Source organism: Tamandua tetradactyla, chromosome 9 (genome assembly GCF_023851605.1).
Source record: "Tamandua tetradactyla isolate mTamTet1 chromosome 9, mTamTet1.pri, whole genome shotgun sequence".
Lineage (NCBI taxonomy): Eukaryota > Metazoa > Chordata > Mammalia > Pilosa > Myrmecophagidae > Tamandua > Tamandua tetradactyla.
Window position 1 is genome coordinate 47,858,316 of NC_135335.1, and position 72,089 is coordinate 47,930,404.

The 72,089-nt window shown below is 38.1% G+C and overlaps 2 pseudogenes; both read left to right on the forward strand.

The window, feature by feature from the left end:
- The first annotated feature begins 26,201 nt into the window (after positions 1 to 26,201).
- Positions 26,202 to 35,509, forward strand: LOC143645683 (heat shock factor protein 5 pseudogene; annotated as a pseudogene).
- An 8,121-nt stretch (positions 35,510 to 43,630) lies between these two features.
- LOC143645684 (activin receptor type-2B pseudogene) lies at positions 43,631 to 45,120 on the forward strand (annotated as a pseudogene).
- Positions 45,121 to 72,089: the final 26,969 nt, after the last annotated feature.

Below are 72,089 nucleotides of genomic sequence, written 5' to 3' on the forward strand. Positions count from 1 at the left end.
ACAGAACAGATGCAAGACACCTGGAAGCTAACCTAAGAAGTTATGGATTTCTCTGGATCCACAGAAGGAGAATATTTTATGGTGTAGAGAGTAAATATTAAGGCATCAAAAGCACAAGTTATCCATGAGGTAACAGCCATCTTCAGGCAGAGGGGCCAGTTCACATGGAGAGGATAATTCAGAGGCTTGCAGAAGTCAACATAACAATCCTAGGTCATGAAGCCCAAGAAAACCCTCAGTACCAGGGCCAATGCCAGGAATATTCAGGCCCCACATCCAGACACAGAAATGGCTGCCCTATACAGAAGGTAAAATCAGTTAAAAACTTGGGGACAATTACCACTGTGAACAAGATGTCAATGACAGAGAGCCACCAAAGGAAAAATACATATGAATTTGATGGTGGGGGTCAAACAGGATCAGCAGATCCAAAAGACTATTTCTAGTCAGTGTGATAAGTAACATCCTGGTGATAAGAGCAAAAAAGCAAAAATGTGCTGGGGTGTACTGTACAAGACTGGAAGAATGAATTAGTGAATGTGTGGTTCTTGGAATGTATCATCCTCAGAAACTCCAAATAGATAAAAGGAAAAGCACCATAATGTGGAAACTATTTTACAATTAATTTGTTCTATATGGAAGGTGGCCCATTACAAATGTTGTTTATGCTACTTTAAGAATTTTGGGAGAAAATGATAAACCAGTGGAACAAAAGTGATCACATTATATTTGTTCTTGATTTGGTGTTACATGATGTGAGACTGTCAATAAGACTGACTTTTTACAAGTTTTAATATATTTTGGATACAGACATTTTCAGTGTGAAATATGTTGAATACTATGTGTGTATTTATAGGGTTTTTGTTGGTTTACCAGTGTTTCACCAGCACTCTTAGTGATGGCTTTCCAGTGGAATATATTTAATCATAATGATTTTCTGCACCTTCATATGTTCCCCTTGGTTTGGTAAGGCTGATCCTTAGAACAAAGCAATGCACTATAAGCAAGTATGTTATGAATGAAAGAAGTTCATGGAATCATCACATCAGACAAAAGTGCACAATAGTTATGTTTTGGTTAGAAGAATCAAATTCTCCTGAAATGCATAAGAATTTCCTAGATTATTTTTCTGCACATACCTAGAGTTTTCTATATATAATGGTCATTTCATTCATACTTTCCCCACAAATGTCAGCCACTATCATTCACTATTTTGACCATTCACCCAACTTCCCATAGCCAATAGGGATATGGTGGATAGTCTTGTGGTCATTTTTTTGTGGTGATGAGAAAATTAGGTAATCGTCCCAGTTGTAAATGACCACTTTATAATCCTCTGTCTTTCAAAATCCCACATCCAAGCATGCACCTTCACCTAAACAGGGGAAGCAAGGCTAAGTTTTGTCCAAATATGAAATGCCTTTTAACCTCTAATAAGATCAAAACTGTACACCCTCATAAGATCACTTCTTCAAGAAACAATTTCAAACATCTTCTTGAAATGTCTTATAAAAGTGATGAAGTTTTTATTTATGTATCAACTCAAGACATTTATACGAATTAAATAATTTTCTGTGCATAAATTTTAGCACTCCTTTGGTTCCATACAGGAATAAGGTTTCCAATAATCTGCATGTCATAAAAATTCACATTATAAAATGATGTTCTGATGATTTAAAAAGTGGGGTGGGTGATAGTGACCTGTGCACACTGAACTACAAAAATGTTTTCACATGAAAACTTCATTAATAATTGTACTACATAACTACTATGTATTTGCATTTAAGCATTTAGCATAATACATCTGTTGATCAAAATGCACAAAAGCAAGCAAGCAAATATTTATACAAAAGATATCAATTATCCATTATAAAAATGTACAAATATAATAAATAAACACAAAAATGATAGCAATGATCCATTATGATAATTTATAAACATTAAAAATAGACACAAAAATAAAAATAATAGCTGTAGAGTTTACCAATATTATGCAAAAGATCTGATAATTGGGACACTAATTTTTTAAAAAAGTAACCTAAAAACTAAGTGCTCATTAATGTATTTTGGATAACATTTATACTTTATTTGCTCACTTGCAATTTTAGATTATGGAATTCAAATAAAAATACATATGGTGAAGAGTATTTTTATATAAATAATTCATATTACAATCCACATAGTCTGAGTAAATGCCTACATCTTCAGATAAATATATGTTTACTCACACCTTCTTCCATTGAAAACCCCACTTCATCTTACATTATCACTCCTAAAAAGTAGAGTAGAGTCTTCTCAAAGCTACCAGTACATTTTCTAGTCCCATATCACCCTGCACCTGGAAGAACAGTCAAAACTATCATGAAGCCATTTTCTTTATATCCTACAGTACTGTTGTCTCTATCATATTAACATATTTACTGCCTCATTTTACTTTATACATATTGGCAAGGAATTTCTATTTATTTTTAAGTGTATATTATTTTTGTAACTGTTATAAACTCATTTGAACAGTGAATTTTTACCAAGTTTTTTCTTCCTCATTCATAGATCTCAATATTATTAAACATATTATTATTTAATTAATACTGATTAAACATTTTGATAATTGTACTTTGGTGAAAAAAGCATGGTATTTAAAGTCAAGATTTAATCTGGGATTTTTTTTTATATTTACTAGCTCTATATCATGGTGTGAAGAGCTAAATCTAAACCCTAGGATCCATCATTATGAAATTGAGATTTGTCCATCTCAAATATTTCTAGCACAAGGTATATGTAAAGAAGATATGGATATGGATTATTTTTTATTTTAAAACAAAAAGTGACATGATAATGAATTAAATTTTTTGATAAATTTATTATTTCCAGACCTAACTAATGAAATGAAATGACTTTGAAAAGAATTGGTGCACTCTTTTCACCCAGTTTCCTCAAGCTATAAACAGAATGTCTGACTCTAAGGACTTTCTAGGATGTTAACACGTTCATCCCACAAACATGAGGTCTTCGACTACTGAAAGAAATCAACTCCCAAGGTAAATCAATTATGATAATTACTTGCCATGAAGACAACAGAAGATCACTATGCATATCACAATGCGGACAGATAGACCCCTGCCTAATGACCAAAGTAAAACACCAAAGACAGTAGAAGAGCATAAAGAGGAATTTGAAAGACTAAATAGAAAAATAGTGGTTATAACATGGATTAAAGACACTGTTGACCAAATAAAAAACATAATAGAGGCACACAACACCAGATTGAAGAGACAGAAGAAAGAATAAGTGATATAGAAGACAGGATAACTGACTTTGAAGATTTAAAACAGCAAATGGCAAAAATTATGGAAAACCTTGAATTGAATCTCAGGGAAATGATAGACAAAATGAAGTGCACAAATAAAAGAATCATTGATGTCCCAGAAGGTGAAGAGAGGAGCAAGGGCTAGGATGAGTAGCTGAAGTTATAAAGGGGGGAACTTCCCAACCATTATAAAGGACACAAATTACATAAGTCAAAGAAGCCCAAAAAACTCCAAACTGAGTAAATCCAAATAGGCCTTTCCCAAAGCACATACTAATCTGCCTGTCAAATGTTGAAGAGAAGCAGAAAATCCTGAAAGCAGCAAGAGGAAAGCAATCTACTACATTAAAAGGAAACCAAATAAGACTGAGTTCAGACTACTCAACTAGCGCCATAGATGTGAGAAGGCAGTGGTGTTATATTCAAGATCCTGAAAGAGAAAGATTTCTAGCCAAGGGTTTCTATACCCAGTCAAATTGTCCTTCAAAACTGAGGGGGAGATTGAAGTTTTCACAGACAAAGAAGTCCTGAAGGAATGTTCAACAAGAGAGGAGCTCTACAAGAAAACTAAAAAGGAATTCTGCTGGCTGAAAAACAGACAGGAGAGAGTGATCTGAGGAAGACACAGAATTGAAGAGTACCACTAAGGATAATTTAAGGAATACAAAGAGAAAGAGGGAAAAGAATATATAGACCTGACAAAGTAAAAAAGATAAGACAGTGGGTTTGAGAAATGCCTTTTTAGCAATAATTTTGAATGTTAATGGACAAAACATACCAATTAAAAGATACAGATTGGCAGAATGGGTTAAGAAACATAATCCAGCTATATGATGCTTACTAGAGACACATCTTAGACACAAGGATACAAATAGATTGAAGGGGAAAGATAGAAAAAGATTTTTCATGCAAGTCATAACCAACAGAAAGCAGGAATAGCTATACTAATATTGGACAAAATAGACTTTAAAACTAAAGACATTATAAGAGACAAAAGACACTATATACTAATTAATTAAAAGATCAATTTGTCAAGAAGATATAACAATCATAAATGTTTATGCTTCCAATCAAGGAGCTCCAAAGTACATGAGACATGGCAAAACTGATGGGAGTGATAGCTGCTTCAACAATAATAGTAGGAGACATCAATACACCACACTCCTCTATAGTTAGAATAACCAGTCAGAAGGTCAACAAGAAAACAGAGAAGTTAAACAACTTGATAAATGAATTCAACCTAACAAACATATATAGGTCTTTGCACCACAAAACACAAGGATATACATTCTTCTCTGGTGCTCATGGTGCATTCTGCAGGATAGAGCATATGCTGGGGCACAAAACACGTCTTTATAAACTTAAAAACATTGAAATTATTGAAGGCACTCTCTCTGATCACAATTGTATTTAGCTTGATTTCAATAACTACCAAAGAATGAGAACATTCACAAACATATGGAGATTAAATAATACACTTACCATAACTTGCCAAATAAATTATTCAGATTGGCAGACTGGATTAAGAAATATGATCCATCTGAATGCTATTTACAAGAGACTCATCATAGACCAAGGATGCAAACAGATTGAAAGTGAAAGAGTGGATAAAAGATGTTCCATGTAAACTGTAATGAAAAGAAAGCAGGAGTAACTATACTAATATTAGATAAAATAAGCTTCAAATGTAAAGACATCATAAGAGACAAAGAAGAACACTAGATATTAATAAAAGGGAAAATCCACCAAAAAGAAATAACAATCATAAATATTTATGCTCCCACTTAAGGAGTTCCAGATGTATGAAGCAAATATTTGAAAAACTGAAAGGAGCAATAGATCTTTCAGCAATAGCAGCAGGAGCCTTCAATACATCCCTCTCATCTTTAAATAGAACAACCAAAAGCAGAATCTACAAGGAAACCTTAGGGAACTTAAATAATTTTATAAAAGAATTATTCCTAATACACATATATAATTCAAAGACAGGAATCAAAGTTAACTTCCTCAATATGATAAAGGACATACATAAAAAACACAGAGTCAGCATTATACTCAAAGTTGAGAGACTGAAAGTTTTCCCCCTAAGATCAGGAATGAGACAAGGATGACCTTTGTCACCATTGTTACTCAACGTATACTGGATGTTCTAGTTAGTGCAATCAGGCAAGAAAGAGGAATAAAAGCCTTCTAAATTTAAAAGGAAGAAATAAAACTTTCATTATTTGCAGATAATATGATACCATACTTAGAAAATCCTAGCACATCTACAAGAAAGTTTCTTGAGCTAATAAATAAATTCAGCAAGGTGGTGGGACAAAAAAATTAATGTGCAAAAATCAGTAATGTTCCTAACACAAGTGATAACCTGACAAGTCATGTAAAAAATTCCATTTAAAATGGCAACTAAAAGAATCAAGTATCTAGGAATAAACTTAATGAGGGACGTAAAGCTTCTATGCAGAAAACCACGTTACACTGCTAAAAGAAATCAAAGAAGATCTAAGTAGACAGAAAGGCATTCCATGCTTATGGGCAAGGAGGTTAAATGTATAAAAGATGTCAAATCTACCCAAATTGATCTTCAGATTCAATGCAGTAGATTGAATTCCAACAACCTACTTTGAATGTTTAAAAAAGCCAGTTACCAAATCCATTTGTAAAGGAAAGTGACTGCAAATAGTTAAAAATATCCTTTAAAAAGAAGAACAATGTGGGAGGATTAACACTTTCTGATTACACAGCTTATTATAAAGCCACAGTAGTTAAAACAGCAAGGTCCAGCAAAAAAATGGAAGTACTGACCAATGGAATTGAGTTAAGAGCACAGAAATAGACCACCAAATAGATGGTCAACTGATGTTCAACAAGTCCCCAAATCCACTGAACTTTGACAAAATGGTCTATTCAATAAATGGACTTGTTAGAACTGAATATCAACAGCCAAACAAATGAAAGAGGACCCTTCCCTTACACCCTATACAAAAATAATTTCAATGTGGATCAAGCTACTAAATATAAGAACTGTTCCATAAAAATCATAGAAGAAAATGTAAGGAAACATCTTCAAGTCCTAGTAATAGGATGTAGATTGCTAAACTTTACACCCAAAGCACAAGCAATGAAAGAAAGAGTAGATAAATAGGACCTGTCCTAAATCAAATTATTTTGCATCTGAAAAGACTTTGTCAAAAAGGTGAAGAGGCAGTCAACCCACTGGAAGAAAATATTTGGAAATCACACATTGGATAAATGTTTGATATAATGTATACATGAGCAAATCATACAATACAACAACAAAAGAACAAACAACCCAATTATAAAATGGGCTACAGATATGAATAGGCATTTTTTTCAAAGAGCAAATATAGATAGCTTCAAAACTAAGAAAGAAATGCTCATATTCATTAGCTATAAGGGGAGTAAATGCGTATCAAGACTACAATGAGATACCACCTCAAACCTATAAGAATGGCTGCCATTAATCACACAGGAAACTACAAATGTTGGAGTGGATGTGGAGAAATTAGTGCATTTATGCACTGCCATGGGGCTCTATAATTGTACAGCCACTATAGAAGACTGTTCATTCCCTAGAAAAATAAATATCGAGTTGCCCTATGACCCGGCAATACCACTACTTGGCATATACCCAGATGAGCTGAAAGCAGTGACACAAACAGACATTTGCACACCGATGTTCAAGCAGCATTTTTGACAATCACCAAAAGATGGAAAGAATCCAAGTGCCCATCAACAGGCAAGTGGACTCAAAAAATATAGTATATACATAAGATTGAATGTTTTGCAGCAGTAAAACAAAATAACATCCTGAAGCACATGGACAGATGGGTGAACCCTGAGAAATGAATCAGACATAAAAGGATAGATACTGTATGATTCCACTTTTATGACCATGATAAAGGTAAAGTTGGATGCTTATAATACATAATATAGGGTAGGGAACCTAGAAATATACAGAAATTAAAGATGAATGAATGGTTAGCTAATGATGTTGAACTCAAATGTAAGGGAATAAAAAGAAGTGAAGGCATTTCACTAGTATGTCTACAAGTAACATTACCATTTGAAGGTAAGCATGTTGGAAAACGGTTGTATGGACCCATTTGTCCCACCAATTAACACTACAAACATGAATAATTTCTGCATAAACTACTTCAAATATATGAATCTGGTAGAAAGAGTATAAAAGTTCAGGGTATTGGGAGAAAATTGCTATTGCATGTGATGGGCTTGCTTGACAGGGAAAACATCAACAGTCCCACAGCAACAATAGAGGTAAATAATGGGGGTGGCATAAGAGTTAAGGGGAGGTTTAGATTTCCTACTTTGTGAGGGTGTACATATTGGTTATTCTTTCCTTGGGAACAAGGAAATTAATTAAAATTGAGAGTGTGATGGACTGTTGATTTTTGACATTACACATGATGCCCAATGAATGGAGGTTGTTAAAGGATGCACTGAAGTAGATTGGTGAATGATGGTGCACACATATGATGAAATATTATGCTGCTACAAAAAGGAACAAAGTTGTGAGGCATGAAACACTGCAAATGAAATTGTGGTCATTTGGTAAGGTAGAGTAAGCCATAAACAAAAGGGCAATTATTGTATGGTCTCATTTAGAAAATATTTATAAGCAAATAGGGACTTAGATTATAAGCTCTTTTAGCAGTCATATGCAGTGTGGAGTGATAATTGTTATATCTGGATTCTGAGAGGCTGTTTTATATATGTACAACCTGGTATTTAGAGATAAGAGAGATGATGATCAGTTTGGGATTATGATAATTCAGAATACAGGGGTAAAGAAGACATTGTCTATATTTTAGAGCCTCATATACTCTTTGAGACCAAAGGAAGAAAATTTTATTTTGTCCAGAACATAAATTTTCTGTAGTACATAATCTAACTGAACCTGGCTATATAGATCAGCTAAACAATCCAAACACAGGGATCCTAGAATAAGAATGAGGACCTTTAATACTATATAGCTTAATACAGTGCCTGGATATAACCCAGAGTACATTAAGCAAATAATAAAAAAAAATTGGCAATGTCCCTTGAGGGATGGGAGAAAAAATATGGAACTCTCAAACTTTGCCACTGGGGAAACCCTTGATATTGTGTTAAATATTAGGGACACCCAAACCTGTAGATCAAGTCCTTGATCTTGAGGCTCGTTCTTTTGAAGCTTATATATGTAGCATATAAACTTAACCTACCTATAGGTATGTCTAAGGGTTACTTCCAGAGACCTGTTTTGTTACTCAGATTTTGGCTCTCCCTCTCTCTGAACCTAACTCTCCAAGTGAAATCTTTGCCCTCTCCACTACATGAAACATGACATCCAGGGGTGAATGCCTTCCTGATGGTGTGGGAAATGGCTCCCACGGATGAGTGTGGCCCTGGCACCATGGGGTCAACAATGCCATCCTGACAAAAAGGGGGAAAATAAGTATAACAAATAAGGTATCAGTGACTGAGAGAGTTCAAATAGAATCAAGAGGCTATTCTGGAGGTCAATTTTACACAAGCTTCAGTTAGATATTGCTACCTACCATAACTCACCAAAACTGAACCCAAACCATTCCTATAGCTCCTAAATAACACCTAGGTCATTATATAAGATCCTGCAAAGGCTCCATGCACTAGGATAACTTTTCAGAAACCAACAACCTCCATATGGGTCTCTGGACCACATAAGTCCTGAAATGTAGAGGGTCCAAACTCTCCAGCAAATTAGCTAGTTCCATCCTCCTATCCCATAACATTGACAACCCATTCCAACAGGAAAAAGTTAGAACGAGCATAACCCAAATGCTCCTAAACAGTGGGAGAAAGATCAAAAGTGATGGTGGAGTTATACAGAAAAGTTTGGGTTTAGCAAATGAGTACTGAATCAGCATATTGATATTTATTTTGGTCTCCAGTGTCTTAGCACACCTAGAAGTAAAAACCTAAAACTGGAATTGTAATGCGTATCAAACTCTGAAACCTCTTCTACAACTATTTTGAAGTGTGCTTTGAAATGTATTGCTTTTTTTCTATTTATAATATTTTTCACGCAAAAATTTCTTATAGGATCTAGTGTTTTGGAGCACCTAGAAGAAAAAAAATTGAAATAGTGGAAGTGTAACCCGTAACAAACTCTGAAAGCTGTTCTGTAACTACTTGCTGAAGTTTACTTTGAAAATCATTGCTTTTTTTCTTTTCTTTTGATATATGTTATGTTTAACAATAAAAACCTTTAAGTAAATATCTACAATGAGATAATACTTCACAGGTATAAGAATGGCTACTATTAAACAGACACGAAACTACAAATGAAAAATATATAGAGAAATTGGAATGCTTATGTTCTGCTGGTAGAAATATATAATGGTATAGCCACTATGGAAGTCAGTCTGGTGATTCATCAGAAAATTAAATATCAAGTTGCCTTATGACCTGGCAATACCATTACTTGGTACATACCCAGAAGAGCAGAAACCTATGGCATAAACAGACATTTGCATAACAATGTTCATGACAGCATTATCCACATCTGCCAAAAGATGGAAGCAATCCATGTACCCATGAAGAGACGAGTGGATTAACAAAATATGGTATACATATGCAATGGAATATTATGGAGCAGTAAGATGACATGTCATCTTGAAGCACATGACAATGTGGATGAACTTTCAGGACATAGCCTTGCATGAAATAAGCCAGATGCAAAAGAATATATACTGTATGACTGCATTTTTATGACTATGGTAATGGTAGAGTGAGAGGCTTATAATGCACAACAAAGAGGACCTAGAGATACAGGTAAGTTAGAGATGGGTGAATGGTTATCTAATGAGGTTAACTCAAATGTAAGGCAATAGTTTGAAGTGCAGGCAGTTCACTGGTGGGTCTATAAATAATATTGCCTTTTCAAAGTTGCACATTATTGAAAATGGTTGAATAGGCTCATGTGTCCCACTGATTGACACCACAAATATAAATAAGTTCTTGCATGAGCTACTTCAAATGAATAAATCTTTTACAAATAATGTGCAATATCAAGGTATGGGGGAATATTGCTATTGCATGCTATGGGCTATGTTTAACAGGAAAAAATCAACAGTACCTCAGCAATAATTTTGGAGGGAAAAGTCTTAAGAGGAAGTTTGATTTTCTATTTAGTGGGGGTGTGTTTATCAAGTATTATTGTGCTTGGGATCAATGATATTGTCTAAATTGTTAAAACTGAGAGTGTCAATGGACTGTTGACTTAGGACACCATACACGTTGCCCAATGTATGGAGGTGGCTGCAAGATATACTGACTGAGAAGTAGAATGGCTAATGATGCTGTATGCATAAGATTGAATATAGTGATGCTACTAAAAGTAAAGAAGTTTTGAGGCAAGCAATATTGTGAATGAACCTAGGACATTTTTTTTTGAGGTAAAATAAACCAGAAACAAAGAAATTATTGTATGTTCTTATTTAGAAAACACAAATAAGAAAAGTATACTCCCAAAGGAATCAGCCACCCAATCTCCAATCTGTCCTAATGAATCAACCATTCAACCCTGCTGTGCTTGAAAAACCTGTAACCAACTTCTCTGAGGAAAGAGCCCTCACTGCTATGACTAAAAGGTTAATGCTGCTTCACTAGATGAAACTGCAAAGAAATGTTCTGAGATAATAGGATTGCAAGACATTTCTAATACTTCATATTACTTATGGTTAATTCCCATCTTTCCTTTCAGACCTATAACTAGACTGAAGTCCCAATAGGTCCCAAAAGATTAGGTACAAGCTGTGACCCATGAGGAGGTGTGGTATGCTCCAAAAACCTGCATGATTTTTCCAATTTATATAGACAGAAATCAGGGTAGCCTGTGTGGAAATGGATATTATGTAGTGAAATAATGGTGGAAGTAACATAAAGTTGCATCAAGCTGAATTTATTGATAAGGACCCATTAAGCAGGTATTCTGGATTCTATGTGGAAGCTCAAGGGAATCAAAATTGCTCAAAAAGCTTCTTTGTGTTGTTGGCTGATGCATGGACAAAAACATTGTTTTCATGTCCTGATGTTGAAATGCCAGAACTGTCCCTGTGAAATATAGATAAAGGGATTCAAATGCCTAGATAGATCAGAATGTTAGTGTATGTTAATCACATAAGACCTACTGACCCACCACAAGAATTTCCAGAGGACGCAACTTTCACAAGAGCCAAGAAGAATAAATTTGGGAGAGCAGTTTTATCATCTCTGAGGTGCTCTTCTGTGTTAGATAACATATAATTATGATAACTGCTGTGACTGAACTTGAATGCTTAAACACAAGGGGAATGATGGGTTCATGGGCTGGCAGAAGACAACTGGCACTACATAATCTACAATGCCGAGGTGGATGTAGCTATCATAATATACAGCAGACTCAAAGTTGTAATCAAAATAGACTGACTATCACAGAATTATGGTGTTAACACTTAGATCATGGGGTACCTAGAATAAAATACATGAGCAGCCTACTAAATTCTTACATGATATGTATAAGCAGAAGAGCTCCAGATCAAATGGACAAAAGTCCAACTTGAATAACAAAAACAGGGCCATGGATGGACACTTAATCAATTTGGAAACTTGACACAGTTTACAGACCCAAAACTATTTAATTGAAGGAAAGGCCATGTCTCCTTGGGGAAGGACCATGCCACAGTGCTCCAAATAATCATCCAATCTATGTGCTATTTCTCCCATAGCCAGCATTCACAGGTCCAGGAATCAAGTGGTAGAAGTAGAGGTGGAACCACTCATTATTATCCCTAGTGATCTGGTAGGAAAATTTTTGTTTCCTGTCCCTGCAAACTTGAGCTCTGCTGTTCTACAGGTTTTTGTTCCAGAAGGAAGAGTACTTCCATCACAGCAAACACCAATGATTCCATTGAGCTGGAATCTAAGAATTCCACCTCATCACTTTGGGTTATTTATGCCCTTGGATCAACAAGCAGAGAGGGAATTATTTTACTTGCTGAGGTGATCAACTCTGATTATCAAAGGTAAATAGGACTGCAACTACACAATGGAGATGAAGAGTTTTCCTGGAATATAGGAGACCCCCTAGGGTATCTCTTATTATTACTATGTCATGTGATTAAAATAAATGGAAAATTGCAACAACACAATACAGACAGGACTACCAATGGATCAGAAACTTCAGGAATGAAGTTTTGAGTCACCCCACTCCTGGTTCCAAGCTGTATTTGTCAGGGTTCTCCAGAGAAACAGAACCAACAGTATATATTGGTAAATATTAGATTTATAAAAATGTCTCATAAACTGTGGGCTTGTAAGAGTCCAAAATCTGTAGGGCAGGCTAAGTGCTCAATGAAGGTCCTCAATGAACTCTCAGGAAAGGCTGACTGGCTGGAGCAGAAAGTGAAATTGACTTTTCTGTATCCTCCTTAAAAACCTTCAGGTGATTAGATTAACATCACTCATTGCAGAAGACACTCCCCTTAGCTGACTGCAGATGTAATCAATTGTGGATGCAGCCAGTGTACTCATGATTTTTAAGTCCATGAAATGTCCTCAGCAACAGATGGACCTGTGCTTGCTTGACAAGATAACTGGGCACTATCACCTGGCCAAGCTGATACATGAACCTGGTCCTCATAGGTGGGAACCAGAACAAGAGGAGGCTCTATGACAGGTCCAGAATGCATTTCAAGCTACTCTGACATTGGGTCAGACAATCCAGCAGATTAAATGGAGCTGCAAGTGTGAGTAGCAAATAGCAATGCTGTCTGAAGACTTTTGCAGGCCTCTGTAGGAAAATAAAAATACTGAGCTTTAGGATTTTGGATCAAAGTCTAACAATCCACTGCAGACTACTCTCCTTTTGAGAAATAGCTTTTGGAATGCTACTGTGCCTTAGTAGAGACCAAATGCTTAACCATGGCAGTGGACTATATGGAGACATAAAATGGAGTGAGATATTAACAAATAACAAGCAAGAGGATCTCAAAACTTTATGCTCAGTGAAAACTTATGCTAAGGAACACACATGTTATGACTCTGCTTATATTATTTTTTCTGAAATTAGCAAAACGACATTCATAGAAAGCATATGTGCAGTTGAATCATGTTGAGAGTAGGGCCTCTTTTGATGCAGAAGGACAAGAACGTGTTTTACATGGTTTTGATGTTGCTTACTCAATTATTCTTCACAATCCTAAAACTGTGCACTAAAAATTTAAGGTTAATTATATATCCACGAAGTTGGGGAGTTAAAATAGGACTTTTTTTTACTGTACATTTTCTTGAGTGACAACTTAGACTGAGAGATGACAAGATTGGTATCCCTTTGGATTTGAGATAAATTCTGAGTCATCATCTTACTCTTCTGTGACCTCAATGAGTTGTGCCTCAGGTGAAATGGGACCCCCTCTGTGTCATGGCTCAGTTGTGACACTTACCAGACCTGCAGCATATCTTGAACAAAAATTCTTAGTAAGATATTAAAGAATTGATAGCCGTAATTATCCCAAATACTGTCATTATTTATGTTGATATCTCAGTTCCAGTGAAGACTAAGACTCTGGTACCACCATGAGAAAGTGCATAGTCCAGAGGGGACACAGAATCTTGAATGGTCAGATCCAGCACAAGGTGGAGGGTTACGACAGGTCAGAGGAACATGATAAAGGTCATAACTCAAGGAATAGTGATAATCACTGCTAGGGTCACTCCCTGACTTATACACACCTCCAGAACCTGCCATCCTTCACATCAGCCCATTCCAACATCTTCACAGAACATTCTCCTGATGACCTGAGCCTTCCCTGGGCTGGAGCACTTTCAGAATAGAAAATGACAGCCACCTCTCCTCTTGTTGTGTCCCTATTCAGGGTAAGCATTTCACTTTCAACATCTTTAATCTTTTAAAGAGTTAACCAAATAAAATGTTATTCTTCATTTCTGTACCTGATTTTAAAAGCCCAACCTACACATACATGCAGTGTAAGTCACAGGGAAGACTGTGATGATGGTGAAATTTAAGGATTGATCTGAGTGGCCCTAAAACCACATTTCCCATTGGAAGTTTCCCCTTTGCTTTATATTGCAAAATATGAACTGCCCTTCCTGGGGGTCAGCACTCATGCCCAGCTGTGTGTTGGAAAGGTATTTGCAAGGAATAAGGGAGCCAGAAGATGTAAATAGGAATTCAGGGAAACATGGTGCAGAGACAACTCCATTCTCCAAAAATAAAGTGGACAATCAGCCCAGGGACCACCAGTAGGAGCACCTGTCATTGAGGATGCTCACAGGGTTTGTTTTCTCATTTGCCAAAGTGTGACCCCATAATAATCTGGACCCATTGACCTCCACTATCAGTTCTGTCCATGAGTACTGACAAGTAAACCTCTTCTCTTCTTAGTGCTCATGTCACATAACACGAACACAATATATGAGGAGAGACATAGGGTGTGTCTTGATGATGACAGGGACAGGAGAGGGGTCTTGAGGTTTCAGATCCCACAGTAGGGGCACTGACACCAAACTTAGGTGCAAAGATTTAGGCCTCAGGAGGGGATGCAATGAAATTGGAGGCAGAATGAACAGCCTTCCCTGTCACTCCCCTCTCTCTCCATGGACCAAAGAATTTTCAGCTCTGTACTGAGAGGCATGTCTGGACATGCTCTCAAGAACCCCAAAACATCTGCTTCCTAAATAATTATGTAGATAGGGCATTTAGCCTTCTCATTCCACACTAGGCCATGGAGCCACAGCATTCCTACAGCAATACAGTAGTGACATCTGAGAAGACACAAAGGCTTCTGTGTCACCCTGGGAAGCTGTTTCTATTGAGTTCTGCTTCAGGAGATTAAGATTTTGTTCTTAGGCCTGAAGAAAGGAGGCCAAGGTCATAGAAATATGGAAGACAAAGAGGTGTAGTGAAATACAGACAAGAGCTTTGAGAGACCAGATATAAGGAATGAGGTCTAAGGCAGGCTTTGGTTCTGCACTAAGAATTAGAGAAAGTCATGAGATGTGAAGTTCCCCCCAACCCACAACCATAGAGTCACCCACACCTTCTGCTTTGCCCAGGCTGACCTCCTTTTCTGCAACTGCATATAACTGGAAGCACTGCAGGATCATCAGCATTAATCTAAATAATGTAGGTTCTTTCTACAGGCCAAGCTCATTCTTAACCAATGCCTTCATAAGTAAATAGGTGTTTGACAGACTAAGAGGAAAATTGAGGTGCTAAAGCAACTCCAGTACCTTATTGGTGTGAATATTAAATCCATAATCTCCTCAGAAACCTATTCAAATGTGGAGTCAAATATGGCTGGAGCCAGTCTAGATATGGACAAGCCAAGGCCCAGCAAGGGAAGCAGCAGTGGGCATCCTACAAGGGGGAAACTGCTGCCTCTGTTCAGAGAGGATAACTGGAAAGGACTTTAATGTAGAAGTCCTTCCTTTTAAGCCTAGCATTGTTGGTTGGAAGCTTCATCCAAGGGGATATAACTGAAGTTTCACTCCTATTTGGTGTGTCTTCTCTGCTTACATCCCCTTTCACCCTTCTAGGAACAACCTCAAGAGGGAGCCTGGGTTCAGGGTTAGAGTAGCAGCTGTGTAGCCAGACTTCCTGGCTCCAACCTTATTCCCCTGAATCAGTTTTATGATCTTTGTGAACTTGGGAAGCATCACACATCTGAGCCAAATATCACTTCTCTCCGAAATGAGGATAACAATGCTAACTTTGAGACATTCTTGTTCTAACCCAGCTCTTGATGAGTGTGGGTCAGTGTAGCCCCAAGATCAAAGAACATGTTAGGTATAGAGTTAGACATGGGCTTTTATAAGGATTTACTAATAGGAGAGGGGCCCTGGTGGTGACCAATCAGAGAAAATGGGATTAATGCTCTGCAAATGTGGAAATGCAAGGGACAGCTTATATGGGGTAGAAAATATGGGTATTCTATAGAATATGAGAGAAAGGGTCTCATGACATAGGGGTTTGAAGATATTTTATCAACAGTGATCAGGGGAGAGGAGTTTTAATGCTTTAGAAGATAAATGGTTATGACATAGTCTGTAACTCTTTCCTCCTTGAGGAGGTTTGATAACCACTAACTCCTGTCCCAGTCATGGGACTACAGACAGTAGTTTTATCCCAATATGGAGGGGGAGAATGGGCCCTGGGTCTCCAAAGTCCACTTCCATACAGCAGAGGACCATAGGACAAACATTGAATCTGTACTTCACAAAAACAGTATAAGATACAACAGAACACTAGGAGTTCCCCAGATATAATAACCCTCTGAACACTTCACCATGACCAAGAAAAGGAATTAAACCATTTAGATAGGAGGTCTACTGATAATTGTTGAATATTATCTATGTGTTCTTGCATATGATTTAAAACTTGTGAAACACTGTGCAAATAATCAGGAATATATACACAGTACTGTGCATTAATTAAGGCACAAGTGCTGCTTTTTGCTGTACTGAGAATATCTAAGGCTATGCTATTTTGTCAGACTACTTCTTTAAACTTTATGGTTTCTTCATTTAGTAAAGATGTAGCTATTTTGGAATCATAATGCACTTGAGCAGATGGGCCCTGCCACATATTTTTCAGTAACTATTGCAGCTCTACTTGGTTCAAAAATGTCTAAAGGATACTGCCACCAGGGAATGCATTTTATTCTTTATCTAGCTTTAAACATTTCCAAATTAATAGAAATATGCTATAAAGAGTCATATAAGGTGGCAAAGACAGAGGGTTGTCCCATGTACAACATCCTGTCCTGTTATAGAGTAAATAGGGCAAACCATATTGACTGCATGTCCATAGTCATCCCTTAAGAGAAGGATATGCCGTGTTGGCTGGAGACATCTTGCTGGTGGAAACACTATTGTTTTGTAGCTTAACAGTAAAATTACATAATATCATTCTTTCCCCATACTTGGTCCATCCACACCATGGACCCCACTGAATCACCCACCTGATATCTTCTCCCACTGACCTCTTCATTCCACATGTTTCCTTAATCCTGACTCAGTCTAATGTATTCCCTTTCTGTTGAACATTAGGCTAGAGAGCTCATTTTCACAATGTCCCAGTGGGTAGGCATCTTCTGTTTCAACACTCTCAGGCCAAGAAGACTCATGTCTGCTCATTTAGCCTTCGCCTAGAGGCACTTATTTGGCAAGAGCTTGTCCTTTTTAGTTTCTCACATTCTGTTGTCCAAAGAGGGCATCTTTCTTTTCACCATTCACAGGCCTCACTCCAGAAAGACCCTGAATTCTGCCATGTGGCATCTAGATGCCTCTTTTGGCTTCAGTTTATTCTTCATGAGTTCCTGGATATGAGATACATGAACAGAAAAAACAAGGAGAAGGGATTATTTCCAAGAAAATAGAAGCAAGACTGTGAACTCAATTCCGAAAAAGATTTAGTTATCTGATATTGAGCAAGACACCTTAAAGCCCCCTCCCTTTCTAAGCATTGATGATCAACCAAAGCAGTTGTATGAGGAAACTATCAAGGCCATGGAGTCCACTGTTCCAGACCCAAATAAAGAAATTAGGCAAGGAGAGGTGAGCTTTGCATTTCTCAATTTATCCATGAATAATTGTTCAATCTAGGGATTCTAGTCACAGATGAATGCCCCCATGCCACCAAACCTTCTAGGGAAGAAAGATAAAAGGAAATGATGTATTTTTAGGGGAACCACATCTTTTTAACATCCTGATAGTCAAAGCTCCAACTGGAAAGAACCATTCTCCTGGCTGTACAAACAGAGAGTCCACTGACACAAATAGTTTGCCTTCTGGGGAATAAGACTTCACAGATACAAAGTTTGTGCAGCAGAGATGACCAATTCCCAGGGTCCTGACATCTACCTGGAGGTCATAATAAATGATGTAGGGAAATAGGAGCACAGGGACCCTAAGTTTCAGGTCCCTTGTAGTGCCCATGACACCAATTTAAACTTAAATACAGAAAAAGAGAACCAGATATGCTCACATCAGGAGACTACCAGGAAGGGATTGGAGTGTTAGAACTCTTGCTTTCCACATAGGTGATGAGCCACTCTGCCCATTATAGGATTATAGGATGGCCCTGCTATCACAGCTTGGGCCCCATAAGGGACAAGGTCCTCACAAAATCAAACACAGTAATGTGATTACCCACAGTGTGCAATGTATTTGTCCATGGTGAAATGAGAATATTCAGAGATGCCTTGAAACCAATTGGATGAGTTTTATTCATGAGTGATGGTGTCCAAGCTGTCCTCCCTCCATCCCTTCCAGTGCTGGTGTCATCTATAAGGGCCCACAGGCAGGTACAAGGGGAGCCTGTGTCCCAGGTCAGAATCACCACTTCTTTTATGTCCTGTATTTCCCACAATCACAATTCCTCCCTTACCACATACCAAGATATCTGTTCTTCCTGCCTCAAAAAATGCCTTTAAAATTTAATGAGCTGAGACTCAGCATCAAGGGATTGAGAAAACTTTCTCGACCAAAAGGGGGAAGAGTGAAATGAGACAAAGTGTCAATGGCTGAGAGATTCCAAACAGAGTCGAGAGGTTATCCTGGGGGTTATTCTTACGCATCAAGTAGATATCATCTTGTTATTCAAGATGTAATGGAGAGGCTGGAGGGAACTGCCTGAAAATGTAAAGCTGTGTTCCAGTAGCCATGTTTCTTTGAGGATGATTGAATAATGATATACAGCTTTCACAGTGTGACTGTGTAATTGTGAAAATCTTGTGTCTGATGCTCCTTTTATCTACCATGTCAACAGACGAGAAGAACCTATGAAATAAAAATAAATAATAGGGGGAACAAATGTTAAAATAAATTTAGTTTGAAATGCTAGTGATAAATGAAAGTGAGGGGTAAGGGGTATAGTACATATAATCTTTTTTTTTCTGTTATTGTTTTATTTCTTTTTCTGTTGTCTTTTTATTTCTTTTTCTGAATTGATGCAAATGCTCTAAGAAATGATGAATATGCAACTATGCAACAATATTGAGAATTACTGATTATATATGTAGAATAGAATGATATATAATGTTTTTGTTTGTTCTTAATTTTTTAACTAATAAATAAATTAATTTAAAAAATTAGTCATCCAAATAAAAAAAATCCCTAATACAGTAGGCTACTTTTTAGGAAGCAAGCTCTCCATCAGATGAAATTTAAGAGAAACAATAAGGACCAGTTCACTGTGATTAGATAGAGGGTTGCGTGAGATCATTTCAACTCCAAGATTGTGATAGAAATTTTATAATTCTCATAAAGAAGAAATTTTCAGTTGTATGCTAATCAGCTGGATCTCAAAAAAATGAACAAAACAAAAGAAAACAAATAAAACCATTTTTTGTAACATTTTAAAAGCCCTATTTGTGATATTTGCTAATGTTCATGGTGCAAATACACCCACTGAAGATTGATTTCAAGCTATCTATGGTTTTATAATTGACTCACAAAATTCCTGAGACCATCCAGTCAGGTATTGCTATTATAAATCAGTTCTAGGACACCACTATATTCAGTACATACTCCCAGATGTTTTTTAAATGACATTTTCACTTCTCCTTGGTTCTAGTTCTCAATATGCTGATTTGCTGCTTTCCAGTAAAGGAAAAAGAAATCCTAAGTTGGAATGTCAGACTATGCTTCAGAACAAGAATCATCAAACTTTTCCTATAAAGTGCCAGTTAATAAATATTTTAGCCCATAAACAGTCTCTGTTGCACAGTATTCTTTCTTTACAATCCTTTAAAAGTTTAAAGACTATTCTATATCAAGCCTATAGCTGGAATTGACCCAGTTGTTTTCTGACCCCTGCTTTAAAGCTTGTGATTATTACTGCATTAAATATACTGTTATGGAGCTTTCTTAGAGATAATAAGAGAATCACCATAGTTATCTCTTAACATCTTGTACCATTTCTATAATTATTAAACCAAGAATTTTCTTCTGGCCTCATTGATCTGGCATAGAATTTTTCTTTCAAGATATACTTAAGGCGTTTGTTTTCCTTTCTAGCAATTTTCAAAGACTCCCCCAAATAAACTGAAACATTATGGCATATGGGTTATTTTGTCTTTATCCAAGTACTTGAAGTTATTAATTTTTATTTGTATAAAAATAATTTTCATCCTTCCAAATAAAACAAGCTTACTACCAGTATTAGGCAAAGTCTTGAAACCCCATGACTTAACTGTTTTATATTATTTTAAGGATGCTGGAAATTGCTGGATTATCATCAAGACAAGGAAAATAACTTTCAGAACTACTTTTCTTAGAGAATTGAGCATTTCAAAGAATTTCCTCTCTCACATAATAAATACTACGTGGTTTAAGATCCTCTTACATAGATAGGCCAAGAGATTAAAAAACTGGCTGACCAGCAGGAAAAAGCAGTAGAGTATTAATTGAACAGATTTGTAATAACTGCACTCTGTATTTGTTAAGAACATAATAAAGGATGTTATCAAAGTTTCACATGTGGATATACCATTCCCCAAAATGCTTATCAATACCGTAGAGACTTTGGTGTTAAGAATGAAAAAAAACCTGCTTTAAATACTCATTTAAAAACTTTCCATGAAGATGAGCCATTATTGCTACCTTGTTATAGAAATACCTTCTGACAAGCTACAGTTATTAATTTCAAGATTTTTATATCACTGAAGCAAATTGATGAAGACACAGGTCATTGTAGATTGTATACAGGAAATTGCTTTTCCTAACAATCAAAAGTAGCTATGAGATCAAATGAGACATCGGCATTGGAGAAGGAAAAATAAAAATAAAAACTTTTTCCTTTATCTATAAAGTCAGAAGGGGGCAGCAAAATCTAGCTGGTTTTCAGATTAAACAGCAAGAAATCAGAGCCTTAAGCACATAGCATATGTTATCCATTAGTTGATCACTGTGCTAGCTTATTTCAACTCAGAAATATAAATCACCCAACTTTTCAATTGGTAACTGATTGGTAGCAGTTACTTGAGTAGTTGAAAGATGTACTATTGCTTTTTACAGGAGAAATAACCTTTGACGTCTTTGTTTCCACTCCCAACCAGATAGTCCCAAAGCACCACCATTCACGCAAGTACAAGGTGAGGTGAGGAGCAAGAAGTCAGGAGACAAACCACGTACCCATTGTCCACTGGGCAGGAACAGGCTCTGTCTCCACGCAGGCGGCCCAGCACACGCACACATGTAGACCATATGGACACCTCACGGAGTCACGCACGTGTACCCACGGGTAAATACACGTAGAGAGAGACTTATTTATTTATATACAGAGAGAGACATAAAAGGCGACCAGTGTTGGGTACCCGAGGCTCTCAGCAAGCTCCGCCAAGCTCTCCGCACTGTACCTGGCATCCATGCCCCTGCCACAGAAGCAGCCGCCCCTCTCCCTGCCCCCGCCCCGCATTTCCCCTTGGGGTCCATATCTACAGGGCGCTGACCCTCCCCTCCGTCCTTGTCTGCCATCCCCCAGGATGATTTCCTTCCCGGGAAAAGGAAATTGTGAGGCCGGGGCTCTAGAAGTGCCGGGGTGCTAGGGGCATGTTGGCTTTGAAGCCTGGCTGCCGTTTGCTGTCATCCGTCGTGGTCCCGGGGCTCTTGGGCTCGGCTAGGAGCTCGAGGGTGAAGGGCGTGCCCGATTTGGGGTAGCCACGGTGGCCCCGGGGGCTCTGGCGCCGGCAGGCTCAAGAGGGCGCAAGGCTGCACGGACAGCGCAGCGCCGCGGCCCAAGTAGCCGGGACTCCGCGAGGCCGACGGCAGGTGCCGCTGTCGTCCAGTGAGTCCTCACGCGACTGCGAAAACTCCAGCCAGCTGCCCTGTGTGCACTGCCTGTAAGTTTATTATGTAAAATTTTTAAATGAGCTAAAAGCTTTAAGATACAAGTCAGTACTTTATAGTTCTGACAATTAAACTGAATTTAGTAATCTCTTTAAAAACTCAGCAAAAGCATTTGCTACTGCTTTGGTGAAATTGAGAAATAAATGCCTTTAAGAATGATGATCTGTATAACTTGTATTTTCTAAACAAAATGAATTTTCATATGCTAACATAGAGGTATATAGAAGATACCTCTAGCTTACTAAACGGGGAAATTAACTTCAATGGTGCTTAATGAGCTTGTGATAAAATAAAACTAGTTTACTTTGAAAGAATAGCTCAGGTAAAGAACATATTCATTCATTTACCGGGCAAATATTTAATGTTTACCTCTTTGTGCTAGACGGTGTTCCAGACTCTAGGGATAGAGTAGGGAATAAAACAAAGCCCATGTTTTTATGGTGCTTATAGTGAGATGCATTGGGTGGAGGGTGGGAGGGAAAAAAGAGCAAGCAGAAACAACTGTATAATGTATAAATTGGTAATAAGATCTAGGGTGAAAATAGAGATGGTTGGACAAGTCCTACTACCTGGTACGATATTTCAGTAAAACTCTTTAAGTTGGTGAGGAAGTGAGCCATTCAGATCTCTACAGGAAAGAGCTTCTGGGAGAAGGAATGTAAACGTCAAGGATATGATGAGTGAGGAATCAAGTAGATGTAAGGTTATGGAGGGAGCTGGGGCAATACTACCTGGAGTCCACTGGCTTATATTCGATGATAAGGTTGGCTTTTGCAGGAATTTTCTATTAGAGAGGTGTGGGAGTTTGAAGCTCTGCATAGTGCAAAAAAACATTGCATTTATATTTAATGCATTCCTATTGGTGTGAACACTTTTGTAGCAGAATTTTTTGATGAGGCTACTTCAGTTAAGATTTGACTCACCTCATTAAGAATGGGACTTAGTCTTATTACTGGAGTCCTTTATAAATGATAAATGAAAAGAGAGAGAGCAAGAGAGCACTATTGAAGTAAGAGGCTAAATCAACAAAGTATAGAAGAGAAGAGAGAGACTTGTAGATACCACCATGTGCCTTACTATGTGACAGAGCAATTAGGGATTACCAGCAGCTGGTCTTCAGGAAGAAAGCATTGCTTTGATGATGCCTTGATTTGGACATTTTCCAAGCCTCAAAACTATGAGTGAATATATTCCCATTGTTTAACCTGACCCATTTCATGGTATTTGCTTTAAGTAGCCTAGGAAACTAAAACAAGAGGTGACAAAATATGACATAATTTAAATGGATTCCTCTGGCTGTTATATAGGTAGGGAAAATAGGATGAGTTGGTAGAATAGCAGATATGAACTATGAATAGTTGAGTTTTCAGTTCTGCATATACTACTTTAGAGATGTCTATTAGACATCCAGTCACCATTATATGACCAGCTGCTGGAAATATTTTTGGAGTATAGGAGAGGTTGGGGCTAGAGAAGAATTAAAATAGGATTTAAAAACATGAGACTATAAATAAAGACAAAAAATAAATAAAAAAAAAACATGGGAATTGTTGATGATGACATGTAGCATTTACTATGGGCCAAGCAGAATTTTAATCTTCAGAGTAACTACATAAAATAGGTATGAATATTTGCATTTTATGAATGAGAAAGCCAAGGCACAGGGAGATTAAGTATATTCCTTATAAACTACCTGTACTTAGTAAGAAGTAGAAATGGGATGTCATTTCTACAAGACTGACTGCCAGCATCATGCCATATGCTTCCTGTGTAAGAGGCATGGAACTAATCAATACCATGTACCTCTTGATATGATGAATAGAGAAGAACTCAACATCATTGCATTACATCTGATATGTTTCTGCCAAAAGTGCATAATCTGAATCTAAAAATGAGTAAACATCATGTGAAACCAAATTGAGGGTCATTCTGCAAAATCACTGAACTTCACTCTTTAAAAATGTCAGAGTTGTGGAATACAAAGAATCAACCAGATTAAAGAAGACTAACATGGCATAATAACAGAATGCCAAGCATTGTCTTGATATTTTATTGCTATAAAAATCATTACTGGGGACAGGCCATGGTGGCTTAGCAGGCAGAGTTCTCGCTTGCCATGCCAGAGCCCTGGTTCAATTCCCGGTGCCTGCCCATGAAAAAAAACAATGTTAAAAAATCATTATTGGGACATTGCCAAAATCTGAACAAAGTCTGTGGATTAGAGAATAGTAGTGTGTTACTAATTTTCATATATTATATCCCTTAAACATATTTTATGTGCTTTAAGACAACATGTCTGAAGCTAATGGGCAAGATATGTAGTCAGGTGTTTTCATTCTTACTAAGAATTATCACTGCTACTAAACTTTTGTAATATCTGTTGAAAATAATTAGAAATGGAAGACAATTCATCTCATCATTGAGTTTACTGAGTATGTACTTGAATGTTAGATCAAACACTGACCTGGGCCTCAAGTATACAAAAGATATCTGATGGGGTTACTACTTTCAAAGGTCTTAACACTTTATTTAGGAAGAAAGGATACACATGTGGTGATTTAAATATCAATGCAAAATAGCACATAGTAAGACCTGAATGAATATTGCGTGCATACAATACCACATTCATTCACATAAAGGAGGGAAAACGTAAGCAGAAAAAAATGAATAATGGAGTCCAAATTGTTTAGTGTGTGGAAATAGCCAAGTTACTTCTCTTTTTTAAGCCTGAGGTTATTCACCTGTGCAATATAATAATAATATCTACTTCATTGTTCAGTTGTTTTCCTTCTTAGAATGGCCTCTATTAGGGCTTGGCTTATGTGTGCCTCTGTCACCACTGTATTATCATAGAGTAGATTCTTGATAAATATACATCAGCTGACTGAGTATAATGTATGAGAATTAGAAATTATTTTTCAAATTTTATTTCTTTATACTGAGGATGGGAATTCTGATACCGTGAAGATTTTCCAATCACAGTGTCTGGTAGCCAATAATAAGAATAGCTATATTATTGAGAAACATATTATTATCACCACAGTCTGGCACCATCTGTGGAAGTCTTGAACAAAGGTGACATTTCTAAATGCAGAGAGGAGTGAACAGGCAGAAATAATGATATGAACGAACTCCAAAGAGAATGGTGACATCTTATTCTTGCATCAATGTGGAGAAGAAGTTGACTGAAAAAATTTATCCAATGTAGCAGTGGGACTTAAACTTAGAGAAGTAGGTAGGGGAGAGATTATCAAGTCTTAGGTTGCAGGCTAAGGATTTTGGACTTCATCTAGCAAAAAGTGAGGAGGCATTAAATGATTCTGAGTAGTGGGTAATATGTCCTCAGAACTATGAGGATTAATATAATGATAAAATAGTTGAGTTACCAAAGAGGTTTCATAACTAGTTAGGAGATAATTGCATTAACATTTGTTATTTTACTTTGGTTATAACTTCCTATTGGTAAATATAGTTGAAATTTGATTTTGGCCAATATCAGCTGATTTTAAAAAATGGTCTCTATTCTTTATAATTATCTTTCTAAGTATTGAGGTGCATATGACAAAAAATATATACCAGGCGAGGCATCACTGTGTTTTACCCTAAAGTCTAAGATACAAGGTATGTAATCCTCAGCATCCTTTTATTAAATTTTAATCACAACTGAAACATTCAGGACGCTCCTACCAACCCACTGCATTACTGACCGTCATAGTTATACTTACCTAGAAGCATAGATATGCCCAGGGAAATTTATCACTTCATAAAAATTTCATCTCCTGGGCTCTTCCAGACATTGTGAAACATTTAGGGTCTTGATTATGTCTCCGAAGTATAGTGGGAGTTTTGTATTAGAAAATGCAAAACTGCTACATTTCCACTGGTTGCTGTAAGTCATTTATTATATTCTGACTTCAAGTATAAAACACCTCATTTTTGTGTATTTCCTTAGGGAATGCCTCTATTCCCCATACCAACCATGAAGAGATTGGTTTGGGAACTTGTCACAGTAGAAGTAACAAGTATCCAGAAACTGGGGCCTCCCCATCATACAGGTGTTTCTTAAGTTTGCCTCTTTAGAAAGTGAGAACAACAGAACTCCTGACAGAAATCCCTATTTGTTACATGTCTAAGGAATTTGGAAGTTTCCTTGTTGATGCCTATCAAATGTTTTAATATTCAAACTGTTTATATTTTAAACATACAAATCCTATGAGCTATCTGGAATAGCCAGATTGATTAGACAGTTTGATGTGAAATTGTTTACACACCAAGTCAGTTGACCCATGTGGGTTAAAGAATATGAGGAACACTATTTAAAACAAAAACACACAGAACACTAGAGGTCTACAGATGCACCACTGACTATTGTTTATATATTCCAAATTGCAATTGAAGGAAAAAGTTAGGCATATTCATGATAGTTCCTCGATGTCCATGACTACACAGGTGCAAAAATGGCATCTGTTATATTTCTATTTTATAGAATTATATATTTGCCGTGATTTTTAAATTTTGCATTGATGTCTATAAATGGTGTTCAGAATCTGTCATTTAAATCAATTTTAACTCATTCCCTAAAGGAGAAAACAATTAGCATATAGTACATCCATATTTTAATGTGCATTTTCCCACTTCGAAGAAACTCAAGTGAAGTTGGCTGAGAATTACTTTATTCTGAGTTTTTTCTTTGTAACATGGGCAAAGAGCTATATTTTAAAGACCTCCCTCAAGGAAGCTGGTTGCACAGGGACTCAGGTTTGGGAACAGTTGTGCAGATTCCTGGAAAGATAGTTTTGGCTTGGTAGAGAATGGTAGTTTTGCACAGCACTTAAACCTCAAATGACAGTAGGTGATGTGTGACTAAAGACACTTAAGGGAGGTGATTGGTCATGGAATGTCAAAGACAGCTCTCAAAGGGACTAACAGGTGAACAGGAACAAAATCAGATATATGATGTTCTTTATTCAGAGGGTTGCTTAAAACAAAGATATTCTGAGATTTGGAATTGTAGGTTTAGGATTTTTTTGTCACTTATCTGAGTCTTGATGAAACATTGCCACAATGGTGAGTCTTTCATTCCCTGGGACAGAACAATGAGAAAAATTTTATTTCTTACAACCTGATTTCATCAATTCTGTTATTTTTATTTGTGTCATTGTAGAAGAGTGAAATGGTAGAAAGAGTGTAACAATGACTGTTTATTACATGTTATCATTCTCTCTAAGATGGCATAACATTTGATATTTTTGGAGGTGAATCAAGATTAAAAGAACAATGGACTCTATTTTATTCTACTAATTCATGTTACCACAAAGGTGTGTTGATATATCAATAACTACATAACGGTAATTTATTTTAACTGTCTCATTAACAGTAAATGACATAAGAATCTATAATATGTAAGTACATCGCAATAACTTGATTCAGCCTTGTATTCATTAATGAAGTAAATGGTTGTTAAAATGATCTGTTAGTTAAGAAGATACAGAGTTGTGATTGATGAAAGACCTATTTCATATTTCATCTCCATTATCATCTTAGGAACATCAGGAAGTTCAACATTAGATGTGCATTCATTTGTGATATTCAATATTATTTAAGGTGTTCTCTTAGGATGGAATACCAGAACAGTTTCCTTCAAGGTAGGAGGGGAACAGGTGTGCAAAGGCAGTGATTACAAATTTAATACTGAGTGAAATGTATATTAATGAAGATTGATATATATGCATGTGGATTTTGGAACTCCTCCTCTAATTGTTAATGATTTGGGAATGGACCCTAGTATTTTTACTTTTAAAAAGGAACAGAATATGGGGACATGACCTGGCCAATATCACTCTCACCCTGGGCTTGTGACCTCCCAGGCCCTTGTCTTCCTGGAGCTGGGGCTCCTGCTTTGTTGACAGACCCATGGCATCCTGAAAGGGAGGCAGAGGCAAGTAACAGCCCTGATTTGCAGCTGCTACATGCACCGGGAGGGGTGTGGTGGGCTCAGTGCCTGGCACCTATGCCATGGATGAACGAACATGGGTGTGTCCATGATCCAGTACAAAGGACCCAGGTGGCTGACCCAAACTCCAGAAGCCTGGAAGCACTGCTCACTTATTGTATTGGGAGGGTAAGTTTAAATCTTAACTGGTCCAAGGATGAAGTAAGAGTAGCAGAACCATTATGAGGGGTGGTGGGTGATGGAGCTGGTGGGAACAAGGAGCACAGCTGCATTTCCAGCAGGAGTATGAATAGGGTGGGGTGTGGGCTATGAGTGTGGCCATGAATTTTCACATCAATGTTGCAGTAGGGACTTGTCTGAATCACTTCATCAGAGTCAGTAACATGATATCTAAGCTTGCCAAAACCTGTACTCTCCACATCAGTCCCGACAATATGAATTTCATCCTTTCAGATGAGGTGACTAAAGGATGGGTGAGCATGTGGTGTGAACTACAACAGGAGAACTTTGGGTACACTCAAATCAATAAGCCATGCCCTCATCATGAGGCTTACTCTTGTGAAGCTTATGTGGGTAGCCGAGAAGCTTAGACTACCTATAGGAATGCCTAAGAGTTACTTCTGGAGGGTCTCTGTTGTTCCTCAGGTGTAGCTTCAGTCTCTCTAAGCCCAACTCTGCAAGTGAAATAGTTGTCGTCTCACCTATGCGGGACCTAACATCAGGAATGAAGGTCTCCTTGGTCACATGGGAGATGACTCCCTGGGATGAATCCAGACCTGGCACTATAGGATCAACAATTCCATCCTAACCAAAAAGGGGAATAGATGTGTAATTAATAAAGTATCAGTGGCAGAGAGAGTTCAAATAGAGTGAAAAGGCTACTCTGGATGCTGCTCTTACAGAAGCTCCAGTTAGACCTTGCTACCTATCATAACCTGCCAAACCCAACCAGGACCATTCTGACCAATCCTAAAGAACACTTAGGGCAATATATAAGATTCCACAAGGGTTCTATGCACTAGAGTAACTTTCCAGAAATGTACAACCAACAGATGCGTCTCTGGTCCAGATATGTCCTGAAACCTAGCCCAGCCTCTCCAGAACACCAGATAGTTCCATCTCCCTATCCCATATTAGTGATAGACCATTCCAATATGAGAAATTTAGAGTTGCCATAGCCCAAGAACCCCTAAATAGATGGATGGAAAGATCAAAGGTGATGGTGGAGTTATGCAGAGAAGATAGGATTCAGCAAATGAATATGAATGCTGAATCATTAAATTGATACTTCTTTTAGTCTGCAGTATTTTAGAGCAGCTAGAAGTAAAAACCTAAAATTTTGAAATTGTAACCTATGTCAAACTCTGAAATATGTTCTACAACTAATTGTGGTGCTGTACTTTGAAATTGTGGCTTTTTTTGTATATGTTATTTTTCACAAAAAAAGAAGTAAAAAAGTTGATTGTGATAATAAAAGAAATATTTAAACCCTCTAACCTCCTATATTCTGGAGGAGCTAGAAGGAAAAATATGAGAGGGTCTATGGTAGCCCATGACAAACTCTGTGATCTATCCTGTAACTACTTGTTGAAGAGTGCTTTGAAAACTATTGCTTTCTTTATTTCTTTGCTTTGTATATATGTTATACTATATAATAAATAAAGTTTAAAAATAAAATAAAAAATAAAATGAACAATAGGAAGTTAGTGATTCTTTCTTGAAGTCTTTACTCTAACCATATTTACTCTAACCTTAGGAAGCTAACAGTCAAGGATTTGCTGTTGTTGTTATTTTTTGTCTATTCATAAGTATGCAGGTGTGTGTCCATGTTTGTATTTATAGGGAGGTATTGGGTCTTTGCATAAATATAGAGACCTGCATCAAATCAAACAACAATCACTTCTATGTTAGACCAAATGTCATGAGTAGCCCTTCCAATTTTATTGTTTGAATTCCTTTTATGCCACAGTTTCTAAAAGTTGGCACTATTGATAATTTGGGCCAGATAGACACTGGAGAGGGGGACTGTACATTGTAGGATATTTAGCAGCATCCTTCACCTCTACCTAAGCTGGATCCTGAAGTATATCTGCATTGTAGCAACCAAAGTTGTTTCCAGATTTTGTCAAATATCCCTGAAGGACAAAATTCATCTTCGGCTGACAAGCATTGCTTTACAAAATAAATCAAATGCTTTCAAATTTGAATTATGAGGAAAAATAAATACATTCTTAATATTTTGGGAAATCCTAGCTAATTCCTAGAAAATGTAGAATTATTTAGGGACATTTGGATTGAAGAAACAAGATATGAACTGGGTCCATACATTCCTCTGCTTAAAGCCCTAAAGTGGCTACTCATGTCACAAAATATAATGTTCACACATTTTAACCATGGTCTATAAGAGTAACATTTTTCATAATCTGGGCTCTGTCAAGTGTTCTCACCTCACCCTACATTATTTGCCCCTTGGTTATGCTAGCCATTAGCTTTCTATCTGCTTCTTGAAGAACACAATTTTTTTCCTGCCTTAGGGCCTTTGCACAAGCTATTCTTTCTTTGTGGGATGTTTTTCACCTAGTTTGGGCACAGCTCTTTCCTACTCATCATTCAAGATTTGGCTTAAATATCACCTTCTCAGGAAAGACTTTCTAGCCAAATTCTTGTGATAGAAAATTCCCATCCAAACTACTGACTCTCCCTTCTATTACTAGATTATTTTTCATGGCATTAATACTATCCTAAATGATGCCATTCATTTTCTTTACTTTTTACCATTCCCCTCCCCATCCATTTGTATTTCTTTTAAATGTAAGCTCTATGACATCAGGAGTCTTGTCCATCTTGTTCCCTGCATTGTCTGACTGTAGGGCCTGGAATGTACCCAACACAGTATTTTTACTTTATCTGTATTGGATGACAGGGAATTATTTCAGCAGAGAAATAACTCCCTACTATATTTGCATAAATATAGGGTTTGCTTATAAGACTTATTATCACAAAAGTCTCATTTCTTTTCTTTGTTCTTTGAATGCTACCCTTGCCTGATCAAGCGCTTCCTAGGAAGATGAGGAAAGACAGCACCTGCAAGACAGTAAGCATTGGAAATGTATTTGTATTATTTAATCTCAAACCACTACTGAAATCTAAGAGAAAGGCTTAAAACACGTCTTATTCTTTTTTTAAACATACTTCAAATTCCTTTACAGTGTCATCTGCAGTTTCAAACTTTAATGAATAATAATTTTAGCTGTTCCTTATATAAAACATTTGAAGAGAGAATATCCACATCTCTCAACTTGAAAGTACATTACTGATACCAAAAATATTTGTAAAGCAGTGTAACAGCTAAAAATTCCAAAGAACTAATTTCATTTGACAGTCCTGAGAATTTTTTTCAGTGACTTCAAAATGGTGTTAAATAGAAATGGTCTACGGATAGGCATTGAATCAATATGCACCAGAAAGCTTGTTAAATCAATGTTCTGCTGTTCAGATATGGTAAAATTGATGTGAAAAATGCTGTGTAACTCCTATTGATTGCTCATAGTGACAGAAAATTTATCAATTACTTATTGATTTCTTTAAGCCATAGTAAAATAGCAGTAGCTCCAAGAATAAGTGTATAATACGGAAGCCTTCCCTAGCTGAATGAAGGTGCAACTAAAAACCAATTAGATTTTATAAAATTGAATAGTTACAAAAATGAAGACCTCCATTTCTCCCTCATTCATGTCTTGCCCCAGACATTAGGGATCCCAGGGATATGTGTTAAGGCTTTTGATTGAATTCCAGCTAATAACATTACTAGTTAACATACCTGGCACTTTCCATGTGCTAAGTATTTTGCTAAACAAAAACACTGAGCTTGTTACAATTTTCGTCTTCAGATAATACCAGACCCTATTCAAATATGATCTGTAGCAAGTGATAGAAAACCTGAAAAACAGGGGTTTAAGCATATGAAATTTCAAGTTTTTCATAAATCTGAAGCTCAGAGGTATAGTCTCTGGGGATGATATGTTAGCACCATAGTTTTTTGACAAATTCTTTGCCATCTTAGTGTGTAATGTGCTTCCTTGTGTACAATATGGATGCTACTATTCCAGGTATCATGTCTCCATAACAATCAAAGGGGGAGGATGAAGGAAAAGGGCCAAAATTGATTGTGTGTTGACTTTAACCTATGTGAAAATATTTCTTGGAAGCCCCATTAAGTAATTTGCTCATAAAACTCAATGCTTAATGCCAACCCAAGGAAAGTTGAAAATTATATCAATAAAATATATTGATGCATATGAAACAATTGATGCAATTACATCAATAAAATGTATCAATAAATATATTGATGCATTTAAATAATTGGGGGTTCATTTATAAGGACAAAAAGAAGAATGGCTCCTGGGTAGTCAATTTGCAGCAACTGAGGTTAACAAAGATAAAGTAACTCATCAAAGTCACATACATGGCAAATAAAAGGCAGACCTGGGTTTTAAACAAGTCTAAGTCCAAAATACTGCTTTCTTGACCTCTGCTCAACAATTAGCAAATTGAGGATCCATGAATGTTGATGTGTTGTTTTATCAATCTAAAATGATGTTGCTTGGCAAAAATGTAAAAATTATTAAATTCAAACACGTGGGGGAAATACAAACTCACAATTCACTGTATTTATACTGGTCAGATAGAAATAGAATATCTTTATTGTAACGCTGATAATAGACACAATATTAGAAATACAATTTATGAATTTGACATTACATCTTGCTCTTCTCTAGTTGTCTATTTTTCCCCACTATGGCCTGCACAGATATGTCTCTGTATTCTTTCCTTTTCTACCATTTAAAATGACATAGTTTAATGCAATTTATTAAAGTCCTTTTCTATTTTTTAAATCTAAAATCTTTGTCAGAAACATCAAAAAAGCCCCAAGTATTCTAGAATAGAAAAAATCTGAGGCAATCTAACTGTATTCTCTATGTAAATAGGAATTAACTGAGCCCAGGTAGTCCTTGACTGAAGGAGGTGAAGTGCCCAGTTCAGAGTTACCCAGCTATTAATTGATAGAGCTAAGACTTAACTCATGCAATATGTAGTCTTTGTCACTGACTTCTTTCACTTAGTTTAATGTTTCCAAAGTTTACCCATGTTGTACTTTATATCAGAACTTCACTTCTTTCTGTGGCAAATAATATTGCACTATATGCATATACCACATTTTATTTATGTATTCATCAGTTGATGGACATTTGAGTTGTTTATACCTTTTGGTTGTTATAAATAATGTTACTTTGAATAATCATGCAAGTTTTCATGCAGACCTGTTTTCAGTTTCCATGAATACACACCTAGGAGCAGAATTAATAGTCATATGATAACTTTGTGCTTAATCTTTTAGAGTTACAGTCAGATTATTTTCCAAAGTGTCTACCCATTTTACTTTCCCTCAGCATTGTATAAAGGTTCCACTTCCTGTTATCATTAAATATGTGGATTCTTAAAAATATTGTATAATTTTCTTGGCAGGTTTGTTTGATGTTTTCAAAAGAACAAAGAACACTTTTTGAAAAAAATTCAGGTTAATCACAGGTAGATAAGTTTCTTATTAATGAAGTCTACTAACCTCAGGAATGATTGGCACCTTTTCCAAGGTGGGCCTGAGAGAAGGGATAAGAAGTGCCCAAAACATGTTTGAAAGGCTAAGGTCAAGAATTCATGGGTGAAGAATGGTATTTTCATGTTTTTGAGAGAGAGAGAGTTTGGTTTAGTTATCTTATGTAAAGGAATTCCCTGAGAAAAACCATCTCAGCATTTATGATGTTTTTAAAATATTCATTAATACGGCTAGAAATGTTATTGATGGAAGTTATTCAGACATGTGTCCTCCCAATTTGTATTTAGTAAAAGACTACAAATGTACCCTATGAAATCTCAACATTTAGTAATGATAACATGAAAATTTCCTAGAGAGATGCAGGCTAAAACTCATTTCCCAACCCATCAAGTCCAACAGCTTCCCCGCCAAGCTGTGGTGGTTGGTGAATAACCCCTGGTACCACATGATCCACTGGGATGGCTGTAGCAAAGCACTGCTCATCCACCAGCTGCTCTTAGAGACCAAGCTGCTCGGTCTACCCAGGCTGGGGCCGAGTGTGGCAGTGGCAGGGGTGGCAGGGGTGGCAGGGGTGCAGGGCCTGAACCTGAGCTCTTCAAAACAAGAAACTTCACCAGCTTCATCTGCCAGCTCAACCTCTATGGCTTCTTCAAGGTGGTGCTGGGTGGGGCAGGTGGGCTGGTGGTGGCAGGCCAGTCGGTGATGGGATGTTCCACCACTTCCACAGCCCACATTTCCATCATGACCAGCAACAGCTACTCATGCACCTTGAGGCTCACCATTGCCAACAAGGCCGAGCTGGCTGGTGGCCTAGAGGGGCCCTACCACACATCTAACTACTTCCAGAGGCTCCTGATCATGTCAGCCTCTGCCTCTACCTCCACTTCCCCACTGCAGTGCCAGGAGCCACTGCCCCCAGGGCTCTGACCTGAGCTGCATGGACTAGGCTGTCAGACAATTTTACTAGTCATTTCAGTGAGATAGTTTGTCTCCCACTTCTATGTATCAACTTCATCCCACAACCACAATACTTTCCCTCTGAAAGGTTTAGAGTGGACCCAAATTCCCGCAGAAACATGGCAAAACCTCCTTGGAATGCACAAGCAGAGATGTCTCCCACTTTTTCAGATAAAGGGGTTCCATTTCCTGTAGTGCAGAGGATTCCAACTGAGGTTACCCATATGCTCCAGCCCAGTACAACTGTAAATCTTAAGCCAGGTCATCAAACAATTGTCAGGTCCTCCCCCAAATATAGTCATTATATACCCTCAGGACAGTACTCCCAAGCCTACAATCCAACAGCTCTGCTACAGTGCTGACCTCCTTCTACCCACATGGATGCTCTAAGTAGTTGTGTGACTCCCCCTACCTCTTCCTATGCACCCTGCAACTACTTCCAGAATCTTCCAATACAATACTCCTGTCCAGTTGAATTTCTGCCTCCTAATTGGCCTTACACTGCTGCTATGAAAATAAAAAGACAGATGTAAACCTAGAGGTTGTCTTTCAGACAGGTTAGTTGAATTCCTCCCCTAAATTGGAGCAGTTGCATCATGCTCCATCTCCATCTTTAGTAGTATTTTTTGCAGGAAGGGCTACCATTCACTGCCCACCAGGTGGAAGCCGGTATAAAATGCTAGACCAATCACCTGATAATATCTTGCCTTCAGAACAGATGGAGATTCCTTATTTCAGAAATGGGATCTGTGAGCAAGCCTAATAAAATCAGTTTATCCAGTCTAGCCAGAAACAGAGAATAAAGAAGCAACTCACAGCAAGGAAAGTCCACTGATCTTCATCTATTCATGGATGTGGCCTGTGGGAGGAAGAACTAAAAGAGTGAGGAATGGGTAACTGCTATGACATTGTGCAGTAGCTGTAGCTAGAGGCAGACAAGCCTTGCACATGACACTCTCGGGATTTTTTCAGTTGTGTTAAGGAAAAAAAACATTATTTGTTTTGCTAATTGAGAATTTTTGTTAATTAGGAATTGGGAATTTGATATTTACTACTGCTGTTTGGTTTGGATTACTTACCTTGACAAACCACTAACCATCTAGCAGCCATGCTTTTTTGCTGCCCAGATCCCTTTCCAATGAAAAATCTCGACCTTCTGTTATCACCCAGAAACATCTAAAACCTGCTACATCTATGGTGCTGGAGAACAACATACGTTTGCTCTTGCCACTCTGAAACTAGACAGCACAACTCCAGTGGGGATTCCAGTCTGTTTCTAGTCACAGTGTGATCCTTTTAAAGAGGACTGTGGCGGGGGGGGAATGGCATGTGAGGTCACCAAGATCTCAGGTCTAAATGAGCCAGGGATTCCAGGGAAGAACTCTGGGGTAGAGCTAATTTTCTAAGTAATTAACCAGGAAATGTTCTTCCTTCCTAAGCCAGCATTCTGTTTCAAGAGTGAGGCATCTGGACTTGGGCCATCCATAAACTTAACAGCCCTGATTCTTTTGTATTAATGGGAGCATTCTTCTATTTTCTTATCTTTCTTTCATTTTAATAATACATTATCAGAAATGGTAAAAAGGGTTTTGTTAAGATGTCACTTATTTAAATGTTTTCTAAGGAAAATTTTTAATTTGTTAATATATTTATAAATGATGACAGATTTAAATGTTCTAATAGCTTTATATTTTTATTAATATTATCATATAGAAGGATGAAGGATCCATGTGTAATATTTTTCTTTTGAAGGAAAATGTACAAAGTATGAATAAAAACATTAAGGGATGTAGCATGGTGTTTTCTTATTTAGATTTTTACATTCAGTAGATATAAATCCTTATCTGTATAAAATATTCCATACAAATTTTAGGGAAAACTGATTAGTAGTCCTTTAACAGAACCTATGCCATTGATTTTTAAAAATAGTTTATATCTAGTTTAAGCTTCTGAGAGAATTTTGGTTGGAGGGATAGACTATAGCATTTTATTTTGTCCCCTCTGTAAAGTTCTATATTTGAGTAGTAGGATTGTGGGGCTGATTTTTAGGTTCAGCTTACTAGGGGAGGTATCTTGGGTCCCCAGTTTCTGTGTTAATCCCTCATTTGCTCATTCAATGACAGCATAAAATAGTTTCTGATTTAAAGTTTTTTAAGTTGATAGGAATTTTCTTATTGGAACTGCCTCAGTTTTCCTAGTAAGCATCTATAGAAACAAAAGGAAATTCCTAGGAATATGGGAATATAAACTAAAAAAAAAAAAAATACACCACTTACTTACATGACATAAATACTCTGTTAGCCATTGTGGGTGAATCTGAATTCATTTCTTAATTTAAATTGTGCCTTCCCAAAGATGTCAGGCCCTAGAAATGTCAACAGAGATCTAGATTTTTGGAAAAGGTCTACAGTGATTCAGCTTAGATACAAAAACAAGTTCTGATTTGAGTAGTTCCTGTCCAAGTGATCAGCATTTGTTCATCTTTGTTAGCAAAGTTTAAAAGATGAACAAACTATCAAGTCTTTTACAAATTTTGGCCAGACTGTGTCTTACAGTAGAGTGTATGAAGAGGAGACCCAGTTTCCAAATGAAAGAATTTTGCTTTTTCTCTGTCATGTCGGAAAGCTGATATACCATGAAGGTGATTCTCCTTCCCTTAAATATGCCTTCATAGGTTTGCATATGTTGAAAGAGATAATATCTTTTGAGGAACATGTGTCAAACAGGAACCTTGGCATAGATTTAGTTTCAGCGGTTTTAAGGCTTAATTAGTGAAATGTTCTAGTCAGCTTTCCAAACTTTTTTATGTGTGAATGTAACAGTTCAAGTAGCTGGTTCCCTGCTATACTTATATGCCTGGTACCTATCAACTAAAGTTATCATGACTAACCTGGGCAAAATGGCGAAAGATAAAATAAAATCTTTGCATGAATTATCCAATAGATTCTCAGACATACTAACAAGGTTCCTAAGTAACACCTCAGGATTTCAGCATCTAACGCACCAATAAATTTCAATTATTCAATTATAAAGTAAGTGTTCCAACTAAAAAAAAAATAAAACAGCTATAAAAAGTGCTGTCATCATTTATAACAAATATTTCACATCAATGTTAGGTGTTGATGGTGGGGTGGTGTAAGGAATTCTGGATTTAATTAATCATTTTTCTGCAAACCCACAACTTCTTTAATAAAGAACAAATGTTGTGAAATAGACATTATGATGTCAATTTTACAGATGAGGAAACTAAGAGGGGTTAAATAAGTTTTCCAAAGAGAAAATAGAACCAACATCAAACTTAGGTTTGTCTGGCTCTGAAATCCTAAAAAACATTGCCTTTAAGATGTTTCAACTAAGAGAAAAACATACTTTATACTTTTGTTGTCATATTTCCCCCTTTTGAAGCTGGGAAGGGACCATTTACTCTGTAGTAGGAGATGTGGAATCAAGGGTACTGCACCAAGAGTTAAGAGATCTGTGTTCTAGTTTTGGCCTCACTGCCAACTAGCAGTATAACCTTATGTAAGTCACTTCAACTCTGTGGATCAACTGGAAATGAGCACTTTTGACAAGATGATCTCTATGGTCCTTTTCAGTTATAAGAGTCTATGATACAACACATACCTTGAACGCTAATGTAAATCATGGGTTATATATAAGTAAATATACAATTGTTATAATATTAATCATTTGTAGTGAAGGTACCACACTAATGCAAAGTGTTAATAATGGGGGAAGGGTATATGAGAACTTGTTTTTTTCTACAGAATTTTTTACTAAACTTACTTCTCTAATAAAAAATATTTTAATGAAAAAGATCCCAAAATATTTTGTAGTGATTATGTAAGCAAATAATATGGGATATAATCTATTTTTGCCAGTAAATATCATATTATGCTATAAATCTGATGAGGATAAATTCCTCATTTAGAACATATATCATTTCAAGAGACAATTTCACTAAAAATGAGAAAGCAGTATTTTTTTTGTTATGCTGATACCTTCCCTACTGAACTTCTGTTTATTCAGAGAGCTACTTTTCAATTATATGTTATGTGAATTAGTAAAACATCTTTTCCTCTCAATTGCTGGTTTAAAAACATTTCCAAATTATTTTTCCTTTCATCAGGAGACAGTGAAGAAGACATTATTCATAATTTTCTGTCTAGCTACCCTTCCTGCTTTGTTTTATCTTCTTTTTCAAACATCCTTTGATGTACTAATTCCATTTAATAACTTTGCCATGAATCCATACTAATATTTGCTAAATAAGACCATCAAGATCTTACCATTTGCCATTTTTCATGCCTTCTTGTGTAATCTAAGTTTCACAAACTGATTTAAAAGTAATCCTTAGTAACATGGTTTCTAGTTTGCTAGTTACCAGAATGTAAAATGCCAGAAAGAGAATGGCTTTTAAAATGGAGAATTTATTAAGTTGAAGGTCCACAGTCTAAGGCTGTGAAAATGTCCCAACTAAAGCAAGGCTATGGAAATATCCAATCTAAGGCATCCAGGGAAAGATATCTTGGTTGAAGAAGGCTGATAACATTCAGGGTTTCTCTGTCAACTGGAAAGGCACATGGTGAATCTGGCAGTGTCTGCTAGCTTTCTCTCCTGGCTTTTTGTTTCATGAAGCTCCTCCAGGGGTGTAATCCTTCTTCATCTCCAAAAGACTCTGGCTGCACAGGTTCTGTTGCTCTTTCAAAAATGGTTCCCTCTTAAAGGGCTCCAGTAAGCAACCCCACCTTGAATGGGTAGAGACACCTGCATGGAAATCGTCTAATGAAAAGTTACCATCAACAATTGGGTGGGTCACAACTCCATAATAAATAAAACACTCCTACCCAGAAATGCTGAATGAGGATTAAAGGACATAGCTTTTTGGGGGCCCACAAATTCAAACCTGCATATTTTTGTTACTTCTTTATAACAGTAATAATCATCGACACTTAAGCTTGGAGTCCAGAATATACAATATATTCAAGAAGAAATTAAAAACAGGTATTTCATTGCACAATGCATTGATGATGAATGAATTACATAATGCATATGGAAAACATTAATTAACTTAGTGCTTTGAGGGAGATTGGAATTAAATTTGAATTACTCAAGGTAAATCCTTTTATTTAAAAGTCTTGGTAATTTCAAATAAATGGCAAAATAAATAATTTAAAGGAGTACCCATTATGAGTGCTCTGAATGAAAAGAAAATGACCAAATGAATTCCAGTCATAAAATGTTTCAAACTAAAGAGTTTTATAGAGGGAAAAAAGATAAACAGATTCGCTGATGGTTTCAGGGAAACGGCCCGTTGTGGATTCTGGTCTTTTGGCATTGGGGTGGGTATATGTAAAATGAATAGGCCACAGAGAGATGAAATTGAATATTTTGCCTTATCACAGAGCTCCTCAAGAGTGTGTTTTGGATAAGAAAGTATCCTGTAGCTCTTATGTAGTTTAAATTTGCTATTTATTTTATTTTTAACTTATTATTATAAATTTTATTACTTTATTTAATTTTATTATCCTCACACTATCCTAAAATGAAGTTGATTTTAGTAATGCCTATAATGGAGTGCTAAACCTATTCTCCAATAAATCACCACCATGGTAATAATAGATTAATCAAGATCACTACCCAGTATGTGGAATTTATGAAGTTTCTTCTAGTTAATTTTTCCTATAAAGATCCACTTAGCTACTATGATAGTAAATCATGGTTATTCTTAGACTTTGATTTTAGTCAACAATATGTTATATGTATCATCTGCTTTTTAGCTCTCTATGAGAGGGGTTGCCGTATAAGTTATAATGCAAACCAGGGCATTTAAGAATAGAAAGGGATACTATTAATAATTTTGCCAGACACATAGGTGTAGATTGAGATTCAGGAATAAAGTAACAATTGGTCACTCTATGTATGCAGATTTCATTATTAACAAAAATCTGTATTTCTTTCATTTTCTCAGGATGAAAATCCTGGTGTGATATTGTACCACAATACACCAACTGTAAAATAAATAAATAAATTGTATTTCTACAATGGAATACTATGAAGCAATAAAAAAGAATGGACTACGTTTATATGCAATGACATGGATGAAATTCATAGACATAGTGTTGAGTTAAGGAAGTTATTTCAGTTTATATGATGTTTATATGATCTTCAAAAATAGGTAAAACTAATATATGCAGATTAACATATTGAAAGAATATACAAGGGGATCTGTTGAGGTTTTAGGAATCTTGATTTTGTTAGTAATTACATATTTATAGATGTTTAAAAATTCATCTTATCACTTGGGCACTATGTTGAACTTAAATTAAACTTCAAAAAATTGAAACAAATGTAAGGAAGAGCTGGTATTCTCAGGAATATCAGAGAGCAATTATCAGAATAAGGTAAATGGATGCTGGTTGGTTACAAAATGACTGTTTTCTACCTGGACCATCTGCCAGGTACAATTCTTACATCCTGGCTCCCAGATGGATTTTTCTAGCTAAACTTAAACTTTTGCAAAGGTGCTCCCTGCTCTTAATTGAATTTAACTTTGTTCTTTACTATATTTATCATGAATTTGCTTATTCTAAATTCTGTTTCTTTAATACCATTTCCCTCAATATCTGCCCATTCATATCTTCCCCATTCTTCAAAAACCCAGCTCAAATAATTTCTTTATGACTTTTCACTCAGCTACACCAAGAGGCTCTGTTTCTAATTCTGGACCCAAAGTTGCTTCAACCTTTCTCCAGGCTCTTCATTATTCATTCAACAGACATTTTGGACCTTATTCTTGGGGCAGGGAATACAGTGGTAAATGAACCTTGCCTTTGTAGGAGCTCATAATTTCCTACCTAGTGATCCTTCCCATATTCTTCTTCTAGTGTGGTTATATAATGGCTGTAACTAAAGCCATTCTACTGTATTAAAGCTCCTTGAAGGCATGGGGGTCCAAACTTTATTCATCTCTCCATTCCCCATAAGGCCTCTGTGGACCAAAAATAGACACAGAGTAAATTTTTATGAATTGAAATAAATTCATCTAGCTGAACTGGTTGAAAATTTCCTGTGGGAAAATATAATGTATTTTGCAGTTTGGCTAGCAAAAAGTGGCTGAGATTAGTTAGCACTTTCAATAACTCAGATCCATTGTACAGAAAATGTGCCACCTAAAATTTAAGACTTGAATTAGATTCAAGTCACAGAACACTCTTGGGGTGCTAATTTAGAAGTCTTGAATTAGATACTTTTCTCCTTTTGATTTTCCTCTTTTGTAGTACTGTTTATCCTCAATTATTATTGAGATTTATATAAATTTATATCAAAGATGACCTGTAAGATACAACAAAAATCTATTCATTCTATTGCATAATTTTTTAAACGTTCTTAATTCCTATGGTCAAAGATATATTTAGAGAGAATTCCAGGTTCTCTGTTTGTAGAACCTCCTATGTGGATATGTAACATTGACATTAATAATTATGAACAGATAAGTGTTCACATTAGATTCAATATAAATATCATGTAAGGCATGAGTCACATATAAGCCACTCTGTATATTTTGTTTCTTATTTTCTAGATATATTTTTAAGGACAAGGTATAGTCGAGGAAATGATTTTTATCTGGGAATGTAGTATTCTTCCCTTATGAAAAGTCCTCTAAATTTAAAGATAAAGCAGTTGGATGGGAATTTCACAAAGACTACTTACTTAAACTGTGAAGTCCCTGTTATTGAACATAGACTAGCAGAGAGTAAAAAAAAAAATCTGTAGGAAAAGCTGTAAAAGTATTTGCTGCATTATATAAGAAGTTGGTCTTGATGACCTCTCAGAACATTTATAGTTCCAGGATTATGTATATATATGTAACAGAATCAGAAGATTTGAATAAGGATAACCTACATTTAGAATAATAATAATAGTAATAATAATAATGGCTGCAATTTATTGATCTCAGGCTAATTTTCTAAAAAAAAATTAGATTGTGCTATGATTATTCTCATAAAGAAAACACTGTGCTTAAAAATGTTTTCAACTCACAATAAATCAAGTCTAATAGCTCCACTTCCAAATTTGGCTGTATGTCCAATACCAGGCACTTTCCATGGACAATCCTTCTCCCTTGTACCAAGCATGGAAGTCAGAAGGTACATTGGTTTTCAGTCCACATTGGCGACTGTGTTTTGGCCCTGCCCAATGGGTCATTTATGCTAGTCTACCCCACTGTTGCTGCACTTCCTAAAAGACAGATCTGTAAGAGGGGCTTTCAGGAAGAAATCAAGACTACAGAGCCTAGTTTTCATTGTCATCTCCAAATTTATACCTTTACAACATTCTTCTGCCTTAAAATAATGGCCTTAATCTAGTTCAAGTCTACAGTCACATTATCAAGTACCAGGAAATTCAGCACATCTGGAATTGTTTCCTCAGTACTTTTGCCTTTGATTCCCATGTCTGCCTTCTGCAACCATGGGCTTGTAGTCCTGTTAGGGTCTTTACTCTGTTCCTTAAAAAATAATTTAAAAAATACCCTCTAGGGACAAGGAAAGCCTAGAAACTCTTAATAAAGGCCTCCCAACTTGTAATTAAGGGAACCAGGATTCAAAATCCAATCTGATTAAAAATCTATGTTCAGGTCCCTACCCCCAGCCGTCACCTTGTCACAGCCCCTCCGGACTTGGCACCAGCTGCCCTGAGCTCAACTCCATCCCCTTGCCTTTAGAGCCTGCATGCTTCCCAGAAACAAAGGCACAGGAAGCCAGCAGGAACCAAGAAAGGTGCAAGAAGGAGAGTGCAGCCATCACCTTGCCTTGTGCACCCTGGGAACATGAGGCGGCTCTGCCTCCATGCTCTCGGTATCTGCAGAGTGACACTACAGAACATGACTGTGCCCTCAGCAGCCCTTGCTCTCCTCTGGGGATTGCTGTGTGTGGCTTCAGGGTACTGGGAAGCCGAGATGTGGGAGTGCATCTACTACAAGGACTTCACCAAACAGAGCAGACTGGGACACTGCAAGGGTGAGAAGGGAAAGTGGTTGCACTATTATGCCTGCTGTTGCAACAGCTCCAGCACCATCCAGCTCATCATGAAAGTCTGCTTGCTGGATGACTTCAAACACTATGACAGGCAGGAATGTGATGGGTAGGAGTGTTACTTTTGCTGTTGTGAAGGCAATATCTCTAATGAGCACTTCACCCATTTGCTTGAGGCTGGGGACCCAGAAGTCACATGTGAGTCATTCTGACAGCCCCCACTGTGCTCATGGTGATGATTTCTTCACTGCTGTCCATTGGGGGCCTCTCCCTCATCGTCCTGCTTGCTTTTTGGATGTACTGGCATCATGAACCCACCTATGGTCATATGGACATCCACAAAGACCCTGGGCCTCCATCCCTGTCTGCTCTGGTGGGCCTGAAGCTACTATAGCTGCTAGAGATCAAGACTCAGGGGCGCTTTGGCTGTGTCTAGAAGGCACAGTTCGTGAATGACTTTGTGGCTGTCAAGATCTTCCCACTCCAGCAGTCATGGCAGAGTGAAAGGGAGAACTTCAGCACACCTGGCATGAAGCATTAGAACCTGCTGCTGTTCATTGCTGCTGAGAGGTAAGGCTCCAACCTTGAAGCAGAACTGGCTCATCACCACCTTCCATGACAAGGACTCCCTCAGGGGAGCATCATCACATGGAACAAGTTGTGTCATGTGGTAGAGATAATATCAAAAGGGCTCTCATACCTGCATGAGGACATGTCCTGGTGCTGTGGTGAGGGCGTCAAGCCATCTATCACTCACAGGGACTTTAAAAACAAGAATGTATTGCTGAAGAGCAACCTAATGGCTGTGTTGGCTGACTTCATCCTGGTTGTTCAATTTGAGCCAGGTAGACCGCCAAGGGATACCCATGGAAAGGAGGGCACACAATAGTAAATGACCCCTGAGGTGCTTGAGGGAGCCATTAACTTCCAGACAGAAGCTTTCTTGTGCATTGACATGTACACAATGTGGATGGTGCAGTGGGAAATCATGTCCCACTGCATGGTTGCAGATGTACCTGTGGATGGGTATGTGCAGCCCTTTTAGGAGGAGATCGGCCAGCAGCTTTCACTGAAGGAGCTGCATGATGTGTATCTACACAAGAGGATGTGTCCCTCCATTAAGGATCACTGGCTGAAGCACTCAGGCCTGGTCAAACTCTGTATAACCATCAAGGAGTGCTGAGACCATGATGCAGAGGGGCACTTGGCCATGAGAAATGGGGAGGAACAGGTGTCCCTAACACAGAGGTTGGCCAACAGCATTACCTTGGGCTGTCTTATCTCCCAGGTAATATCTGTTACCAATCTGGACATGCCTACTAAAGAGTCAAGCACTTAAACCCAGGACATGAATGGATCTGAAGGAGAAATGAAAAAAAAAAGTTGTGTTTTGCTTTGAAAAAAACAAGTATAACCAAAAACACATAAAATGCAGTAGCTATTTTACCTTGAATTTTTATTAATATAATAATAATTATTATTAATGTTATCTTTGGACTGGAGCAGTTTTTGCCAGCACATTCCTCTTCTGTATTGCAAACAGCAGAGGTCAGCAGGCATTGAGGGCCTGAGCTGTGAACACAGAACAAGTGTCATGCTGAGGAGCCTCACCCACCTCCTGTCCTTTGGGGTTCATTTTTCCTGCTTTCTCTTTGTTTGTCATCTCAGAATCTGTGACAAAAGAAACCATCTTCTGTCTTAGGAAACTTTACTGCTGCAAACTCTACCTGAAGGAGCCTTTTAAGGTCGTTACACCTTCCTCAAAAGAGTAGTTTACTTGCCCTTCTTCCCTTATAACTCCTTCTACCCTCCCTGCCTTTAATTTGTTGTGGTTTTTTTCTCCCTTTTTAGACAGTGAGCTTAAGAAACAGCTGATGTGTCTTTCCTGGCTCTAATGGATGATGTCCTCACTGAGGAAAAGCTGGGATGAAGAGGAGGATGGTTGTGGACTGGATTTAGAGGACAGGACAGTGCTGGGGGTGGGATTTGGAACACAGCTACACTGGACTCAGGCACATTTGGAGCAGGATGCTTTGCTATGGAAGCTGTTTCTCAAGGAACCTGGAATTGAGGGGAGGACCTTGTGGAGGCGGGGCATTAATGTCAAGAGCAGGGTTTGGAGAGTCTGAAAACTTGGATTGCTCTGACTCATCTTCTGGCCACAATGAGATTTTTCCCACCAGCTTGAGCTTATGCATAGGATAAAATATTTTTTCTGCCCTAATTTTAAGATAGGTGAGGGTGGACATCAGCACAGTTTATAAGTACATTTTTCCAGGGTGCTGTGGGGAATGAGTTGCTCTCAGAGCTCAGATTTTGCTTCATAGGTCCAAACATGGGCCGACCAAGGAGGTTACGGGGACAGCATTTTTTGTTCATTTTTGATTAGTTGTATCTTTTTTTTAAACCTTGATTTTATACTGTGATTTTTCCCCCCTTGGATTAATTTTTTATTGCAAAAAAAATTCTGTTTTCTTTTTTTCATCATTTTCTTCAAGAAGCTTTAAAATATTTATTGAAAGTGCCATATCTAACTTCCCAAGATTTCTCCTCAGGCTGTGTCAGGCATCTCTCCTTTTCACCCTCAGAAGCAACAAATAAAGCCCCAACAAATGTAGCTCCTTTACTGCAGGAGTGGTCATGTCACCTGATCCTGCCCAGTGCTGAACACTAATACCCTGCTCCCACCTGGTTTAGATTTCCTCTGAGTGATCTCTATTTTGTGCCTTGGCTTGATTCTTGTGAGTACAAATTTTGACCTGGCTGTGGGCTAAGTTGAGCTGGGGGCCTGTTGTGAGACTTGGTGGTCAGGATGCAGTACAGACAGGGCAGGCCTTCCTGCCAGCTTGTGTATCTCTTACCTCAAGGGGGCTCACTCTTTGTCAACCCTGTGCTCAGCCACTACATTGTCCTTTTGGGACCTTGACCCTAGAATGGATTTTCAGGTGATGGTAACTGTTTGGCATGATTAGGGAGGGCAAAGAATCTAGGGGACCTGTGCCAGTTTGTTGAGCTTCAGACTGCCTTTTACCCTTGTGATGTGATATAAAATGTGCCCATCAGTCAGTAAACCTGGGTGCTGATGGTTAGCAGAAGATGAGTGATTTCCTTGCAAAGTATGGCTCTTGGAGGCTACAATCCAAATTTATTGACAATATATTTACTGTATCATCCATAGGAATTCCCACTTGATTAGAAGGAAACTTCCTGTTTGAATAGATTCAATTTTAGGCAATGAAGTTTTTGCATTTGTTAACTGATAATTTTTTGTAAAGATAATCAATTATAGAATATTGGAAAATACTAAAATCTTATTTAATCATCCTTTACTAATCAGTTTTTCTTCAATATTCCTTTTCTATACCATTCGTGTATTCATTGAATTATTGATTGTCCATCACTGGCCCTCAACAGTGGGACAAAAATTGTGGAGGCATGCATAGTTTGACTTCTAGTGCCATCTAGCCTATGTGTCTAGAGCATTTCAACAAGGGTTTTGGGCACCAAGTAAAGAACCAACTCTTATTTGAGTTCTTATTCATCAGTGACCCTACTATGTGTTGCTTACAGGATTTGAGGATCTCTAAAGTTCATGCCAATAATGCTATCAAATGCAATAAATTATCTTCATGATGTCTGTCTGCTTTGGACAAGCTGCTGAACTATGCCCTCAGTCCTGGTTGTTGACCATTTGTCCTATATGATGCCTCACAGCTCAAATTTTTTATATTACTGGAAGTATGTTGGTTTTTTATATGCTTTTGGCACTGATAGCTATGCCAGAGTCTGCAGTTAACCACACAGCTATATGCCTTAGGCCATGGAACCACTGATGCTACCTTATGAGGATGAGCAGCTTTGATCTCTGTAGGCTCAGTTAATGCCACACACATGTACAGATGCTCCCTTGTGCATTGTCTATTGATCACATGTCTGAGTAGTAAGTACATCAACATTTTGGCTACACACTTGGCTTTACACTTAGGACTTTCCCCTTTAGGAACACAAGAGCTGGACCATTCATTTCACACCTCACTTTGCCCATCTTTGTTATATATACATTAAGCAAACCCCAGATGAAGCTGTGATGAAGTTAGAACAAGCCAACATACATTAAATATGCTGTGGTAATAGGGTATATTTGAGAAAGTTGCCACTGGCAGTTTTCCAGTGCAAGCAGGAATATCAGCTGTGGACATGCACACAGTCACCTTACACACTCCCATAGATATTCACAATCACACCACAGAGACTCCTGCATGGACTCCACTAAGGCCCATTCACTCAAACCTGCAGCACCTGAAAGGAACACTGGTTCTGCCAGGGACCATAGAAAGGGACAGAGTTCTTTCACTGAATTTTTTTCTTATAACCCCAGTCTTCATTTCCCTGTGAGACTGGAATCAGGCTTTAGTTCACCACACTAAAACTTATAGGAACCCTCCTATTTTAACTCAATTTATTCCCATAGCAGTTGGATACTTACTGCTTTTGCTTGCTTTCAAAGACCCTTGCAATTTCAGAGGAAAAAACACAGTGTATATCAAGCCAGGCTGTGTCATATTTGCTCAGATTTTGATATTTTATTAAAACAGATAGGAAACAGTGGTAAAGTCAAGATCTCATAAGCATAGAAGTCACCCAAGGGAAAATGGCAAGGCTTTTCCTGGAAGATGTGTCTCTCAACTTCATTTTGTTGGTAATTACAAAAGCCTTAATCAGGAGGAAATATGGCTGCTGAGGCAAAAGTCCTCTCCCATATGGTTTATAAACTGAGGCTGCCATTTCATGCCTTCTTGTATCAGAGATCTATTGATATAAGTTCCCTTTCAACTTTTCCTTCCCCCACAACAGTAGCTAGTATCTATAATGTATATCATCATATTCCAAGATGTATACTCAATTGGAAAAGAATGAATATGAGAAAGGGGCATTTCTACCTTAGACAAAACAGATGATCTTACCTTGGCATTAGATGTGACATCAATATCCAAACTGCCTCTAGGAGCCTCCCCTGTCAGATCCTCCAGGGGAGATAGGGGTCACATATTAGCCATCAGTACATTGGGGGTGCAGGTCACATATTACTCAGGAAATTTCACTTGACTTGCACAACAGGCTCCAATGTGTACAACTGGTTGGCTAGAGAGATGGACTGTGATACTTTCAGCTTTCCTGTGTAGAACAAAGAGAGACAAGGAGGAGAAGACTCTATGAAATAGAGTGTTTGTCTTTGCAACTAAAGAGAATCCATTTCTACCACCTAGAAAACTAACTCAGTGCCCTTTATGCTATGGGATACTATAGTATAAATCACTGCTGAGTCACCACACATTTTTCCACTAGTAAATCAGGTTGTTGATAAGTATAAAACTGATTAATATAAATTGTGCCACATTCTCTTCAGTGCCTGACTGAGTGAGAGGAGTGTTTGAGCAGGTGAGGAAGTGAACCCATAGTTCTTCAGTGTCCTACATGGCACTCACCTTGATAGAAAAATAAGAAAAGTATAGATTGAGAGGAAAAGCAAAAGGTAAAAAACAGGTTCATACTTCTGAATGCCACTTGGAAGAGCACTGACGAAAGAATGTCTGAATTTATCTGAATAGGTTTTTAATATACTACCCCCTGTTTTCAATCACATGGTAGTTTGAGGCAGGATTTTCTTCATATACTTCAAATCAACATATCACACATATTGAATGTGGGAATATATATGAGAATTCACTTATCTGTAAAGCCAGACATTAAAGGATTTTTAGAGAGCCATTAAAGGTGTTAAAGAGATTTGAAAAAAGTGAAACAGTTACATTCTTCTCACTAAATAGTTTGATATTGAAAATATACTTATCTTTCATAAAAATATGTTATGCTGACATATAATGAGTTTAGTTATTTTGAAATGGATTAAATATTTTCTAAATTTATAACTTAAAATTTTTAAGAGTAAAATTTTTTATAAATAAATTTGGTAAATATTGATAAATATAACTCATGTAACCAAAAGCTCTTTGGAGTTCTCAAAGACTGTAAAAGGATCTTGGATGAAAATGCATGGAACTGCTGGTCTAAACTCTCCAGATAAAATACAGAGAGTATCAGAGTGGATTGAAAAAATTCTGACTTCATCTGTTTATGAGAGAGAGCCCTGAAATGCAAGCACGTAAGAGGTTAAATGTCAGATGATGGGTTAGGGTAGGAGGAGGAACCTGTGAAACAGTCTGTGGATTGATTGGGAGCACTTTGAGTATGAACTTGAGTCATGGATTTTCCTAGTTACAGACAGAAGTCTCTTGTCACCTAACTTTCCTAATTCTGTATTGTCCTCTGATAGCTGGACCTCCCACAAAGTGCTTTTGGAATGGCATTAACAAAATACTATTGCTGTTCACCCTTCACCATCCACATAAACCAAATGAGGGAATTCCTATTTGGCCCCATTTCTCCTTTATACCCAAGGTCACATCTACCTGCTAGTGCCCTGTCTGACTTGGAGATAACTTTGTCCACCTGTATAAGTGGAAATAAGCAGTATAGTTCTTGCTAGTAAATTGCATTTACTTCAATTTTAGGAAAGCTTGCATCTCAATTTTTCTTATTTTTTTTTTGTGGTACCTGAACATAATGTGAAAGAAATCTTGGAAAAAGTAATGACATAAAAATAATACAAAGTGTTTTGTATATAACTCATGTAATTAAAAATTCATTAATTCAAGTATTATCAATACTATGTCATGCATGGTACTTTAGCTAGGATATAGTAGTGAGTAATGTAGGTAAACATTTCTCCTTTCATTGAATTTATGTTATAAAGGACATAGGCAATAAATACTGTTTTTGTAATTTGATGGTATATGCTAAGGGGGAAAAAGGAAGGAAGGGCAATATGAAAAATGTGCACTGATAGAGTGGTTGGAAGTTGTCAGGAAGGCATCTTAGGTGAATTAAAGAAATACTGTTGGAAAAATGCGAGATGATGTTATGGTAGCCTATGACAAACCCTGGGAACTATCCTATGACTATTTGTTGAAGAATGCTTTGAAAACTATTGCTCTTTCTTTCTTAGCTTTGTATATATGTTACATTATACCATAAAAAAGGTAAAACAAAATTATGGATGGTTGTGTATGTTTTAATTTTAATGAATTTTTAAAGGACTGAATATTTACACAACAAAAGAGGTATTTTGGATTGGACAGACAAAATGCTCGAAAAGGGATGGACCCTAAAAAAAAAGAAGAGGGAGCACCTAGGACCTGGAGATACCTAGAGCAATGTACCAACTTAAGCTCTTGATTAATAAACCCAAGGAATGGGGGTCCTGATGAAAAGGATTTTTTTTATAACTGCAAGTCTTCTCAGGCTCCAACTACCCCAGGCTTGCGTGGAATTAAGCTTGCCTGAGAGATGAAGAGGTTGGTCAGATGAAAGAAGGTAGGTCCTTGGATGTTGTGCCTTACCCAGGAGATGGGTGGGGTGCAGCTCGGGTGGAATACCTCTCCCAAGGAACTAAGAACCCAGGGACTGGAAAACTGAAGTAATTAAAGCCAGCATACAACCTCTCCTCTGTCTCAAACATGTCCCCAGCAGAAAGAGTCTGCAAGAGTTAAAGGCACTGCATTACTTTATACTGGTAGGACCCACAGGCAGACAGGCACTACATACCGGGCAGGATAGGAAAAACAGAGGGTCTAGAGGCTTCATAGGAATGTATGTCAACCTGCTGAATCTCACCCTCAGGGAAAACTGATGCAGGTGATTCTTTCCTCTTGAGAGGAGGCCAGTCTGGCCTGGGAAAATCTAACTAGAGTCTATAATACCTAAGTAGACCCTCCTAAGGAAAAAAAAAGTAGCATACAGGCAGGGCAAAACGCAAGAAAACAAGAACTGGAAAATTCTTGTCCATTAACAAAACCTATGCTAGAGTTCTAGAATAAGCTGAACTGAGTGTGAAATAACAGATAGAGAACAAAGCCACACAGCAAGAAAATCCTGGATAAAAGAATGAAAACAATCTCCAGAATAAAATAATTAAGGAAATTAAATGCCCAGATGCCAGCAAAAAATAATGGATCATACTAGGAAAATTGAAGATATGATCCAGTCAAAGGAACAAACCAGCAATTCAAATGAGATACAGGAGTTGAAACAATTAATACAGGAAGGCCAAACAGACATAGAAAATCTCATCAAAATCAAATCAATGAATTGCGGGAGGATATAAAGAAGGTAAGGAACAAACAAAAAGAACTCAGAAGTCTGAAAAATCAAATCACAGAACTTATGGAATGAAAGGCACAGTAGAAGAGATGAAAAAAATCATGGAAACCTAAAATGTTAGATTTCAAGAGGCAGAAGATAGGATTAGTGAACTGGAGGACAGAATATCTGAAATCTGACAAGAAAAAAGAAGTATAGGGAAAAGAATAGAAAATATGAGCAGGGACTCAGGGAACTGAATGACAACACAAAGCACATGAATATATGCATGTTGTGGGTGTCCCAGAAGGAGAAGAGATGGGAAAAGGAGGAGAGGATTAATGGAGGAATTTATCACTGAAAATTTCCCAACTCTTATGAAAGATTTAAAATTACTGATCCATGAAGTGCAGTATACCCCAAACAGAATAGATCCAAATAGAATACTCCAAGACACTAACTAATCAGAATGACAGATGTCAAAGAGAAAGAATTTTGAAAGCAGCAAGACAAAAACAATCCATCACATACAATGGAAGCTCAGTAAGTCTATATGTAGATTTCTCAGCAGAAACCATGGGGGTGAGAAGACAATGGTATGATACATTTAAGACTCTTAAAGAGAAAAACTGCCAACAAAGATTCTATATCCAACAAAATTGTCCTTCAAAAATGAGGGGAAAATTAAAACATTTTTAGAAAGAATCACAGAGAATTTGTGATGAAGAGATGAATTCTGAAAGAAATACTAAAGGGAGCACTATAAACAGGAAAAGACAGAAGAGAGAGGTGTGTAGAAGGCCGTAGAAATGAAGACCATCAGTAAAGGTAAAAAGAAGAAAAATTAGATATGACATATAAAATCTAAAAGGCAAAATGGTAGAAGAGAGCACTTCCCTTGCAGTAATAACACAAAATGTTACTGGATTAAGTTCCCCAATCAAAAAACACAGACTAGAAGAATGGATTAAAAAACAGGACCCATCTATACGCTGTCTACAAGGGACACATTTTAGACCCAAGGACAAACATAGGATGAAAGTGAAAGGTTGGGAAAAGATATTTTATGCAAACCACAATCAGAAAAGAGCAAGAGCAGCTATACTAATATCCAACAAATTATTCTTCAAATGTAAAACAGTAAAGGAGACAAAGAAGGACAGTAGGTATTAATAAAAGAAATTCAATAAGAAGACATAACAATCATAAATATTTATGCACCAGGCCAGAGTGCTCCAAAATACATGAGGCCAACACTGAGAAGAGAAATAGACACATCTACCATAAGAGTTGGAGACTTCAATTCCCCACTCTCATCAATGGACAGAACATCTAGGCAGAGAATCAATATAAAAACAGAAAATTTGAATAATACAATAAATGAACTAGACTTAACAGATATTTATTGAACATTACACCCCACAACAGCAGGTACACCCTTTATCAAGGGCTCAAGGATCATTCTCAAGGATAGACAATATGATAGATCATAAAGAATGTCTCAAAAATTTAAAAAGTTTGAAATCATACAAACACTTTCTTGAATCATAAAGAAATGAAGTTGAAAATCAGTAACAGGCAGAGGGCCAGAAAATTCACAAATACATGAAGGCTCAACAACACACTCTTAAACAAACCAGTGGGTCAAGGAAGAGGTTATAAGAGAAGAGAAATCAGGAAATATCTGTAGGCAAATGAAAATGGAAACACAACATATCAAAGTATAGGCGATGCAGCAAAGGCACTGCTAAGACGGAAATTTACTGCCCTATACACCTATATCTAAAAAGAAGAAAGAGCAAAAATCATGGAACTGCCTACTTACTTGGAAGAAACAGAGAAAGAATAGCAAACTACAAACCAAGTAAAAGGGAAGAAACAACAAAGATTAGAGTAGAAATAATTGAAATTGAGGACAAGAAAACAATCAAGAAAATCAACAAAACCAGACGTTGGTTCTATGAGAAAATCAAGAAAATTGATGTACCCTTAGCAAGGTTGACAAAGAGAAGAGAGAGGATGCAAATAAATAAAATCAGAAATGGAAGAGGAGACATAACCACTGACCCCACAGAAATAAAGGAGGTAATGAGAGGATACCATGAAAAAACTTTATGCTTATAAAACAGACAACATAGATGAAATGGACAACTTCCTAGAAAGGCATGAACAACCAACATTGACTCAAGAAGAAGCAGATGACCTCAACAAACCAACCACAAGTAAAGACATTGAGTCGGATGTTAAGAAGCTCTCAAAAAAAGAAAAGTCTAGGACCGCAGGTCATCACATGTGAATTCCACCAAACATTCAAAGAGAAATTGGTTCCAATCCTGCCCAAACCCTTCAAAAAAATTGAAGAGGAGGGAAGGCTACTTAACTTATTCTATGAAGCCAACATCACTCCCATATCAAAGCCTGACAAAGATACTACAAAAAGAGAAAATTACAGACAAATATCTGTAATGAATATAAATACAAAAATCTTCAACAAAATTTTTGCAAATCAATTCCAGCACATGAAAAGAAGAAGCATACACCATGACAAAGTAGGGTTCATCCCAGTTATGCAAGGATGATTCAATATAAGAAAATCAATTAATGTAATAGGCCATATCAACAAATCAAAGCAGAAAAAACACATGATCATCTTGATTGATGCAGAAAAGGCATTTGACAAAATTCAACATCCATTCTTGTTGAAAACACTTCAAAGGATAGGAAGAGAAGGGATCGTTCTCAAAATGATAATGGGAATATACAAAAAACACACAACTAACATCATCCTCAATGGGGAAAATCTGAAAGCTTTCCCCCTAATATCAGGAACAAGGCAAGAATGTCCACTGTCACCATTGTTATTCAACATTGTGTTGGAAGTTCTAGCCAGAGCAATTAGACAAGAAAAAGAAATATAAGCATACAAATTGGAAAGGAAGAAGTAAAACTCTTACTGTTCACAGATGATATACTTTATGTTGAATATCCTGAAAAACCCACCACAAAACTACTAGAGCTAGTAAATGAGTACAGAAAAGCAGCAGATTACAAGATCAATACTCAAAAATCTGTACTGTTTCTATACACTAGAAATGAGCAATCTGAGGGGGAAATCAAGAAAGAAATTCCATTTACAATTGCAACCAAAAGAATAAAACATTTAGGAATAAATTTAACTAAGGATACAAAAGACTTATACAAAGAAATGTACAAGAAATTACTAAAAGAAATCACAGAAGACCTAAATAAATGGAAGGGCATACTGTGTTCATGGATTATAAGACTAAATATAAGTAAGATGTCAACTCTACCCAATTGAATTATAGATTCAATGCAATACCAATTAAAATCCCAAAAAACTTACTCTGAAGAAATAGAGAAACCAAAAGCCAAATTCATCTGGAAGGGCAGGATGCCCCAACTAGCTAAAAATATTATAAGAAAGAAAAATGAAGTTGAAGGTCTCACACTGCCTGATTTTAAGGTGTAGTATGAAGTATAGTGGTCAAAAGAGCATGATACTGGCATAAAGATAGATATAGTGACCAATGAATCAAATAGTGTGTTCAGATATTAACCCTCTCATCTATGGATAATTGACATTTGATAAAGCAGTCAAGCCAACTCACCAGGGATAGAATAGTCTCTTCAATAAATAGTGCTTGGGGAACTGCATATCCACATACAAAAGAATGAAAGAGATCCATATCTCACACCCTATACAAAAATTAACTCAAAATGAATCAAAGATAAACACTAAATGTAAGACCAAAAACTTTTAGAACAAAATGTAGGGAAATATCTTATAAAACTTGTAATAGGAGACAGATTTCTAGATCTTACACCCAAAGTGCAAGCATTGAAGAAAAAAGAGATAAATAGGAACCCCTCAAAATTAAACACTTTTGTGCATCAAAGAGCTTTGTCAAGAAATCAAAAAGACAGCCTACACAATGGGAGACAATATTTGGAAATGACATATCAGATAAGGGTTTCTATCCAGAGTATATAAAGATTTCTTCAACTCAACAACAAAAAGACAAAAAAAAAAAAAACGGAAAATGGGCAAAAGACATGAGCAGACACTTCTCAGAAGAAGAAATGCAAATGGCTAAAAGACACATGAAAAGATGCTCAGCTTCCCTGGATGTTAGTGAAATGCAAATCAAAAACACAATGAGATATCATCTCACACTCACCAGAAAGAAAATTATCAGTAAAACAGAAAATGACAAGTGTTGGAGAGGATGTGGAGAAAGAGGCAAACTTATCCACTGTTGGTAGGAATGCAAAATGGTACAATCACTGTGGAAGGCAGTTTGGCGGTTCCTCAAGAAACTAAGTGTAAAACTGCGATATGATCCAGCAATACCATTGCCAGGTATCTATTCAGAGGACATGAGAGCAAGGACACAAATGGACATTTGCTCACTAATGTATATAGTAGCATTATTTGCAATTACCAAGAGGTGGAAACAAATATCCATCAACAGATGAGTGGCTAAACAAGCTGTGGTGTGTATATATGGTGGAATATGATGCAGCTGTAAGACAGAATAAAGTCATGAGGCATGTAACAACATGGATGGACCTTGAGAACATTATGCTGAGTCAGATAAGCCAGAAGCAAGAGAACAAATACTATATGGTCTCACTGATATGAACTAACATTAATGGATGAACTTGGAGAATTTCTGTTCAGAACAGAGGTCATCAGAAGATAGAAATAGGGTAGATATTAGGTAATTGGAGCTGAAGGGATAGAGATTGTGCAACAGGACTGATTGTAAAAATTCAGAAATGGATAGCACAATACTACCTGATTGTAGCACAATAATGTAAGTACACTGAGGATGTGAGAAGGAGAGAAGGAGGAGGGCTGGGGGTACACATGAAACCAGAAGGAAAGATAGAAGATAAAGACTGAGCTGGTAAAATCTAGGAATGCCTAGAGTGTAAATGATAGTGACTAAATGTTCAAATTAAAAAAAAATGTTTTTGCATGATGAAGAACAAAGTAATGTCAGTATTACAGGGTGGGAAAACAGATGGTCATTCATATTTTAACACCAAATTCTGTGTTGAGACTAAAGCAAAAAATGTTTGTTTGGTACAAAATTTAGATTTTGACTAGTGCATTTCTGAATATTACTGATATGGACAGGTTAATTGAACACCATAGGTACCTGGAACCTTGAATAGAGCATGAGATTTGTAGGTTTGTCCAGCGTGATGCCCTGGTAATCCCAGAGTGATTTGAACAATGAGTAAAGAAGTATTTGCAAAGTCCCCTTGGTGGATGGTGAGAAAGGGGGAAATTCAACTTCCCCATTTGGGGAATTCCTAATACCCTCACAAGGAGTGGGAAAAACCAAATCAATATGTCAGGTCCTCAATCTTGGGATTTGTTAATAGGAAAATCAACCCCACAAAGAATAGGTTAAGCCTACTTAAAATTAGGTCTAAGAGTCACCCCCAGAGAACCTCTTTTGTTGCTCAGATGTGGCCTATTCTCTCTCAGCCAATATGGCAAGCAAACTCACTGCTCTCCCCCTCTCTATGTGGGGCATGACTCCCAGGAATGTAAATAAAATTGGCATATGATCTGGCAATACCCTTGTTAGGTATCTATTCAGAGGACATGAGGGCAAGGACACAAATGGACATTTGCTCACCAACGTTTACAGAAGCATTATTTACAATTGCCAGAGGTGGAAACAAATATCCATCAACAGATGAGTGGCTAAACAAGCTGTGGTATATACATATGATGGAATATGATGCAGCTGTAAGACAGAATAAAGAATTCTGATTCCATCTCTTTGCCTGTAGTTGTTCTGTTGAGATTTTCTATTTCTTGGTGAATCAGTGTAGGTTATTCATGTGTTTCTGAGTTTGTCACTTTTTCTTCTGAGCTTCAGCCAGCCTCCTGAATAAACGTTAGAGCCCTTTCTAAACCCTCAGGCTACAACATTGATTCCAACATATCTGCTTAGTTTGCCCACACCAATAAATTTCATCTGATCCAGTTTATTGTTCCTTTCACCATTATATCACATGTTTGAAATACATTCCCACATATATTCTTCTGATTTCTGTCTATACAAATTGGAATAATCATGCACTGCTTTGGGAGTATCATACTTTTTCAGGGGTCATGCTTCATAGCCATCCATTTGGCCCCTTTTGGGACTTCAGTCTTGTTACTTGTTTGGAAGAAAAGAAGGGTGATGGGGGCTGAGTAATGAGAGGAATTGGGGCCTTGCAAACCATCTACCTGAAGGTATTCTATTATGGTTTCATCTGGTGAAAAGGATTAATCAGTTCAGACTGAGGTATGAGGGCTGCTTCTTCAGGAGGGGCAATGACTAGTATACTGGGTAAATTTACAGGGTTAATATCTTCAGGTGTATTGGGATGACTGATTCTTTGAGCAGACTAGAGGTCAATGGTTGATTCCTCAGGGTAAACCATTCATTATGGGTTTGTCTAACAAAGAACATTCAGAAGAATTTAGGGTTTCAATATCTCTGCAGTTATCATTATCAGCCAATATGACCTCTGACCAATTTTCAGGGTCTCATTCTTTTCCCAACAGTGCTGTCATTTTAACAGCAGACACCATATAAGTTTGAGGATTCTATTCATGTTGGAACTCAGATACTCACACTGTAAGACACTGGATCTGGTTTTTAAAAATCTCAAGTCTTACAGCTACAAGGTGTAAGAACTTCTTTCTTGGCATACATAGAAATTTCATGACCTTCGTGTGGCACTTGAGCTGGAAATATGAAGTCTTGAACATCCAGCATGTTCAGGATCAGTCAGCCAACATCATTATAATGTTTTGTGGCATGCATTTTCCGGGAATCAAACCTTGGTCTCCCACATGGCACGCAAGCATTCTACCACTGAACCACTCATGCATCCCTATACTTATTATTCGTTATAATTCCACAAAACTCTGTTAAGATGTCAAATATACTGTAGCCCAAAGTATAAGATTTTGAGTAGTGGTATTCAATAGTGATATTGTTTACCTCTATTGCCAATTCATGACATGGACTACAAGTGCAATTTAGGTGCAGTGGAGTGGAGCCAAAATGCACAGACTATCTCATTGCCCCCCTTTCTCCCTGTTAATTTACAGCATCCTGCAAGCTGAGGCCACCTTCTTTCTAAAGGACACCAGCCAGGACTTGCACACAGCTCCAGTGTGCAGTCCCAAGTTGTGACCTTCTTCACCAGCAAAGCCACACAGTCTCCCACTGTAAATGCCAGCTTTGGACCTTTGCTGTGGAAAAGGTCATGCCTCTAGATTTAAAGTTGATGTCAAACCTCTTGGGCCCAATCAGTAAGTTCAATCTCAACTGGATGCTGAAAGCCCACATACTGTGGACAGAGTCCACCTGAGTCAGCACAAGTTTCAGATCCTCTTCTCCCTGCTGGCTGGGTCTCAGATGAGCGAGGTACCATGAATGTGCTGCACTACCTTCAGGTCTTTGCTTTCAGGAGGCCCAGTAGGTGAGGGGAAGCTGATGGCTGCAGGCTGCAGGAGTATGTGGCTTCTGTGTAGGGGAGATGGAGTTGCTGCCCAGTTGGTTCAGTGCCTCCACAGCCATAATGGGGAGAAGGAAGGCAGCAAGCAGCCAGAGCATTGCCCCATGGAGCACTAATATGCCATGGATCCAGGGGATGAGCAGGTGGGCTGTGCCACCAGGGACAGATGGAGAGCAATGCCATCCATCTTGGGAAGGACAGGCTGGGGGTGGGTATGGCCCACCTTCAGAGGATCAGGGCCATCAGCCTTGCCCAAGCCCCAGAAGCACACAGATCAACAAGCCATAGTTGGATGGCCATTTGGTCATCTGGCTGCTCCCCAGGCCAGTCAAACAAGGGACATGGTCACTGCCTATGTCACCATCACCAGCAATTCCATCCTGAACCTCTTCATCTTGACATAGGTACCTTGCATTGTTCCCATGCTGCTCTTTGTTTTCTGAAATGAGAGGTCTGACATGTGCTTGGGGAGCCACATGTTCAAAGACAGTTGAATCTCACTACCTTCAGGGATGTTGCAGCTTCATGGTGATAGCCAGGTGATGCACCTGCCAATGTGTGCTACATACTTCTCTTACAAGGTGCTTTATGGGGTATGGGGAGACAAAGTTGTATCCACAAGAAGGGAGACTACATAATAAGCCTGCTTCTTTGGACCTTGAGTTATTAAATTTAGAAGGGAGCACAATTTTTCCCTTGCTTTGGATTCATTTGTAGATATGGAGATACTTGCTGTGTGATTTGAAGTGTCTGTTCAAGAGGCCCAGAAAAAGAGAAGTTATTTCTCTTATCAAAAGTTACACAATACAAGGTAGTAGACGTACTGACTTTGAATATTTCAAAAAGCCATCAAGAAAAACGAAGTGCTATTATGAAGTTAGTTTGAGATTTGAGTTTGATGCCACAAGAGTGTTAAAAATGGAATATGTCAGAGCATGTCCATCCTAATTATCTACAAGCAGAAGGGTTCCTGCAGAGAAACCCATGAGGTGAAAGAAGCCACTCCTCTGGATCCTGGGTCTTCCCTGAATCTCGGCTCTGACATTCCTTTATAAAGGAGCCAGTTTAGTTTATACCCAAGCTGACCACTGCCTAAAGCTGCCTGTTTCCCAAGAGCATCATGGAGAGGCAGAGACTTCTGAGAATCCCACTCAGCATAGATTCTTTCCTTCAGGCTTTTAAACAAAAAAAATATGGGTTTCCCAGTTTCTGGAAGAGCTAAAGAATTACTAAATAGGCCTGTGGGGATTCATCGGAGGCATTGCCCATGAATTATCTGAGTTCCCACTCTGTCCTTGGATTCACCACCTTACCAAGTCAGAAGTGTGCCAGGGGATTGTAATAAATCCTGCATGGTGAATTTCCTCCCTTTCTTCTGCACACGTGGTCTCTTCCTGACATATTTTCACTCAGCTAGAGCATAAAACTCCATAGCTGAAGGCCTCAGCACTTTATTAACCGTGTCTTCCAGGGAACCACAAAGAGATAGTAAGGTATTTAGCAAGACTGAAACACCTACAGACTCCATGCACCATGGTGGGCTAGGCCAGGTGATTAGTCTTCCTCACAGAGAATCTTTAGCACACAAATACTTTTCTTGGTTTTGTTTTGTTTGGTTTCAGTGATTCTTACTATCAGATATCTGGGTGCACACACACAGAAACCAGCATTAAAAATGCTGCTTTGGAGAAGTATGAAAAAAAAGACAGAGAAGAAGGTAGGATGGTGATTTGTAGTCTCAGGGTGTGGTAGTGATATAGGATTTAGGGGGGACCATGATTTAATGGGATAAAAATATTGGTTTACCTTTCTGAATCCCTGGGTCCCAAAGAGACACTTCTGAGCCATTGAGTTTATCCTGTGCTTCTATATGCCATAGAAAATGATTAGTTATCTTTCTCTGTTATCATGAATGATCTCTGGCAAAGATTAACCCCTTTCTGAATAATGATCTCTACTAACGCATATCCCTTACACCTGGAAAGTTACTTCTGTCTAGTCTTAATCTTCTGTACCTCAATTTTACCACAACTTACAGTTTTTGATGTTCCTTTTGCCTAGTGGGATTGGATGATAGATAATCCTTCACACATGAGTCAGCAAGTATTTATTTAGCACCACCTATCTGCATCAGTGATGGCTGGAAAACCAGGAGCAGTGGGAAAATTGAGGGAGAATAAATGGAAATATGAAATTAGTGACTCAAGCTCTCTTATAATTTAGTTACTTTGATCAGGCTACCACACCTGGGAAAGGGTAGCATATAATTAAAGCCTTTCTGGAGTTCTGGGCTCTAGTGTTGAAGGAGCTTACCTACTTAAGGGCTATATCCATATTTCTTTAGTGTCACTTATCTTGCTTCCTTTCATATAAGTCTTGCTGAAATCTCAAACAGCTAAAAATATCCTAAAAACAGAAGAACAGAATGGGATGACTGATCATTTCTGCTTTCAAAGCTTTATTATAAAGCCACAGTGGTCAACATAGCATGGTACTGGCACAAGGATAGAAGTATTGGCAAATGGAATAAAATAAGAGTGTGGAAATAGCCCACCAAATTTATGGTCAATTGTTCTTCAACAGGGCTCCATTTCTCCAGGTCATGTTTTATTTCAGTCTCCAACCACCATAAGATCTCCAGATACATTGAGGTTCAGGCTGAGGCCTCAAGCCCTCCATCTATTCCATTTTCCATGATAGGATCTGCAACATAAACAGATTAAGACTAGAAAGAAGAGGCAGCCCACTGTGATGGGCTGTAGAACCCAGAAATCACCTTGAACTCTGGAGAAACAACTTTGTGCCCCTGACACCTCCAAGAGTCATATCCACAGGGCATTGAGGCCTTTTTGCTATTCTGTGCTGAGGGTGTTTCTATTGAGAGAGAATGGCTATAAATGTCACTCAGCAGGGTTACTTTAAAGTAATTATCCCCTGAAGAGTGAAACTGGAGCAAAGGAAAAGGGAGGCCCTAGAATTCCTGGATGAAAGGGAAAACACCACATACTTGGGCTCTGTGAAGAGCAGAAGTTGTGAAGGAATAGAGATGGAAGCAATGACCCTGCCCTTGCAACCTCTACCTTCAATACTGTCCAGTCATGACATCTCCTCATTAAAACTGAACAACTTCCCGGAGCAGCTCCATTTTCCTTTCTGACAATCATTATTTTAAAGACATTACCAAACTTCACTTGTGTGTTTACATTAAAAACAACCAGTAAACTGGATAATAAAAATATATAATTCTTATAACTTTATTATATTCCAAGATGAAATGCTCACAAATGACACCTCTACCAGAAATATAATAAACTACTTATACTTTTCTTGATTAACTTTGAAGTTGGAAAAATAAAAATAACAAGTAACTTGAAATCCTATACCTTTTACTACTCCCAAATGAGCTCTGAATTAAAATTTCCTACAAGTTTTGTAAATTTTTTTGCATCTTACACACATAATAGGTCTTTGTATATCTGCATCCTGCTGCCTGACCGGGATTCACAGGTGTCATTGGCACCAGGGCTTGGGAACCCATAATCAGGCCTCCTAATGCCACACTGAGGTAGAAAGCTGGGGACCCTGCTTGCCTCAGAGAGTGCCCTGGCATGTCTCTAGTCTTTATTATGCATTGAATCACAGTCATTGAAAGACATGTTCAGGTCCTAACCTGTAGTCCTATGGATGGGAACTCATTTATAAATGGATCTTCAAATATCCTATTGGTGAATGTGAGGCCAAATTTCATCTAGGTAGGTCATAATCCAATATTACTAGAGTCATTAAAAACAGAGTAAATTTTGACATACATAAGAGTAGAAGTCAGAAAGAGAGAGAGAGCCAGGTGACAGATGCAGAGATTGAGTGTCACGGTCAGGTTCTTGTGTCAACTTGGCCAGGTGGTGGTACCTGTTCATCTGGTTGGGGAAGTGCTGGTCTGTCTGTTGCTATGAGGACATTTCATAGAATTAAATTATGATGACATTGGCTGCATCCAAGCTGATTCCATTTGTAATCAGCCAAGGGGTGTGTGTCTTCTGCAATGAATGATGCTTAATCTAACCACTGGAAGCCTTTAAAGGAGGATTCAGAAGAGACAGGCTCTCTTCCTGTTTCAGGTAGGGAGCTCCTCCTGTGGAGTTCATCCAGACCCTCTATTGGAATCATCAGCTTCACAGCCTGCCCTACACATGGTGAACTCTACATTCTCACAGTTATGTGAGACACTTTTATAAATTTTATATTTATGAATATTTCCTGTTGATTCTTTTTCTCTAGAGACTAAATAATACAGCTTGGTATCACGAGTGGTTCTTAAGAAACAGAATCTCAAAAAAGTTTTTTTTTCTTATGAATGGTTTTCTACTCTGATTGGACTCAAAGGCACTAAGGCCTCTGATTCCCATATTCAGAATGATACTGCCAATCCATGGGGTGAGTTGACAAAAGAAATAATCAAAATATCACCATTCAATCCTTCTAATGCTTTGCTTATATGAAGTCAGGATCTGGGGGATAATGTTTTTGCCACCTGTATGAAGTTTTGTGGAAACAGGAGGTATGGAGATGTTGTCTGGTTTTTGTTAGATATGCTGTATACATTAATAGAGTGAAAGTGTTGGGCTTAAGGCTTCCAATGAGAAGCATATGGAGTGTATGACAGATGTAAAAATTTCTATGAGTGCCCTAAAGGAAAATCTTATTTCCTGTAACCATAGACTTGTGATCTCTGAAAATCAGACTCAGAATCTTACTGTCAGAGTAGCAACTTTACAACATAAACTGAAATCTGTATCTTGCATGGTGACTGCCACTAAAGTCAGGGCACTGATTGGAAAGGAGTGGGACCCTGAAAAGGGGATGGTGACATACAGATTGATAATGATGTAGGTACAGAGGTTGAAACCCTAGGTCATGCTGAGTCTTCTCTAGATAACCCTGAAATGCTCTGCTCTGAGGACATAACTGCCCCACCTCCAGCCTGCCCTGGGGAGTTGGCCACCTAACCTCCTCCTGAAGGGATTAGCCCTAGAGTGATTCATCTGGTTTCACCAGATGAAACCTCAAATGAAAGACCTGAAACAAATGGCTTGGAAGAGATTTCTAATTCTTTTCAGGACCCACCCCCACCATCCCTTATTTCTTCCAAACCTATAACTAGACTAAAGTTACAATAGGCCCCTAAAAGTGAGGCAAAAAGTATCACACATGAGGAACTATGTTATACTCCAAAAGAACTGTGTGAGTTTTCCAAATCATATAGACAGAAATCTGGGGAATATGTGTGGCAATGGATTTTAAGGGTGTAGAATAATGGGAGAAATATAAGGCAGGATGAGGCTGAATTTAATGATATCAGCCCACCAAGCAGAGATTCTGCATTCAATGTTATAGCTTGATGGATTAGAAAAGTCATTAACAGTTTGTTTGGAGGGTTGGCTGAATCATGTGTCAAAGGGTGGCTGACATTACCTGAGGTTGAAATGCCAGAACTGCCCTGGCATAATGTAGATGAGGGGATCCAGAGGCTTAGAAAGATTAGAATGCTAGAGTGGGTTTATCATGCAAAGCCTGCTCCTACACTCTAGGAATGTCCGGAGGATGCACATTTTACCAGAACAGTGAGAAATAAATTTGTGAAACTAGCACCATCATCCCTGAAGAGCTCTCTAGTTGCACTTTGCTGTAGGTCAGATATTACTGTGGGAACTGCTGTCAGTGAGTTGGAATCCTCAAACATAATGGGGATGACTGGATCCTGAGTTGGGAGAAGTCAGGTGGCAGCACTTAATCACCAAACACAGAATGGACATGGCTATTATAATTGACAGCAAACTCAAAGCAGGGGTCAAAATAATCTGATTCACAGAGATTTGTGGCATTGGCTAGTAAATCATGGGGTACCTAGAAGAACAATAGATGGGCAGTCTACTAAATTCTTGCTTGAGCTGTATAAACAAAACAGTTCTATGTCAAGTGAACAGAAGTCTAACTTGAATTACAAAAACACAGAGTCATGGCCCCTTAATCAATTCCCAGGCTTGAGACAATTTACAGACCCAAAGCCCCTTGAGTGAAGGGGAAGCCAGGTCCCTTTGGGGTAGAACCCTGTTAAACTGCCACAAATTTATACTGTTAATCTTCCTCCAAGCCTTCCCAAAGAGACCAATGGCTTTTTACCAGGGTAACGGTGCACTGGGGAAAAGGAAATGATCAGATATTTGGGGGATTAATAGACACTTGTTAAAAAGTGACAGTAATTCCAGGGGACCCAAAACATCACTCTGCTCCACCACTCAGAGTGGGGGCTTATGGAGGTCAGGTGATCAATGGAGTTTTACTCAGGCCCATCTCAGAGTGGCCTCTGGACCCATTCTGTTACTTCTCTAGTTTCAGAATGCATAAGTGAAATACATATACTGAGCAACTGGCAGAATCCCCACATTGGCCCTCTAACTCATGGAGTGAGTGATATTATGGTTGGAAGGCTAAGTGGAAGCCATTAGAACTGCCCCTATCTAGCAAAATAGTAAATCAGAAGCAATATCAGGTTCCTGGAGGGATTGCAGAGATTATTGCCACTCTTAAGGATGCAGAGGTGGTAATCCCCACCACATCCCCATTCGAGTATTCTATTTGGCCTCTGCAGAAAGCATGGGTCTTGGAAGATGACAGTAGATTATAGTAAGCTCAAGCAGGTGGTAACTCCAATTGCTCCTGCTGTTCTGGGTGTTGCATCATTGATTGAGCAAATCAATACATCCCCTGGTACCTAGTATGCAGCTATTGATCTGGCAAATGCTTTTGTCTCCATAGCCATTAGTACAGACCACCAGAAATAGTTTACTTTCAGCTGGCCAGGTCAGCGATATACTTTCACTGTCCTATAGCAGAGGTATGTCAATTCTCCAGCCCTATGTCATAATCTTGACCACAGGGACGTTGATCATTTCTCACTCCCACAAGACATCACACTGGTCCATTATATTGATGATATCATGTTGATTGGACCTAGTGAGCAGGAAGTAGCGACTCTTCTAGCCTTTTTTTTTTTTGCATGTCAACTGATGGGAGATGAATCCAAGAAAAATACAGGGGTCTTGCTCCTCAGTGAAATTTCTAGGTGTCCAGTGGTGTGGGGATGTTGAAATATCCCTTCTAAGGTGAAGGATAAGTTGCTGCATCTGTCCTCTCCTATGACAAAAAAAGAAGCACAATGCCTAGTTGGTCTCTTGGATTTGTGGCAACAGCTTATTCCTCATTTGGGTATGCTACTCCAGCCTGTTTATCACGTGACCAGAAAAGCTGCTAATTTTGAGTGGGGACATAAACAAGAGAAGGCTCTGTGACAATTTCAGGCTGCTGTACAAGCTGCTCTGCCACTTGTACCATATGATCCAGCAGATCCAAAGGTGCTGGAAGTATCAGTAACAAATAGAGTTGCTGTTTGGAGCCTTTGGCAGGCCCCTCTAGGAGTATCACAACGCAGACCCTAAGGAATTTGAAGCAAAGCCTTGCCATCTGCTGCAGATAACTACTCTCCTTTTGAGAAGCAGCTTTTGGCCTGCTACTGGGCTTTAGTAGAGACTGAATACTTAACCATGAGCCATCAAGTTACCATGAGACATGAGTTGCCTATCATGAGCTGGGTGTTGTCTGACCCACTAAGCCATAAAGTTGGGCATGCACAGCAGCACTCCATCATAAAGTGGAAATGGGGTATAAGAGATAGGGCCAGAGCAGGTTCTGAAAGCACAAGTAAGTTACATGAGGTAGTGTCCCAAATGCCTATAGCCTCCACTCCTGCCACATTATCTTCTCTTTCTTAGACCAGAGCTATGTCCTCTTGGGGCATTCCTTATGGTGAATTGATGAAGGAAGAGAAAAGTCAGGCCTGGTCTACAGATGGTTCTGTATAATATGCAGAACCATCTGCATAATATGCAGGTACCACCTGAAAGTGGACAGCTACAGCACTCAAACCCTTTTCTGGGGTGTCCCTGAAGGACAGTGGTGAGCAGAAATCCTCCCAGTGGTCAGATCTTTGGGCAATGCCCCTGGTTGTTCATTTTGCTTGGAAGGAAAACTGGCCAGAGGTGTGTTTGTATACTGATACTGTATCACAGGCTGTTGCTAATGGTTTGGCTAGATGGTGAGGGACTTGGAAAGACCATATTGGAAAATTGGTGACAAAGAGGTGTGGGGAAGAAACATGTGGATAGATCTTTCTGAGAGGGCTAAAAACCTGAAGATATTTGTGTCCCATGTGAATACACGCAGAGAATAACTTCAGCAAAGGAAGCTTTTAATAATCTGGTGGATAAGATGATCTGTTCTGTGGACACAAGTCAGCCTCTTTTCCCAGCAACTCTTGTCATTGTTCAACGGGCTCATTAACAAAGTGGCCATGGTTGTAGGGATGGAGATTATGCATGGGCTCAGTAACATGGACTTTCATTCACCAAGCCTGGCTTGGCTACAGACACTGCGGAGTGCCCAGTCTGCCAGCAGCAGAGAACCACACTCAGTCCCTGATATGGCACCATTCCCTGAGGTGATCAGCCAGTTACACAGTGGCAGGTTGATTACATTGGACCATCCTTTATTCAAAGGGGCAGGAATTTGTTCTAACTGGAATAGACACATATTGTGAATATAGGTTTGCTTTCCCTGCATGCAATATTTCTGCAAAACTACCATCCATGAACTTGCAGAACGCTCTATCCATCACCATGGTATTCCACACGACAATCCTTCTGATCAAAGAAAACACTTCACAGCAAATGAAGTGTCAGAATGGGTACATGCTTATGGAATTCTCTGGTCTTACCTGTTCCCCATCATCCAGAAACAGCTGGATCAATAGAATGGTGGAATGGCCTTTTGAAAACCCAATAATGGTGACAACTAAGTGGCAGTACAATCTAGAACTGGGGTAATGTTTTCTAGGAAGCTGTGTATGTTCTGAATCAGGATCCACTGTATGGCGCTGTTTCTCCCATAGTCAGGATCCATGGGTCCAGGAACCAAGGGGTGGAAATGGGAGTGGCACCACTCACTATTATCCCTGTGATCCACTAGGAAATGTTTTCTTCCTGTCCCTATGATCTTGAGCTCTGCTGGTCTACAAGTTTTAGTTCCAGAAGGGATAGTGCTTCCACCAGGAGAAACAACAATGATTTCATTGAACTGGTATCTTAAACTGCCACCTGGTCACTTTGGGCCACTCATGCCCCTGGATGAAGAAGCCATGAAGGGGATTACTTTACTAGCTAGGGTGATTGACCCTGACTATCAGGGGAAAATAGGACTGCAACTACACAATGGAGGTAAACAAGACTTTTCCTGGAATACAGGAGGTCCCTGAGGGCATTTTTTAGTACTACCATGCTTTGTGATTACAATCAATGGAAAATTGCAACAACCCAATCCAGACAGGACTATCAATGGTTCTGAAACTTTAGGAATGAAGGTTTGGGTCACACCACCAGGCAAAGAACCATGGCCAGCTGAAGTGCTTGCTGAGGGTAAAGGGAACATGGAATGGGTAGTGGAAGAAGGTAGTGATAAATATGAACTATGACCATATGATCAATTACAGAAACAATACTACAATGTAATTTTCTTCATGTTATAGTATTTAAGTTGTAAGATATCAAGTTTTAGAATGAATATTAATCAAGTACCTGAGCCCCATTCTTGGGAGATTTAATGTATTTCCAGTTGTATGCACGACACTTGAGTATTGTTAGGTGAGGAAAAAGGTATTTTATTTTTTTCTATTTAGAGATTAAGTATGGTTAAAGATGATGTGTATAACTACCAAGTTGACAAGGGGTGGACTGTCAAGATCAGGTTCATGTGTCAACTTGGCCAGGTGATGGTGCCCATTTGTCTAGTTGGGCAAGTAGTGGCCTATCTGTTGCTAAGAGGACATTTCATAGAATTAAATCATGAGCATATCAGCTGCATCCACAGCTGATTGCAGTTGTAATCAGCCAAGGAGGTTGTCTTTGGCAATGAGTGATGCTTAATCTAAAGATTGGATATACAATATATAAAGAGGTTCTTCAACTCCACAACAAAAAGAAAAAAAAACTAAATAAAGAAATGTGCAAAATATATGAGCAGAAGCTTCTCAGAAGAGGAAATACAAGTAGCTAAAAGGCTAATGAAAAGATGTTCAACTTATCTGGCTATAAAGGAAATGCATATCAAAACCACAATGACATGTCATCTGACACCCACCAGAACAACCATTATCAGAAAAAAAAAAAACAGAAAATGGCAAGTTCTGGAGAGGATTTGGAAAAAGATGCACACTTATGCATTGTTGGTGGGAATGCAAGGTGGTGCATTTCATATAGCGTTAATGAGTAAATCTGGAGAGCTGAAGTTAGTAACAATGGTTATCAGTTGATACAAATAAGGTAGAGTTTGGATAGTTGGTGCTGAAGGAATACATATTGTGCAACAGGACTGTTTCTAAAAATTCAGAAATGGACAGCACAATGCTACCTGATTGCAGCCCAATAATATAAATATACTTAATTAAGCTGAAAATGAATGTATATGAGGGGGAAGGACTGAGGGCATGTATGAAACCATAAGGAACATTAGAAGATAAAGACCGAGATGGCATAACCTAGGAATGCCTAGAGTGGACAATGATGGTGATTTAATGTACAAATATAAGAACATATTGTGTGTGGGAGAACAAATGGTTGTCAGCATTGCAAGGTGTTGAAAATAGATCATATTCAGGAAATAGTACAATGAATGCAATCTAGAATCTATAGTCCACAGTAAAATTGTAGTATGCTTCCACTGATTATACAAAGGCATTATGCCACAATTAAATGTGAACAGGTGGGGACCATTGGGGAGGTATATAGATTCTTTGTGGAAGAAAAGGAAGTTCCTTCATACAGGTTATGGTGGTGAAGGCATGTTTATTTACTTAGGTTGAATTGTAGAATATGTAAATAAACCTGTTTAAAAATGAACAGAGGAGCAAGTGCCAGAAAAAAGGTGGTGAAAGAGATGTACCTGCTCAGTGTTTTTAGGAAAACTGAGATGTACAACCACAGTGTGTTGATTCCGCAGGAGGTTAGGGTTGCTGTGCAAATTTGAAAGTATTATGTACCCCAGAAAAGCTAAATTTTAATCCTGATCCAATCTTGTGGGAGCAGCCATTTATTAGATTACCTCCACAGTGATGTGGCACACTCAAATGTGGGTGTGACCTTTCATTTAAGGGAAATGTGACTCCATCCACCCCAGGTATATCTTGATTAGTTTATTTGAATATTTTAGAAGAGGAAATATTTTGTAGAAACCTCAGACACAATAGAGACTAGAGAAATGACAGAAGCTGCAGATCTGATAGAAACTTCACAGAAGATCTGACACAGAGGTGGACATGAGGAGATCAGAGGCATGGATGTTTAGAGATGCTTTCCAGCCCAGCAGATGCTGTCATTAGATGTTAAGCAAGCCAGAGATGCAGATGCCAACCATGTGACTACTTAGCTGACAAAGGTGTTCCTTACCCATGGACTTTTCTTCATTTAAGATGACCTCTTGTTGGTGCCTGAACTTGGATGTTTCATTGCATAGAACTGTAAACTTGTAACTTATTAAATCCCCACTTTTAAAAGCCATTTCAGTTCTGGTATATTGCATTCCAACAGATTGCAAACTAACAGAGATTTTGGTACCATTATTGGGGTGTTGCTGCTGTTTGCAAATACCAAACATATTGAAAACAGTTTCTAAATGGATAAGGGGAAGATTCTGGAAAAATTGTGAGGATTTTGATAGAGAAGGTCTGAATTTCTTTGAAGAGACTGTGGTTGAAATGTGGAAAATGTAGTCTGGCCATTCCTTGACGCGTGTAGGAAAATGTGAGAGGAAATTGATAAGGTGAGAACAGAATAGAAATTGGTGGTCTGGAAAATTTTCAGCTCCCAGTAATCAAGACCTCACTGAATAGGGCCCCATGAAAGGATTTAACAAATCATGGCCACATCCATTCTTTTCATTAAAAGCCAGGATTGGAGATTAAGTTATCCAGAAAGGACTTGTCAAAGTCCTTTTGTCTGATGGGTACTTTCCCTACATATCGTGTAGAAAACCAAAAAGTGTGCTGTGGGATCTGTATAAATGGAACCAGTGCAAGTCTGGACTGAAAAGGAAAAAAATGGGACAAAGTTAAGGAAAAATATCTTTAGAATCAGAACCATGGAGGTTAAGGTCTGGAGCCAGGAAATGTCTGACCCATATATGTGGAAAGGGTGAGTTTACCCTGGAAGCAGAGGGTGGGCCCTCTGCCTCATGGTTCAGCTAGAGTTGTGCTACCTCAGGACTTGGCAAGGGTCAAGCACACAAATCTGATTAGGAGGAGCGTGGCTGCCCCTGCATTGTTGTGGAGGTGTTTAGAGTGTGGCCCGGGATGGCAGAAAGCCTGGGGATGACTGTGATGTTATGAGAGGGTGGAGTTAAGGAAAAAGTGTTCCCTTCAATAAGCCCCAAGATTGCAACCACCCC